This window comes from Dromiciops gliroides, chromosome 2 (assembly GCF_019393635.1).
Source record: "Dromiciops gliroides isolate mDroGli1 chromosome 2, mDroGli1.pri, whole genome shotgun sequence".
Classification (NCBI taxonomy): domain Eukaryota; kingdom Metazoa; phylum Chordata; class Mammalia; order Microbiotheria; family Microbiotheriidae; genus Dromiciops; species Dromiciops gliroides.
The window spans coordinates 338,383,291-338,455,379 of NC_057862.1; positions in this window are offsets into that span (position 1 = coordinate 338,383,291).

The window sequence follows — 72,089 nt, forward strand, 5'->3', positions numbered from 1 at the left end:
TGGCAATCTATCCACTGAGCCACATATACTGATAGATTCTGTATTTCTTGCATGTATATTCTGTTCATATTGTCTCTTCTCAGTAGAAGCATATTAGGGTGGGCACTGACCACATTTTAAAGCTGTGGTGACATCAAGAATGGATGAAAAGAGCCTTTGGATTAGCAAAATCATTTGAGATCAATTTCAGTAGTACTGAGGTAAGAAGTCAGATTGCAAACGGTTGAAAGAAAAGTTGATAGTGACGAAATTGAGGCACTGAATATAGAGAACGTTGCAATCACAGAAAAGGGAAAAATTCAATTGTAATTGAATGACAGTAGAAGGGTCAAAGACAAGTGTTGGTTTTTGTTGGTCTTATTTTGTTTTATTTGTAGAATTAGAGAAATTCAAACTGGTTTACCAGCAGAGAGGAAGGAGCCACTGGAAAGAAAAATATTGAAAATTCATGAAAAATAGAGCATGACTGTTTGACCAAGGTCTTGAAAGAGGTAGGAAGAAAAAGGATGAAGGATAAAGAGAGATTAGATTTAACAATGAGGGAAAAAAATCCCTTATCTGTAATCTGAGGAAAGAGACAGTGATTAATGAAGCTGAGAAATGGAGGTGGTTGGGGATAATAGCTTTGATGAAGTTCTTATTGTCTGGTTACAAACTCCTCTGAAATAAAAGTCTAAGCATCTGTTCTCAGTAATCCAGGTATAGACCACAAGTAGGAGTAGTAGAAAAGAAGAAAACTCTTGGAACCATCACTGTTGGGAATGAGCTTAGAAGGAAATCAAGGCAGAGTAGAAAGCTCATAAAGCAGCAATGAAGCACCACCTATGTTTCCATTTACTTCTAGTGTGTAACATCAGTTAAATTTATTGATGTGATGTTCTCCAGTCAGATTTAGCAGTATTGGAGTAGGAACAGCTAAATCAGATGTTTGCTGTTCCTCAAAGATAAGCAATTTGCATTTTGGGAGGGGCAGATGTCAAGAATCAAGGGATTGGAAGGCAAAGAGCCAGCAAAAGCAGCTGTTATGGTCAAAATAAAGTAGGAGGAAAGGGAAGTTAGTTATATTCAGGAATATGGATATATCAAGGGTCCAAGGATCATGATAAAGGAGGAAGAAAATAAGTTTAGATTAATTGAGAAAAATAACAGTGCAAGAGGCTAATAAGTTGGAAACTGAAATTTAAATGTACAACTACTAGAAGTGACGTAATTCCAAGAAATAAGGAGGCTTAAGTTGAGTCCATGCTGGCCTTGTGGCTAACATGAGCTAAAGAAAAAAGTTTTGTTGGAGTTTGAGGAAGTGTTTGTAGAGGCACTGACAACAAGACTGTTGAAGTCCCTGAATATCAAGATGAAATATAAAGTACAGATAAAAACTATGAGAAAGTTGGAAGAGTGACCTAGGGGTGAATAAATGGTAGCAACAAGAAAGGGCAAAAGGTGTGCTTGGACCTCAAAGAGGAATGTTTTTTGACGTATTTGGTAGAGATTATAGAGGCATCAGGTATTAGATTTGAAGTTAGAAATTGATTTGGATCTTAGCTTTGAACTTTCTACCTGGGTGACTGAATAAGCCCCTTAAACTCTATGAGTTTCGGTTTCCCCTTCTAAACAAAGAAGATAGTAGATTGGATGATTCCTAAGGTAGTTTTCACTTCTAAACTTATTCATTAACTTTCTATGAAAAGTCTCAACATGGCAATATGGACAAAAATATGCTTGATCCTCCTGGTCCTGAGTCAGGTGAACTTAGTGAAGAAATGCCTTCTATTGAAGAGGGTTGTAAATGATAGTGTGAATGCCTATACATACATATATGCATATTAACTTATCCAACCTTGCCAGTAGTGAATTTGATGATAATCACATCTCTCTTCCTCAGTTTGCCTATGTGAACATATAGCAAACATAGCTCATAGAGGTAATGTTCTATCATGTATCTTTGCAGGCAGGGATTAAGTTTTTGCCTTTGTTTTTGTCCCTCAGTGCTTCACTAAGTGCTGGGCATATAGTAATCATTTAGTAAATTCTTGTTGACTACTAGTGAAAACATTTGGTAAACTGTAAAGTATTATAAAAATGATAATAATTGTGATGGTGATTATAAGCTATGAAGGTAGAGGAGTGAAATTAATTACTGAACAAGGTTGTGTTTGTTTGTTCCCCATATACAGTCTGTGGAAATGCTACTGACCTGTTGAGTCAGGAAGGCATATCATTTGAAGATTGTTTTTTCTCCCTGAGTGTGAGGATGGATTTACATAAATCATCATTCTATCACTTGGTCCCATTGAGATAAATAATACAAGCTTGTGATATGATTGGCTGGAGGAAATGGTGGCATCAATATTCATGGAAGAGAACAAAGTTAATTGTTGAAATGGGAATGCACCTGAAAACATATCCTTTTGAGCACTGCGCTTAACCAGCACAGCTAACCTGCCAGAGATAAATACAACCTATTACAGCTCCAAGCTATGTCTATGTTTAAAAAGTCTTCTGAGGTACCTCATATTATCAGTTATCAATAAACTTTAGATTACTAAGTGATTAAATGGTACAATTAAAAGACTGTTATTTTAGTGATTAGAGAATTATAATTACTGTAAGATCAATGGACACTTTCACTAATTTTTAACAAGGACAAATTAGAATTTCCTCTAGGATAATTATGTGTTAAGAAATACCTCTTTCTTTTTCTTTTTCACTTTCTCTTTTTCATTTTTTTCTCTTCCTTTTTCCTTTCTTCTTTCCTTCTTTCATTTCACAAATGAGCCTCTATTAAGTACTCTTGTAGTTGTTCTTACTTCCTGGAAGAGGACCAATGACATCAGAAAGGTGATATCTTTACTTGCAAGTGAATTGGATTTGAGTGAGACAAAGTAGTGCAGTCATCAGCCTCACTCTCTCCTCCAGACTCATAAGAGTCCAGTGGCAAGACATAGGTCAGGAACCCTGGTGATGGCCAGGATGCAGTGCAAGACCTTGGCCTTTTTAAGCTTAGGTCTTTCCTAGGTTTCATTTTGTCTGAGGCAAAACCCATTCAGTGATTAAAGGCTAAGTAAGGACTCAGGCAAAAGATGACCTACTTCAAAACTTCTTAAACTGTGGGTTACCACTCCATATGCCATTGTTTAACTGAATGTAAGGACCAAAAAAAAAATTAGCAACAGTAAAAGGTATGTATTTTATGTACTTATATACCTAGGGGTCATGTAAAAATTTCTCAGGTGCAAAGGGGTTGCTAGTAGAAAAAGTTTAAGAAGCCCTGGCCTAGTTTTCCTTCACAAAAGAATCAGTCCAGGAGGGGAAGACCCTCTGAGTTTCTGGCCAGAACAGAAACAATTGCTATTTGAGTTCACTCTGAACCATCAAAACCTAAACTATGAGCAACTGAGGCATGGGCTGGGACCTATTATTTGCCTATCAGCGAAAGTCAGGGTAGGTAATTTGGGTTTAAAGGCATAGTCAAGTACCTCCATTTGAATCCCAATGGGCTTTATGGAAACCTGGGAGAATTATTTTTGGTGTTTGGGACCATGGATAAGGGTTCAGTGCTAAGTAATATGTATACAAATGCAAAAGCAAGGCAGTCTACTATGAAGATACAATATGTTCACAAATAAGGAAATATAGGCTTTGTACAAGGGAATTGCCTAGTGATAAGAATAGAGGATGATAACAATTGGAGAAGTTAAGAAATGCATGCTTGTTAAGGGAGGTGGCATTTTCACCTCAGTCTTAAAGACTGGTGGGGTCTGAGGAGGAATTGGTAAGGAAGGAGAACATTAAAGACAGAAAATAAAAAAGGCATAGAGGAGGTACTATACAAGTCTATATGAGGAATAGCAAGTTGGCTAGTTTGGCTGGAGTGTGTATCGTGTGAGGGAGAATAACATGTATTCAGTCTGGAAAGACATGTCACAACCACATAGAGAAGGGCCATAAATGCAAATAGTGGAGTTTGCATTTTATCATAAAGGAAAATGAAAACCATGAAGTTTCTTAGGCAAAAAGTAAGATATTTAGACGTGAGTTTAAGGAATATAAATTGGGCAGTTTTCTTCCTTTCATTTATTTTTCTCCTTTTCCTTAACTTCCTTCCCTCATTTGTTCCTTCCTTCCTTTTTTTTTCCTTCTTTCTTTCCTTCCCTCCTTTTTCTTTCTAGGCAATAACAAAGTTTTCTAAAGCCTATTTTCATGGGGTGCAGAGCACCCCAGAAGTTCTCTGGGGCACATCAAGGAAACTTCTCCTTGAGAAACTAAACCAGAGGACAGATAACCAAATCAAACTGAGCTAGTTTTGGATTCCCACCCTTCATTCTGGTCTCCCTTACCCTGGGGAGATAAATTTGGGGGTGGCTGTGGCCTTTGGGTGCTGAAGAGGGATCCATAGCCACCCCTCACCCAATTCCTTTAGCCATTACCAGTGGGGGATGGTCCTCCACTCCTCACCCAATTCCCCCAGCTTCCACCAATGGGGGATTGTCCTCCCTCACTAAAGGAACTTTCCACAGTCAAATAGTGACCCCTCCCCCCATCAGTCTTCTATAAAAGTACCTGCCGGTCAGTCTCCTGCTCAGACATTGGTACCTCTGAGCCACGTGCTTTGTGCTTATCTCCCCATGAGAAGTCCAAGGATTTCTTTCATGGTTTCCCTTCCCCACCCCCTTCCCTTCCCTTGCCCCTAAATAAACTACCACCTTATTCTAACGACTTTTGTGTGCAAGAGGGTGTAATTCTTTAAAGAGGAATTCCTAAGAACCCTAACCCAAACCAGTACCCCATTTCCCCCACTGCATTATCAAAGGATTACAGACTTCTTTAAGTAGGTGTGAAATGTATTATCTACCTTACTTGTTTTGTTCTTATCTATCCATAAATCATTCCCAACATATCAGTATACCTTGATGGTAGTCTTATTGGGAACTTTTTGTCTTTTTTAAAGTGAGGCAATTGGGGTTAAATGACTTGCCCAGGGTCACACAGCTAGTAAGTGTTAAGTGTCTGAGGCTGGATTTGAACTCAGGTACTCCTGACTCCAGGGCTGGTGCTCTATCCACTGTGGCCCTAGCTGCCCCTTCTTTGGAAACTTTTAATAATTCATGAACAAAATTATAATAATTGATTTGTACATCTGTTTCCACTAACTCCTTAGAAGACTAGTCTTAATTTTTTAGCCACAAATGCCCATGTTGATATCTTTTAAATTACTTTAGTTGTACAATTCAGATGCTAACATGATTTTGCTTACCTATACTTATCATGCATTTCTCTATTTCCCTTTGGGTTACAAACATTTCTGATTCCTTGTAGGCTTTGACATTTCATGATTCTAAGTCATATTATATCACTAAGATATTTTTGGTGTTTGGGACCATGGAAAGTTCTGTGCAGGTCCCAAATACAATCAAAACCAATGTCTTCCTCATAGTCAACCCTATGTCCAGATCATTGAACACCTGAAGTATTTGCACAAAATGTACAGTGGTTAACTGATTCAGGAGGCTGTGTGTTAACTGTTTATTGTTGTTTTTATAAAATAATCTATACAATGTACATTCTTCATTCATTTGATATCAGGAAAAATATAAAATTGAGATATATGCTTGTCAAAGGTATTTGTCCCTGTCATGGAAGAGATGTAGGACATCATTCAAGCTGAAGTGGAATATTCTCTTTCTTTTTTTTTTTTTTTTTTGCAGGGCAATGAGGGTTAAGTAACTTGCCCAGGGTAACACAGCTAGTAAGTGTCAACTGTCTGAGGCCGGATTTGAACTCAGGTCCTCCTGAATCCAGGGCCAGTGCTCTATCCACTGTGCCACATAGCTGTCCCCTGAATTTTCTCTTGATGTTGAGATTCTTCAGATATTCATGTTTGTGGATGATATTCTGCTAGTTGTATCAAGCTCCAGAATACCGTAGAAACTCCATAAGCACTCAGTAGAGTTTGGCCTAATTATGCACACTAGAAACAGTAAAGAATGAAAAAATCTATTGTTCAGATTATGACGTGCAGTTAGATGGACAGTCTTTAGAACTTGCCTGTCAACATATGTAAATGAATGTATACACAGAAAAATGAAAACATATTGCAAATGGATGGTTATTTAGGTCCATAATTAGAGAGTTGGATGATTACTTTGTGGGATTTGCAGAGCTCCTTTAATGACTCAAAATATAGCCAGAAAACAATAGCTCAACATTTAAATATCAGCTTCCTACTAGTGGTCTTTGTGTCTTTGGGTCATTTAACACTATAGTAACTAAAGAATTTTTAAAAAAGTTTCTCTCAGTAAAATGAAGAAAGGCATAGAGAATGTGACTACATTTTAACACAAAACAGTTAAGGAATTATGAAGAAGAACCAAAGCAAAGTATGTCATAAAAAATATCATTTGTAATAGTAGCTAAATTTTATATGGCATTTAAAAATAAATTTGTATGATGTTTTAAAATTGCCTAAATTTTTCTCAATGTCCAACCCACTCCTCCTAGCAAGCTATTGCATATGGGGTTTTTTGTTTTAGTTTTTGTTTTGGGTGAGGCAATTAGGGTTAAGTGACTTGCCCAGGGTCACACAGCTAGTAAGTGTTAAGTGTCTGAGGCTGGATTTGAACTCAGGTCCTCCTGACTCCAGGACCAGTGCTATATCCACTGCACCACCTAGCTGCCCCAAAAGCTATTGCATATGATAAAGAATTTTTTTAAATCAAAACAAGGAAGAGAAAATATCATCAAAATGAACTAATGCATTGAAATAATTTGAAAACATATGCAATGTTCCACAATCATGTATCTAACAACACCTTTAAAGCAGAGGAAGGGGGTTTTCTTCTCATGTCTCTTCCTTGGAGCTATCTTTGTTCTTTTAATGTTACAGCATCCATTTTAATTGCTTTGTGGAGGTTATTCTTTCTATTTGCATTATTGTAGTCATGCATATTGTATTCTGCACTCTTCTTACTTTACTCTGCCTATGTTCATACAAGTCAATATAATTATAATGATTAAATGATATCAAGACATTAAAATATAGATACTTCCCTGTGGTCATATTTCTTAACACATAGTAATATCTAATTACATGCATCTAAGAGAATTTACTTAGGCATTTCAAATTTTGATGGATATCTACTTTGTTTTCAATTCTTTACTACCACATAATGGTTTACTCTAAGTGTTTTACTTTAGATGGGAACTTTCTTCTTATCAGTGACCTCCTTGGGGTATATGCCTAGTAGCAGATTCTCTGAGTCAAAGTGTATGAACACTTAAGTTACTTTATTTGTATGATGACAAATTGTTTTCCAAAATGCTTTATCTGAGTCATAGCTTTATTAACAATGTACTATTTTACCTATCTTCCCACAATTCCTCCAACATTTACTATTTCCATATTTTGGCATGATTATTTACATAGCATTTTAGTATTTACACAGCACTTTACATATACCTCATATCATCCTCACAATAACCCTATGAGTACAGGGATATTACTATCCCCACTTTACAGATAAGTAAACTAAGACTAAGAGGTTAAGTAACTTGCCTACCATCAAAAAGCAAGTGGAAGGAGATTTTAACTCAGGTCTTCCTGACTCCACATCCAAGTACTCTATTCACTGTACCAAGGTATCTGTCTTATGATGTAAATGCTTACACTGTTGTTATCCATAGCTTTTTTTGATAGATTAGATATAACTTTTCACCCCAACAATTCATCATGTATGTTTCGATTGAAATGAAAACTGTTAACTAACCTATTTAGAATGAAACTTCATGAAGCATTTTTCCTATTGTAAATATATACATTCACTTATTTTCAGAGAATTGGGTCATGGAAGCTTATTGGATGTGAAGACATCATTCAGTTATAATAAAATTCAATTAAATTTTAAGGATTGTTAGGAAAGATTCACCTAAAACTGCCCACTATTTATTGAAATATACTGGGAACCTCAAATTGTATCATCATGAAATTTTTACACCTGGTAGAACTCCATTTGTTAACAGTAGCAGAGGATGATGCTTGGCATTCTACACTCCACCACAGTATTAAACTCATTATCATGAGAACTGATGAAATCTAGTACAGGATAAAAATGGGACATAGTAACTCTAGTTGTAGAGAATTATTTGTCCTTAAAGTCATCAAATTTAGCTTTTTTCAATTTAATGATTCATCTCTTTTAAATACATCTTTTGTATTCCTAGATATAATAATCTTGGTATTTAGAACTTCGTATTAGGTCCCAAAAAGTGGATGTCACATCTGTAAGGGTCATGTCAGGGCACAGGCATCAACAGAGTAAAATGAATAAGGATAAACCAGAAAGAGATGTTCTGTCCAAGCAGGAGGGGGTCTGGCAGATGTCATAGGTTTACCAGCAGAGAGGCCAAGCACCTGAAGAGAAGACTTGTCTGAGAAAGATCAAGTCGAGAATAAAAAACAGTTTCTGATAGTTCCAGAATCATTGAATCATTTAGTCCAAAATGTAGCTAATGAGAATCTCCTTTATAAGATACCAGCCTGTTTTTTTCAAGAAATCCAATGTGGAGCTATGCCTCCCAACTTTCTGTGTTTTAATTTTAGAAAGTATTCACTGTTACAAAGTTTGTCCATGCACCTAGCCTAAATATTCCTCTGTTACTTTCATTCATTGTTCATAATTATGCTTTCTGGAACCAAAATACAGCAAATCTATTCTTTCTTCCACATGACAATCCTTCAGTTTAAAAAAAAAAAAGGAGATGATCATTTTTCTCTTGTGTCTTCTTTTCTCCAAACTAAATATCTGACTTCCCTTAACTGATCCTTATATGCCATGGATTTTAGGTTCTTCTGGCCTCCCCTTGTGAGCTTTTATTTATCTTGCCAGTCTGTAAACTCCTAGCTGGCTGGAGCTTCCAATCTGTAAGGGGATTTTTAAAAAATTCCCCAGGTTCGTTAAGCACTGTGTGGGCCAATTTGTAAGGGCCTGTCTCCTCCCCAACTGCTTCTCCCAAACTAACAATAAATGGATTAAAAAGCCTCCTTTCAATTAAAGGAAAAAAACAGGGTTTATTGATAAGAATAAACTTAGAAATAAGGACAAAGAAAAGCAAAATATATGACCTATGAACTTGATATATGGACTTTCTATCTCCCTGTGCCTCTTGCCTGTGGGTGTGGCTGGCTGCTGTCACCACTGCCTGTGCTTCCTCTCTATGGGTCTCTCCCCTCTCATCTACCATCCTGTCTCCCATCTCCTTTCTCCATAACATCCCCTCAGTCACTCAGTGCCCTTCTCTCACTTGCTCTCCTTCCTCCTCCCTCATCTTTCTATTGACCCCCCTTAAAAAACCTCTCCCAGGGAACCCAGGGATGACCACCCACAACCCCCAAACTAATTCACTGGCACCCTTAGGCCATCTGAGGCACAGAGCCCCTGTGCAGGGTGCGCCCAGAATGGGCGGAAGTACCTGGGGCATGCCGAGGTTTTCTGTGCATACTAAGCCATGCCCAAGGCTTGTGTGCCTGGGGGGAAGGGAGCTGGGCAAGGTGCGCCTGAGGTTTTCTAATTTTAGCCAAAGATGGGGGGCCCCCACCCTGGAATCTTTCAGCTCATCAATGTTCTTTTCTAAATAATGACCCTCAATATTCAACACAATACTCTAGAAATGGTTTGATCTGTAGTAGGACTATCACCACCTTAATCTTGTATACTATGATTTCTAACATAACATAAAATGGCATCAAAGGTTTAGACTTCCATGTCACATAGTAGTCTCATATTGAACTTGAAATCCACAAAACCCCATAGCCCATAGATCTTTTCCAGATTAAATTATATCAAGTCATTACTTTCCTATGTCATATTACTTGAGAAATTGATTTTTAAGGCCCCAAGAAATACTATACATGTATAATTAATTATTAAATTTAATCTTATATTAGGTTCAATATCCTAATCTGAAAATTCTCTTTTTTTAATCACTAACTTCTTCCCATCATGAGGTATGTGGGGTGTTCAGCAGGATTAGCATTTCTGTTTTGAGGTTTTGCTGAGAGCTTTTCAGGGCTACTCATCCGACATTTGGTGTTCACTCAACTCTCACCTGTGGCTCCAAAAAGCTATAGCATGCTCACTAACCACAACCTTGTAAAACCATCTTCTCAGATAAACTAAAACATGTTGAGGGTAACTAATCGTCCTAAACCTCATTAGTGACTTAAGGGGATGTCTACCTCAAGCATGTGAAGACTTCCCCTGGTTGTGGAATGGGTGGATAAGAACAATGTGTTCCAATGGCCATGAAGCAGGTGTTATAGAGAGACTAGAGCTCAATCAGACATCAATGATGCCAAGGTCATCCACTGGATCCTGGTCATCACCAGTTGTCCTGACTTCTGTCTTGCCACTGGACTTTGATGACTGTAAAAGAAAGTAAGATGAACAACTTTGTGCAACTCTGCCTCATTTACATGCAATTCATGCCCAAGTCAAGATATCATCTTGTGATGTCATTGGTTCTCTTCAAAAACAAAGGACAAACAACAATTTTCTCCCAGTGTGTTATGACTAATCAAATTTGTCACTAGGCTGCATCAAGTTCATTACCATGTTAAAATCAATAAATGTTGATATCACTAAAGCATTAAAATAAATTTATTGCAAAAAGGCATGAAGGGCAGCTAGGTGGCACAGTGGATAAAGCACCAGCCCTGGATTCAGGAGGACCTGAGTTCAAATCCAGCCTCAGACCCTTGGCCTTTACTAGCTGTGTGACCCTGGGCAAGTCACTTAACCCTCATTGCCCTGCATGAAGAAAAAGAAAAGAAAAAAGGCATGCTAGTGAAAAATATCATAATTATGAAAACAAAAGTGACAAAAATTGATTTCTTTATTTATCTGGAAAGCTATGAGGCCATATAAATATTCCATATGCAATTGATGGAATGTACTGAAGGAATTTCCAGGAGAGTTTTATTGAGACATTTCTTTAAATGTCTTCAAGGTGGAAGAGGTGGCTGGAAACTCACTTCTCTCCCAAATATCATTTCTGTTTTTATGAAATTATATTGTTGCTAATGCCTCTGCAATTTTTCATGGTCAAATTTTCATTCTTATTCACTTTGTGTGGGGGGGGGGGCAATGAGGGTTAAGTGACTTGCCCAGGGTCACACAGCTAGTGTCAAGTGTCTGAGGCTGGATTTGAACTCAAGTCCTCCTGAATCTGAGGCCAGTGCTTTATCCTCTCTGCCACCTAGCTGCCCTTGTTCATTTTTAATAACCTTTCTAAACATTAACTTGTTTTTTCAATGGTATCCATTTATATTAAAATAAGCTAGATAAATACCTCAGAAATCAGTAATTATAGTTCCATTACTTTAGATATCCCACATTTGTACATCAATTTAAAGGTGAAATTTAATTTTACTTGAAGAACATGGGGGCAATTCTCCATAATACTTCCCCAATTTCATATGTATATATGAATATGAATGCATACGCACATATATGTATGAAATTGTAGAAATTGAAGTTTGAAAAATATGCATATGTATATATATATATGTATATATATATATATCTTGTTTGTATGTAATTGCTTGCAGATATATCTTATTTCTATGTTGTTGCTTTATATGTGTATATACATATGTGTGTATACCATTGAAAAATCAAGTTAATGTCTTCCTTGGATGTAGTTGCTTGGATATGTTATGGAGGAAATATGTGGCAGTTTGGGGTAGAGGTCCTTAGGAATTCCTCTTTAAAGAATTATACCCTCTTGCACACAAATCCCATTAGAGTAAAATAGTAGTTTATCTAGATGCTAGGGAAAGGAAACCAAGAGAGAAATCCTTGAACTTCTCTTGGGGAGAAGGCATGGCACAGAGGCGTGGCTCTCTGAGGTACCCTTCTCCTTGAGCAGGAGAGAGGCAGATACTTTTATAGAGGGCCATGGTTGTCTGATGGGGTGATCATCTGACTGTGGAAAGTTTACTTATTGGGTGGTGGGTTGGAAGCAGTCTGGTGAGGGGCCCTTGTTCTGTCCTCTAAAGCCACTTTGGAAGCAGCCATGCCCAATAGCCTTATCTCCTGAAGGGGAGAGGGAGACTGAAATGAAGGGTAGTTGTCCTGGAGCTAATTCAGTCCAGATCAAGTGACACTTATCTCTTTAGGTGTGTCTGTCCTTTGGTTTAGTTTCTCAAGGAAAAGGTTCCTTGATTTCCCCCAGAAAACTGCTGAGGTACTCTGGGTCCATAACAGATATTTCCATATTCTTTCCCTTTTTTACAATGGGAGCTCCTTGAGAGTAGGAACATTTTTTTCTCCATAGCTCCAGTATTTGGCACAGTTTCTGGCACATAAAAGGTCTTTAATACATGTTTTTTGTCATGATTTGATTGCTAGTAGAATTTTCCAAATGAAAGCCTAGATTTTCAAGTTACACAGTTGAAAAGACATTTTTCTATCCACAGAGAGGTTTAACAATTTAAGATCTATGATAAAGCTTAGAAAAACTGAAATAGTAATAATATTCATCAAGCTTCATGGTAAGTGATCCAGGTTTTACTTTGCATTTCATCTTTCATAGGTGAAACAAGTGGGAATGAAAAGGCTAGGAGACCTCTCAGTGGCAGCATGGTCAGAGTACATGGGGAAGTGTTTATGTGATATCAATGTGATAAAAAATCTCTGCTTGGGCTAGTGAGGCCTACTCAATAAGTTTGTGTTATGTTCAACTTTAGAAAGCTCTCTTGTATCTGATATCAATCCATGTTATATATACCTCACATGATGGAAAAGCCATAACTAATACATTAAGACAAATGAATCTATTTCTAGTGGTGAAATTTAAGGCATTACTGAACTCAGGTAGGTATTTTTTTAAGTGAGGGGTGTTGGGGTAAGGGGGGCTTTCCAGATCTCCGGAGATTATGCCCTACAGGCAGCTATTTAATCTGCTTTATAAATCCCTGAATAATTACCATGATGTTTTTGTTCCAGCATTATAGTCCCTTACTACAAGCATCATCATGAACAGAGGTTGGGGCAGTAACATTTATGTTTCAATGACTTGTGCTAGTAGAGAAGTGAAGAATTTGTAATTTCTCAAGTGAAGGAAAAGAGCACCAATACAAATCCCAACCATTATGATTTAGTAGTCTAGACCCAGGGAGTTATATGAGGTAGAGAGAATGACTCATTTCCCCAAGGTCAAAAAGTTAGTAAGCAGCAGAAATAACATGTAAACCTAGGTCTTACTTCCTCCAAGCCTCTTCTACTGGGCCTATATTACCCTAGGCTCTACCATTCTCATCTATCTCCACAGGCTAATCTTCCAAAAGGGTATTTACTACAAGCTCTAATATGTGACCAAAAGCCAGGAATAGGGCATGTTATATTTAAAATCTGTTCCTGAATCTCCAACCTGAAGATCAGAGCCTAGACTGTCATCATAAATGTTTCTAATTTGTACAAAGAATGAGAAGTTGTACATATCTCCCCACATATAAGAAAAGAAACTGGGGTTATCAGTTAACCTTTTTAGCCTCCTCCATCATAGCCAATTAGCCAATATAGATTTTTTTTCTTTTTGTCTTTGAAGAATATGGGGGTGTTTTTTTGGTGTGTGTGTGTTTCCTGTAGAAGTAGAACATGAGAAGTGAGGTCACAGAACAATAATGAATCATCTTTTCTATGTGACAATGAAGCTAGTTATTTTCTTTCAATAGAATGTGCCTTTTGAGTTGTTATTCCAGCAGCAAAGACAGATTTGCAATAATTCACCCCTAACTTTTTCCTAGATGCAAGATGGTAGACCTCAATTAATGTCTAGATGTAAGAAAGAAAAAGGTTAAATAGTTTTTAATTGTACATAAATCATGAAAAAAATTTTGGACTCCATTGTTAAGCCCAATATCCCTAACTAGTCCACTTTCAAGGTCTTAATCCTTCATGAAAAAATCAGTGGCTGTTTCAAATGAGTGTAAATATTCTCAAAAACATTTTAGACTTTTTCAAGAAAAATCAGTAAATTGTTCATACCCTTTGACCCATTACTATGAATTTGTATGTATACATATGCAAATCATATTAATGGAGTGAAAATTAAAATTTTCTTATATATAACACAATATAATAATTTGGTGTAAAATAATCTTGAAAACAAAGTGGAATATTACAAATTGAGTAATTCTTGAACAAATTATGATATATTAATATTGTTCAGTTGTGTCTGAATCTTCATAACCTCATGGCCTATAGCATGCTAATCCTGTCCATGGGGTTTCTTGGCAAAGGTACTGAAATGATTTGCCATTTCTTTTTCCAGTGGATTAATCAAAACAGAGATTAAGTGACTTGCCCTGGGTCACACAGTATCACAAATAAAATTCCGAGGGACAAAATTCTCAGTATGATTTATTGGTTTATTAATAAGGCTTGCAAGTAATCAATAATCCAATGTCAGTTGTTTCTCTTATTGACCAATGATGCTTTGAGGATATCACAGGCTAGTATATGTTCAGGTTTTACTTCCTGACAGCAAATTCCTAGGACTTCCCCTGACAAGCAAAAGACAACTGTAATTGGTAGATGTTTAATGAAGAGGTGGGCTAAAAGCTCTCAGCTCTTCCCTGTTGGAGGACTGAAAATGTGACCTTGTCATATGCCTCTAGCAATCTGAGGAAGGAAAGCCACCCCAGACAGGAATTCTCTGGCTAACTTTCTCCTGTGTAGGCCAGGTAGCTCCAAACTTTTAATTAGAAAAGCAAATACACAAGGATAACCCTCGGTAGCATGGACAAGTTAAGTCTGGCTTCTCTTTATGGGATAAACAGAGAGGCTCAGACCAGGCCTTGGGAGGGGCTGGAGTGGGACCACATTCCTCAGCAAATTCCTAGAAGCATTTTTCTATGTGAGCTATACTAAAAAGTAGGGATTTTAAATAGAGAAGGGAATATCACAAATTAATATTAATAAACAAATGAAGCAGTATTAAAATTAATTTTCCTTACTAGTGAGTGTCTGAGGCCAGATGTAAACTCAGGTCTTCATGACTTCTATACACTGAACCAACCACCCAGTTACTTTTTTTTGTGGGGTGAGGCAATTGGGGTTAAGTGACTTGCTCAGGGTCACACGGCTAGTAATTGTCAAGTATCTGAGGTCATATTTGAACTCAGGTCCTCCTGAATCCAGGGTCAGTGGTCTATCCACTGCGCCACCTAGCTGCCCCAGAATTCAGTTACTTTTCAGTGTTGTTTTCACTTCTTTTATTATAGGCATTGAGTGTATTGCTCTCCTGGCCCAGATTACTTCACTTTGTATCATTTTATAAAAGTGTAAGGTCTGTGTGGTGGAGAGACACCCCTACTTCAATTAATATAATCAAAGGAGGTGCTTTTTTATTGGATGTAGTCACAGAATTGGTGTACAGGAATGGTTAAGTTTTGAGCCCTAATTCCTTTATCAAATGACAATTCTAATCACAGAATGTAAAATGGGTGTTAAGGAATTTACCTTCTGCATCACAATGTGTGAATAAGTCTTTAATCAATTAGAGAAGATTATAGTCTTTGGGTGGCCACAGATGACAATGCTAGTAACATCTTATGATTGGATTAAAGGATACCTTACAGCCCTAGATCCATGAATGTTAACCTCAGTCAAGTTGTGATCCATTTTAGTGGCAACCCAGTCAAATTGGGAAGGGCTGAGTTATGAGTAACTACAATGTTCAATCTTGCTCCAGGAGAATAGATGATGAAATACCCTTCCTTTCTATTTGTATAGAGGCAGTAGAAGACAGCTATGAAATGTTGCTATATTCATTGGTTTAACTTAATCAATAAGTATTTAGTAAGTGCCCACTTTATGCCAGACACTCTGTTAAGCAGTAGGATACAAAAAGAGGTAAAAGTTTCTGACTTCACAGAACTTACAATCTAATAGGGGGAGACACCATACAAATACGAATCAAGTTATATATAGGATAAATGGGAGATGTTTAAGAGAGGAAATATACTGGAATTAAGAGGAGTTGGGAAACTCTTCCTGTAGTATGTTTTTTGTTTGTTTGTTTGTTTACATGGGAGTATTCAGTGGAAGTGTATTTAAAAATGACCATACCATAATTCTCTCACTCCTCATTTCTGTCTCCTGGATCTTCTAGCTTTTTTCATGTCCCAGCTGAGAACCATAATTAAATGAGAAACTTTTCCCGATTCCCCCTTAATGCCAGTCCCTTTCCTCTTTTGATTAGGCCCAGTTAATCATTTATATATCTTGTTTTACTTACCTGTTTTCATGTTGTCTTCCCTATTAAACTATGAACTCCTTGAGGGCTGTGAGAATGTTTTTACCAGTCTACCAGGCCACCCCCCTCCAGCATCAGGAAGTTACCTCACAAAGCCTTGTTCCAGATAGAAGATCTGAACTTTGACCTCTGCACTTTCTGTCCATGGACCGCCTTCTTCAAGTTACATCAATCAATGGATTTGAATGTTACCAGCCAATTAGCTTGGAGTAGTGTGTGGGGACCGCCTCTCTTCCACTCATGAGAAAATGGGAACTCTCTCTTGGTGGCCTGGGTCTGCTAGGTAGAGGCAGTTTTTTCTCCTCTCTCTCCCATAGATCCTAGCTAGGCTTTCCTATTCTTTCAGAGATACCTGTTCTCTCTTTGCTAACCTATAATATATTTTAATAAGTGCTTAATGCCTAAACTGGTGCTAAAGCTTCTAATTTATAAGTAAACCCTAGATAGCTTTCCCCACACTGGGGACATGAATAAAGTAACCACACATTTGGTTTTACCCTGTCCAGGGCAGAGATTGTTTTCACCTTTTTGTATCCCAAGTACTTAGCACAATGCCTGCCATATAGTAAGTGCTGAATAAATGCTTATGGACTGACTTAAAAATAAATTCAAGTGTGCTAACCTGTAAATTACAAGAAATAAGGTCTTTAAGGGGCAGAAGAACTATGACTCCTGGTATCACAAACCAAGGTGATAGGAATACCCAAAGATGGGAACCCAGGACAAGGGTTTTTTGGGGTAACAGAACAAAAGGGAACCAAAAGACTGCTCGGGGAATCATGTACTAAATACTTAATGTAAATGAATCTTTAACAAAAGAAACTATAGAACTTCTCCAGTAATAGACAGTACTTAACTCTAAATAGAAACTACTTGATGTAGGCAGATCCTTTTACATAATAACATGGAAGTAAGGGGGGGGATCGTTTTGCTTGGGGGAAGGTCCATAAATCAATCAAGAGTCTGGAATTGACAAAGACAGGCCAGCCCCAGGAAATTCACCTGCCTAGGGAGGGGATCAGTAAGTTCTCAGTAAATTTGTAGTTATCAAGTGAAAGCAACAAAAATGTGTCTAATCTATGAAAATACAGTTTTGAGAAGCATAATAAACTAATATTACAAAAGGTACTCAGTGAAGTGTGTTTTGTTTTCAGTGTTCTTTCAACTACCATTCTCCATCTTCCATTGCTCCATAAGTGTCCCTGATCCAACTCCATAATATACTTTTACAGCTGCTTGGTATCATTATGCTGCCCTTGGTCTACCTAGAGGCTCTCACAGTGGCACCTAGCCCAGGTTGTCTCTTCAGGAATGAGAGAACAGCTACAACAATAACTAGCAATTATATTGTGCTTTGAAGTTTATAAGGTTCTTTATAAATATTATATAATTTAATCCTTACAACAATCCTGGGAAGTAGTTCCTAATTATTATCTCCATTTTACATATGAGAAAATTGAGGCATACACAGATTCAGGGACTTGCCTAATGTCCCAAAGCTAGTGAGTGTCTGAGGATGGATTTGAGCTCAGCTCTTCCAGACTCCAGATTTAGCATTCTATCTACTATGCTACCAAGATGCATAGAAAAGTTGCAGTATTATTATTACTGCCCAAACAGGAAAATTCAGGAATCAGAATGAAACTCATTTTTATTTCTTAGACATGTTGCATTGCTGGTGCCTTGTTGCCTTTGCCTTGCTATTCCTCCCAACTTGGAATAATTTTTCAATCAATCTAAGTACTGTCCATCATTCAGGTCCTAGCTGTAGCCCCACTTCTTCCATGAAGTTTTCCCAGATAATTTTAACCCACAGTTAAACATCCAAATGATATGGGGGGAAATGGGGTATGGAGTTAGTTAGGGGGTTGGTGTTCTTAGGAATTCCTCTTTAAAGAATTACACCTCTTGCACACAAAAGCAGATAGAATAAGGTGGTAGTTTATTTAGGGGGAAGGGGGGGGAAGGAAAACCATGAAAGAAATCTTTGGACTTCTCATGGGGAGATAAGCACAAAGCTCATGGCTCAGAGGTACCAATCTCCTCAAGCAGGAGACCTGCAGGTACTTTTATATGGGGCTGATGGGGGTGGACCATCTGCCTGTGGAAAGTTCCTTTAGTGAGGGAGAACCATCCCCCACTGGTAGTGACTGGAGGAATTGGGTGAGGATCTCTATGGATCTCTCTTCTGGACACAAAGGCCACAGCCACACCCAAACTTATCTCCCCAGGGGTTAGGGAGACCAGAATGAAGGGTGGAGATCCGAAGCTAGCTCTGTCAGATTTGGATCCGCTATCTTTCCAGGTTTATCTCTCTAGGTCCCTGGTTTAGTTTCTCAAGGAGAAGATTCTTTGATGTGCCCCAGAGAACTTCTGGGGTGCTCTGCACCCCATGACACTTAACATCTTAACATCCTCTTGAAATAATCCATTTATTTTCAACAGAACTCATTTGACAATGAATCATGTGATATATGGCCTAGCACATCTATTCTTGTCATCTATTCTATTTCAACAATCACACCTACTATGAATAAAGCACTGGGGAAAAAGGACAAACTATCAATGAGTCCCAATTGGAGTAGGAATTTACTTTGTACTCAGGGATTACAGCATGTGATTAGATAAATATATTTACAACTTTTGAAGAAATAGAACAGGAACAAAGATACTGTTATTTAACTATTATAATGTTATTTAAAGTTAATGGATTTATGTCTTTAACTTGATTATAACTTTCTTAAGAGTTGGGGCCCAATTTTCTGCTTCTCTTTATTTCCAATAGGATCTAGACTTGTGCCAGTGTAATAAATATATGTTGATGGATTAATAAGAAGATAATATGATTCCTACAAAATGACATAGTCATTCCATGGGATAGTAAGGTATTCAGTCTCTCAAACCCTGAACTTTATCAATCAGCAAATACTTATTGAGTTCATACTTAATGTCCAGCACTGGACTGTGTACTATGGAGACTACAAAAGTTTGTAACTTGGTCCCTGCCCTCAAGAAACATATAATCAAGTTACCTTCCACTCTATCTCATTATTTTAGCTAGTGATAGCAGAATATGATGGATACATATGTAGTAAATTAGAACAGCTATGCCTTTAGTTTTAAAAATGAAGAAGCGTTAAAAAAATGCAGAGAGCAAGATTTCCTATTTCTCTGTGGAGATTTTATAATGAGCTATCCAAACTTGTAATCTGCTACCTCAGGAATTTTCTTTTATCTCTTGGATCCTATGGCAAGAAGGGAAGAACCAAAATAGCTCAATCACCTCCAGTCACTGTCTATTAGTGCTCACCACTGGATTAACACTGAGGAAACCAATTTGAACAATGAGAAACCAGCTTTCAAGCAAGGTTATTCTCCTTGGAGGGGGCAAACATGAATCCCGTTGACAAGGAAAACAACCTCTGACACTTCCCATGCCCTGCAAAAGGATGAATTCTTGCTTGCTCTATACAATAACTTCAACCCTCCCAGAGGCCAGAGGGCACAAATTGAAATTCGTGGTTAGCAGAAACAAAGGTTCAATGTTTCTTCAACTGGGCTTTGTGCAAAGTATTCAAATAGAGAATGCCAAGGATTTAGGCATTGCCTATTGTCTCAGAGGGTACTGTGGCTCAGTTCTCCTATTACCAGAAAGCAGCTAGTGTTACAAATTACTGGGACAGTGATAATATTTAAAGTGCTCTGCTTTTTCAGAAATCCTTATGTTTCTCCTCCTTTCACAGGAACCAGAAAACATGCTGCTATTTATTTTTTTTCTTACCTTAAGCTTGTCTGAGGTTGGATTTGCAATCATATTCTTTTTTTTTTTTTTTGCTTTTTTGTTGCTTTGTTGCATTTCTTTAAAATTCTATTAATGTGGTGGTGGTGAGGACTAGCCTTCATAATCATAACCTTGTTTAAGCAAGTAGTTCTTTTCATAAGTAGAAAACTGAAAGAATATGTTAACCTAATATCTCAAAGCAAAATAATAATTGACTGACCAACTGAGTCTTACCAATTTGGCTTTGATGAATTTTTTCAAAGGCTATGCCTGTTATTTCCTAGACAGAGGTAACTGGAACTCAACTGAAGAGATCACATGGATAGTGTGTGAATCTTAATGAGTAGTAGTAAAGAGAGAGTATAAATACTGCAGTACACATTCTCTGTGAACTTTATGCTACTTTTGGAGAATTGTTGGCATTTGCTTCATTTCACTTGGCACCATAAACTATTTTTAATAATGTTTACACTTTTCCACTGCTCCCTATCTCAACAAGCTGTTAGAAAAGCCACATTAAAACAAGCATCAGTGCATCTCTAGCAACAACTAGGAGAGTGTGGCAGGCTGTTCTTCAGAATGGCTTTTAAAGAAACCTTTCTAAATACATCACTTTAATGCTAAGAAAAATGCCATATATGTAAAATAGGTAAGGGCAAGTTATATAAAATTCTTTGAAAAAAAAATGAATGGAAATAACTTAGTATGAAATAAATTTGTAAGCAAGGTAAGGTCCCGAAATAGTTACAATAGTTGTTGGAGAAGCTTAATACCTCCGTAGCTATTTGCTTTCTGAATTAGCATCCATTAGCCGGTGTGAAAAACAACAACAGTATCAACTTAGCAACAATTTATTTGAACCTCCAGGGGTTTATGGGACATGCCAGGGGTAGTTATTTAGAGATTCACTGGTCTTAAGAGACCTAATTTAATCTTTGTGTCAAACACTGCTACTTATTACAGCTCCCTACCCCCACCCTTGCTCAGGGAAGCTTTTTTCTGCATCTTCGTAAATGTGTTGATGTGCAGTTGGGAAATCATCCCTGAGTTATAGATCTCACAGAAACAATGAAGTGTGTATGTGCTTTCATGTAAGCAAGCTTAATTCATCCCTTACAGCTGCTAAGAAGACCTGGGGAAAACAAAATAAAATAAACCACAAGTAAACACAACTTGTAGGATCCGAATTTTATAGCATGAAAGGACCTTAGAGATCATTTAGGCCAGTTGCCTCATTTTACAGAGGTGAATACTGAGCCCAAGAAAGGTGAAGCAACTTGCTTAAGGGCACACATTTATTTGATTGGCAGGAGGACTAAAACCTAGTTTGACTTCACTTCTAATCTTGTGTATTCTCACTAAACCAGGTTTCCTCTTAAAATCCACATTTAAACATAAAATCCTAAAACATATTTCCCAAGGTCACTAGCCATAATGGGGTTTAAAATACACTCTATTTGTAAGTGATATTGGAAAAGCCTTGAATGTTTACTTGAGTCCGTTTATTAAATAGTATTTTTTGGGATTATGCTCATATTAATATGTACAGAGATATAGATGGAAATATCCATAATTTCTAAAATCTGTGTAAAAATGTGACCACTGAATAAAAACTCTAGTTTGTAAGTTATGAAATCCAAAAAATAATGATATACTTTCACCAGATTTTTACTATGGTAGTGGTAGGTAAATAGTTAAACTGGGCAACTGAAGAATTTCTATAATTGCTATTTTTAATTTTCTGAAATTAATAGAAATTATTTATGGGAACATCTATAAGTATATATCTATGTCTGTATAAATATGTATATGCACAGAAATATGTAAAAAAGCCAGAGATGGCTATATGGATGAAGACTATGCATGATGCTGGCTATATAGTCTTTGCTTTAGAATAGTGCTGTCAGTACAAACTGTATCGTGAAATACCTTTTATATATCTCCCTTTTGGAGGCACAGTGTTTGCAGTGTCAGTAATTTCCAGATACAAGTTCCGTGCCCAGATATTTCTCCCTAAGTCCAATGAAATAAGGGTATAAACTTAGGCTTTGAATTCATTTTAGGGGAGAAATGACAAAGAAGGAAGGAAGGAAAAGCAAAGTAGAGGGGAGGGGGAAAGAGGAGAGAGAAGGAGGGAGATAGAGAGAGACAGACAGAGACAGAGACAGAGAGACTGACAGAGACAGAAAGATTAAAAAAAAAAACACTTAACCCTTAGGATTTGTTTGGTTTATTTTAGTAATTTTAAAGACTATATACTCAGTTCATGAAGTATGAATTATGCTTTATTTTTAACGGTCCCATTTGACAATTAAAATGGAAATACATGGAAAAAGTCATTGTTTGTGGGGATTTTTTCCTATATAGCTATCAATTTGCACTACATTGAACAATAGTCAGGGCACAGCAAACAAAGACTTTGCCCCGTGGAGCTTATAATCTAGCAGCATGATATGATGCAGAACAATGAAATTCAGAACAAGCATGTGGTGATTAAAAACCTTTCTAAGTAGCATTCTTTAGTGAATAGGTGTGTGCATGTGTGAGTTTTCATGGTTTTTCTTATTATTAGATGGGGTGGATATATGTTAATTGAAAAACAGCTTTTTCAGGAATTGTGAAAGAAGTCACAAATCAACTGAGAGTGACTAGATAAAGATAGGAGGCATATTGAAGACAAAAAGATCAATAGCTAAAGATGTTGTGGTGGACTAAATAAGTACTGGTGCATAGATAGGAGAGTTTTTAAAAATGAGAAGTATACCAATTATATGAAAGCAATGCAGAATCTGTGAATTTAATAAGAACATGGTCTTTAAGCAACCATAAAAAAAAGGAAAACTGCAGCAGCATCACTGATGGAGTGAAGGGAAAAGAGTGGGTGGTAGGTGCTGCCTAGCTTGAAATTTTACTTGTTAACTCATAATGTCAGGAGAACATGTACAGAAACTGTGGCAGTCATTTAAGAAAGGAATTAATTCTAGGTGGGTTATGGAAGAAGAAATATTTCAGTTTAGCTGAAGCTCAATGTAAAGGAAAGATGAGTCCAAAAACAGCCAAGAACATAGAAAAATGTTGGAATATAAATCTAGTATAGATGTGTTTATTATTTATATGTTTACAAGTTCTAGAATTATGGCATTTTAATGAAACAACCATAAACAAGTAACCATTCTCCTCAATTAACTCATTCTAGTTCACCCAACAGTCAATCTTAAAATTTACATAGGGGCAGCTAGGTGGCACAGTGGATGGAACACTGGCCCTGGATTCAGGAGTACCTGAGTTCAAATCCGGCCTCAGACACTTGACACTTATTAGCTGTGTGACCCTGGGCAAATCACTTAACCCCCATTTCTCAGCATAAAAAAAAAAAATTGCATGGAAGCAAAACTGGTCTGTTTATTGCTCTCTTTTTGGTGGAATCTGAGAAGAACTAGTTCTCTAACCTTCAAGTAACCTGTGTAGGATTGCCTTGCATGAGTTTGTATTAACCTGTTCCCTTGAGCCCACTGGGTCAGAGTATATGAATGAATACATTAAATGGTATAAAACTTTCCTATATAATAGATTCATGTAATCAAAGGATCATAGATTTATATTGGAAAGGGCCTTAGAGATCATGTATTCCAATTCACATTACAGTAAACTGAGGCCTAGGGAAATAAGAAAAAAAATTGCTCAGTCTCTTAGGTGTTAAGCAATAGTGATGAGATTTAAACCCAGGTCTTCAGACTCCAAATCTGAAGCTCCTTCTATTGTATTATGGTCTTTCAATATCTAAAAGTCTAAATGGAATAATAAAAAGATAGGGAAAAAAAATGATATAAATCCTCTCTGCCCCCAAAAGAATAGTACAAGTGGGGAAATAAAATACATAATAGATTAAAGATTGAGCTCTTGAAAATATTAGCAAATGGCTTTTGCTATATTTGCTTCATTGCAGAGGGGCCCAGAAAGGATTATGCTGGCCTGAGTCCAACAATAATATATCCAAGTGGCTCATAACTAAATATGGATCTTAAATATCTCCACTGTTGTCTATCCTTAAGGTGATAACTAGGGTGACATAATTGGGCTATTATTCTCTCAACCTCCCTTTTGTGGCACTCAAGGTTACCTCCAATTATCATGTCAAAAATTATTAAAATTCAAAATCTGATTATTTTAATTCACTTTTTAAAATGTCATTGAGCATTTAGATAGATACAACCAGTCAATCAGTCATGAAATACACAGTTACTGACAGTGTCTATATTGCAGACAGGCAATAAGCATTTATTCAGTGCCTACTATGTGACAAACACTAAGTCAAGTGCTGGACCTACAAATAAAAGCAAAAGACAGTGCCTGCCCCTCAACAGCTCAGAGACTAATGGGAGAAACGACACACTAACAACGATTGGCAAACAAGTTATATACAGGATAAATTGACGATAATCAATAGAGTGAAGGCAGTAACATTACAGAAGATCAGGTAAGACTCCTCATAAAAGATGGGATTATAGCTGGAACTTGAAGGAAGCACTGGGGACGCAAATAAAAAAATAAATAAAAACTATTTATGCCATCAAGATGTTTCCTTTCACATAGGAGAGGCAACATGTACATGTAGAATTATATACAAGACATACTCAAAGTTTATTATCTATACACAGAGTAGCACGTGCACATGAGAGAGAGAGAAAGAGAGATATGGACCCTGGGGATGGTCAATTGACCCCTTCTCAGAATAACCTTTTTTTTAATAGATACAATAAAATGCCTAGGATTACAAAGGAAACCAGTTATACGGAAATAGGTTTGTGTGAGTACACTTATATATGTATGTATGTATGTATGTGTGTATATGTAATATATTTAAAGACATGTATATATTTAAAGGTAATGGAGCCTAGGTCAAGATTCCCAGCTTGAAAAAGTAATCCATCATAAGGTCCAACTTCCTAATGAAATAGGAAGTAATGTGTAATGAGCAAGGTGAGAAGGAAGTCAAAGCATCATTTCTTTTTTTTTTTTTTTGTGAGGCAATTGGGGTTAAGTGACTTGCTCAGGGTCACACAGCTAGTAAGTGTTAAGTGTCTGAGGCCTCATTTGAACTCAGGTCCTCCTGAATCCAGGGCCAGTGCTCTATCCACTGTGCCACCTAGCTGCCCCAAGCATTTCTTTTAAGGAGTTTAATATTTCAGGATGTTTTTATCATGTTTTGTAGTATGTAAGGACAACTTGATCTTCATTGTTTCCAAGGACTGAAAAGAATGTGCCCACAAGCTAAATATAGCAAAAATTAGTTTTTATTGTTTAAGTGAATATAGCCATATGGGGTTGTCGTAAAATCCTCTTGCAATTTGTGGTAATTGTATATTTTACTTTTAATTTTTAATAACTCAGAGTTTGATGAAGGGAAGAACTAGGTTCAAATCCAGTCTCTGACTTTCTGTTAGCTGTGTGAGCCTGGGCCAGTAATTCAACCTTCATGTGTCACAGAAAATTCCCTAGGATTTATCTGCTAAATTATAGATTCATTGAAAACTCCATTAATTGGGGGGGACTTCCTCCCCAAGAATTTTGTGCATTGTCAAAACCATAGGTAGATCTTTTTGCATTGTCATAATAGGCTGTAGGTATCATAGAAACAATCTCTCTATATATTTTAAAAGCAAATTGATTTTTTTTCTCCCAGCTGATATCCTCCTCAATTTTGTCAATCACAGAAAACAGTTTACCTCCTCATCTACATTAGCCATTTTTCCTTTGTCATAGAATTTGAACTAAGGATGCCCTACATTCAGCTATCTAAAATAGATGTTCTAAACTGCAGTAAACTGGCTTTGAAATGTCATCTTGAATTATTTCCATCATATCTACAATATCAATTGTTACATTTTTAAAGTGCCAGAGTATTTGAAGTGCATGGAAAACTGGATCATCTACATATATGTGACTTTGGGTGTATATACATGCATACATATATACTCCCACATTATGGGACCAAAACAAGGGATGGAAGGAGGCAGTTTCTAAAAAACATCATACAAACAACTCTGTAAAGTGGTCAAAGAAATTGTAAAGAATATCAAATACCTCAACATTCCTCAGTCATACTGTGAAATAATTCATTTCTTTCTTATCTCAAGTAAATTCTCTGTAGGAAATGTTGTTGTTGTTTGTCCTTCATTCTCAAAGAAGACCATGACATCCGGAGATGATGTCATGACTTGTAGTGAAGTTCAGTGGGGAGGGAGGGAGGGAGGGAGGGAGAGAGAGAGAGAGAGAGAGAAGAGAAGAAATGGCAGTAATGGCCCTGGATGTTTGAGGCAATCAGGGTTAAACCAATTGCCCAGGGTCACACAGCTAGTAAGTGTCAAGTGTCTGAACTGGATTTGAACTCAGGTCCTACTGACTCAAGGTCCAGTGCTCTATCCACTGTGCTACCTAGCTGCCCAAGCTGCAGGAAAGTTATAAAGAAGTGAATAGCATCTCCTGCCCTAGTAGAACCAGAAGTCTCAATTTGGGATTTCTGGAGCCCAAAGCAAAGGATCAGGTTCACAACTTTTAAAAAATAATGAAAATAGTGTCTTTCCTGGAATGGATAAGAAAATTAATTATGTCAAAACATTGGAGAACCTTTGTAATCCATGACTTCAACTAACACCCACACTACTCAGTTCCTAAGGAATATGTGATCTGTTCACATGCAGCATGATTAGGGCTAGCCAATTCTCCAGCACCCCTAATGGGACATATACTACATATGTCACCATATGTCACCTCTAAACACAAATATTAGAATGACACCTGAACTCATAGCTTTTACTACCGTAAACAAGGGCACTTCAAACTGAGAGAAAACATTTTTCATACTTTACCAGAGACTTTACCTACAGGTCCCACAGCATCAACGCAGCACACAGGCTTCCAAAGGAAAATCAGTGCTCCTGACTGCATCCACATCTCCAGTCTATATTCATCCACATAGTAACATTTTTTTTTTTTTGTAAAAGGCATTTTCATATGGCTGTGACTGATGTTCTCATAGGCACTTATCCTGCTATTCTATCTTTATCTTCCCAAATGAATTCTAAGATCTTGGAGATTTTCTGTTGTTCTCAATTAGCCTGATAGTTCCTAACTTTTTAAAACATTGATATAAAGGAGGGAGTAATGTGGGTTTTGGATCATAATAAAATAAAATTATAAAACTAAAACTAAGAGAGACTCCAGAGGCTATTGAGTCTTATTTCCTCATTTTATAGATGTGGAAACTGAGGTCTAAAGAGTTTAAATGACTTACAGGTCACTCTGTAAATATGTCAGATGCAGCATTTAAATCCAACTTCTCTGACTCCATTGTCAATGTTCTTTATTCAGTGTCCTGCAATCCCTCACTTCTTTTATGCAAAAACCAGAAAATATTGTTTAGAAAACAGTAAGAAGGATTTTCCATATGGAACTATGAAATCCAATTGTCAGAATTGCTTCCTCAGGACCTCACCATTTTGATAAGCAAAACAATGATCCAACTGCTAGCTTTTAATCTTCGTGCCATCCAACTTAATATTGCTACCAATTCACAGCAATGGAGAGCTTATCAACCCTTTACTAGCTAGTAGCTTTTGGTCATATTGAACTTTCAGCTTTCTTTAGAGGCCAGACATGACTCTGTTTATTTCTGTGTATATTAGTATACCACTTATATGACATCATCAGGTCATTAGTTGTTCCACATAAGTGAGTATTCTTTATGATAATAATGCCATTTGTGTAGCTTAAGTTTGCAAAATATTTTACATCCATTATTTTTTCTGAACTTCATGGCAATTCTATGATACCACTCTTCCAGGTATCATCATGCCTGCTTTATTGATGAGACTCAGAGAATCAAAGGGACTTCCCCTCGGTCACACAGCTAGCAAATTTCCAAGGCAACATTTAAACCCAGGTCTTCTCATTACTGAAGTTTATTATTTAAATTGAAGAACCTTAAAAATTAATGCTTGTTTTTATTCTCAACTGTATCACATATCTCTCCTGTCCTCTTAAAATAATCAACATAATTTAAACTTATTTTGATTATTCACCATCATTGTTATAAATGTTCAATATTGTTCATTGTTTCAATGCAATTATCACAGTCCATTGAGATATATGGGGTATTCTGACCTTCTATGAATGGCTTCAGGGTGCTAGGCTTTGCAGGTAGGTATCTCTTATTGTAGATTTTATAACACCTCTGCATTCATTTTAAGTCAACTGCTACTTTTTGCTACTATCAGAATGCCTGCCTTCTGGAGTATGTCTTCATCCTTGCCTCTTTGTGCCCTCATTTTTTGTCTTTGCTTCTAATGTATTTTGAAATCCAACAGTGAAGCTTATTAGAATTGTGCATGAAAGTAAATTGGTTCATGGGGGCAGCTAAGTGGCACAGTGGATAAAGCACTGGCCCTGGATTCAGGAGGACTTGAGTTCAAATCCAGCCTCACACACTTGATACTTACTAGCTGTGTGACCCTGGGCAAGTCACTTAACCCTCATTGCCCTACCCCTGAAAAAAACAAAAAACAACAACAACAACAAACAAAAAAAGAAAGTAAATTGGTTCCAGGGGTAGCTAGGTGGTGCAGTGGATAAAGCACTGGTCCTGGATTCAGGAGTACCTGAGTTCAAATCTGGCCTCAGGCACTTGACACTTAATAGATGTATGACCCTGGGCAAGTCACTTAACCCCCATTGCCCCTCAAAAAACCCAAACAAACAAAAAAAACTCCTACTACTTCCTAAAAAAAAATGTAATGGGGAAGTAAATTGGTTCCAAATAAGAACACAGAGGAGCTCCCCTAAAGTTCATGAGCTTCAGTGGATGCACCTTTGTGGTACAGTGAATACACTGCTGGGCCTGGAATCAGGAAGACTCATCTTTTGAAGTTCAAAGACAGCTTCTGACACTTACTAGTTGTGTGACCCTGGACAAATCACCTAATCCTGTTTGCCTCAGTTCCTCATATGTAAAATGAGTTGGAGGAGGAAATGTCAAATCACTCTAGTATCTTTGCCAAGAAAACTCCAAATGAGGTTACAAAGACTCAGACTGGTTGGGGAGGGGAACTACTCTGGGGGGGTGGGGGGGATGGAGAGAGGAATAGGGAGGATCAGTATGACATCAGGCCTAAGATACGTCCCTTAACATTTCTGGGCCTCAGTTAACCTCTATATAAAATAAGTACTTAGGGCAATGCCTGGCACATAGCAAGAACAATATAAATGCTTCATGGTGGTGACATGATGAAAAGGATGAGGGGTTTAAACAAGTCTTTGGGCAAATAGGTGGAGCAATGGATAGTGTCAGGCCTGAAGTCAGGAAAATATCTCCCTGAGTTCAAATTTAGCTTCAGACACTTAGAAGCTGAGTGACCTTAGGCAAGTCATTGAATGCTATTGGTTTCAGATCATCTGTAAAATGAGCTGGAGAAGGAAATGGAAAGCTACTCAAATATCTCTGCCAAGAAAACCCCAAATGGCATCACAAAGAGTTGGACATGAATGGAATGACTGTATAATAACAAGAAGACTAATCTCACACCTCTAAATCTAGTCAATTGAAATAGCATGCTGCATTTTCTTAACGTATTGTATAAGCATTATTACTATTAATATTAAGAGTAATACCTCAAATCATATAATATTTTAAAGTTTACAATTTGTTTTCCTCAAAATAATCCTATAAGGTAGGAGGTTTAAAAAATATGAGCCCTATTTTATAGCTAAGGAAATTGAGAGGTCCCAAAAGGTAGTTAAGTATCATGGTAATATTTGAACTATGTCACATTTGCAAATCTAGGGTTTCCACTATACAGCATTGTCTCTATTTCTGTTGACTTTGTGAGCTTGGGCTAAATGCAGATAACAGTCCACTAGAAACACTGAATTTCATGATTGAATTTCAGGCCTACGTGTTCCATTAATATTTTCAGGGTTTCTTCAAACATAGTTAAATATGTGTTACAGGTACTTTTAATGGGGGAGGAGAAGAAGAAGGGGAAAGGAAAGAGAAGCCAAATAAATCCCAAAAGCCCTTATTTCCCAGTATCTACTTCATTATCTTTGAATCATTGAGAACTTGTTATAAAATTACCAAATAAATTTAACCTTGAAAGTTCTTATTTCAGTTCCTACAAAGAGCTACTAGTGGGAGAATACTTTATATATACATCAAGTAATATGACTGAAAATAAATGCAAAGTTGAATATTATGAGAAATGAGTCAATTTCAAAAGGTATGACATGACTATTTAGACTATTCTTCAAACTGAGGACAAGGTAAAAGAAATTGCATGTTATTATATTTTTTCCATACAAAATTTTTCTCTCCACAAAAATAAAAATACAGATAACGTTTAATCATGCTTATTATTCACTTTGAATTATTGACTGCTTAAACCAAAATGTTGAAAACATTTTGTTTTCCTGGAATTGATTTTTGTTTGATTTTCCCCAAAAAATATGTGTATGGTTTCCTGCTGATATTAATCCACAGGATTGAAATTCATTAGCCAATTAATAGGGCACTGTATATGCAATTTAAAAAAAAAAACAAGAAGAAAACTGCTAACAATCTTCAAAAAGCAGAGCAACAGAATCACAAATATTCAAAGTTGGAAGAGACCTCACCAAGAAATGGTCATCCAACCTTTGAAACAAGAACTTTGGAGAAGGAACTGATGCAAGCCATTCTGCTTTTGGATAGTTCTAATGGCTACTGGCTTTATATCAAGCCACAAATCTGTCTTTTCACAACTTCTACATATTGCTCCTAGTTCTGCCCTCCAATATTTCTTCTATGTGACCAACCTCTTCACTCTCTAAAAAACAGTGGACATTGAAGACAGCTAGCATGTCCCTGACCCCCCAGTCTTCTCTTTCTCATGCTAAACATCCCAATTCCTTTACACACTTCCATACAATCTGAAAAAGTATTCAAAAGAGAAGCAGAACCTCAGTGTTGTAAATGCCAGAATTATGCAATGAACTTTGTATCTGTGTTGGAAGAGGTGGTATGTGGTATTATTATTCTGTTTGGCCTTAAAGTCCTCAAAGGAGATGAAATGCAAAGTTTTGTTGTGTTTCACAAAGAAGTGTTAATATTCATGAATTAATTGGTAAAAGTCTTAATAATAGAAAACTAATTGAAATAATTTGTGTAGACTCCATGAAAGAAATGGCTTTATTTTAGTAGCTTCCTTATTTGGATTCTTTAAATTGCTATTTGATTAAATGGATAATTATTGATTAAAAATCTTATCCTTGTAGATGATTGATTGAGGATATATAGATAGATAGATAGATAGATGATAGAAATTCTCTAAATGCAGTAAGAAATGCATTTGGGTAACATATATGAAAATGTGAATTATAATTTAAGAACCTTTATTATCATATTAAATCTGAAAGGAGAAATGGAGCAGACCCTCATGCAAATGTGCATTGGCCTACAAACCAGCCTCTAGGAGAAGCAAAATTAGGAAAACACGGGTGGTAGCAATGTGTGAAAACAGGGATCTTAACACAGTCATCATACTCAAAGCAAGGCCCGAGCAAAATAAATGTATCTTCTGATTCCTCTTCACCCATCATTTGACACTATCTTTCACTCTGTTGGCAACCCATTTCTCTTCTTCCCTTTCCTCTCTCCCCTCTGAATAGTTTTCTATCATTAAGATAGAAAATGTTCTTCCATGCTACACCCACTTATCTAAAGTTCCTGAGTACCTGCCATTAGCCCCTTCCCTGACAGATACACATCCTCTAGACCTTTCTATTGAATTCATAGAATAGTAGGACTGGGGCTTAGAAGTCATCTAGTTTACATTACCCTACAGATAAGCAAACTAAAATCTGGTGTAGAGAAATGACATGTTCAAGGTTAAGTTAGTGGAAAAGCTAGGAGTTGTGATTTCTAAACTAGTGGTCTTCCTGCCTTCATCAATACCAGTCCTGTATTAACACTTGTGTGTTTTATATCCTGTTCACCCACAGTCCTGTTCTCTAAGGATACTTATTCTGATAAATTCTTTCACAATAATGTTTGTGGTTGCATGTGACTTCCCATCCTATATAATGTATGTGCATTTTAAGAGGGGCCATCCAGAATCAATGCCTTAACCTAAAGCAGTAACTTTTAATGATGGTAATTTTGGGCATAGTAAGGAGGATGTGTTAAGCAGGTCTTTCAGAAGGTTTTGAATCATTCTGCCTCAGCAATAAGCATGCCCTAATCATCTTTTCTCCAAGAAACTGCTTCTCTAGCTCCACAGATACATAATTCCTATAATGATGGCTAGGATATATGGGATTAAAGAAAATAAAATCTCAAGTTTCTGAATTCTCAATTTCCCAAGTTTTGAAGCCTCTAAAATATAGACTAGTAGATTACACATTTGTCTACAAAACCAGGAAAAAAAGCAGAACATTTATACTATATATATGTATATTTTTCTTACTCCAATTTCCTCAAATTATTATTTTCATGGTTGCTTTTAAATCAGTTTTATTATACCATAGGATCATAGACAGAACTAGAAGTATAGATCATGGACTTAGAAGTCATTAAGTCCAATCCTGTCATTTTACAGTTGACGTACAGAGGCCTAGAGAGGTTAATTGACCTTCCCAAAGTTACATACCTAAAAAGTTTCTAAGGTAGAATTAATACCCAGGTCTTTTTGATTCTATGTCCAGAATTCTACATTATATTACATTGTAATTCCTATTACATTATTGATTGCTTTTGATTTTGCATTTTAGTTATCTTCATACATGCCATGCCTCTCTTCCCTGACAAAAGTGACCCCTTCCTGGTAATAATAACAACAACCAAACAAAATGGTAAAGCAAAACCAACTAATGCAATCCCTGTATCTGATAGTGTATGCAACATTTCATATACTTAGTCCCCGATCTCTTTCAAAAAAGAATATAGTGCTTCTTCATATCTTGTCCAGGACCAATATTAGTTACTGAAATTATTCAGTGTTCACTTTCATTTTAGTTTTACAATAGATTGTAATATCAAATTTTTAATTTCTACTGTTCACAGAAAGACTGTGGGGGAGCTGGATATAGGACATAGGAATTCCAGTTTCCAATTCTAGCCATTAGGGAATACTTCTGTATAATTGACTACTTAGAGATAGGAGCAAAAATGGAAATGGGTGCTTCTGCCTCTGTAATGAATCAAATTGTTTTCCATAGCATTAGCAGTAAATGACACAGCTGAACTGGTGCTCTCTTTCTTTTGTAAGGCTTCATTTAAACTTCTGAATAGTTTTAAGAGGTTGTTAGGGATTAATCTCCAATTAGGTATTCTGACATCCTAAAAAATTGTCAAAGGTACCCCTGGCCACACTTTTACTATTAAAGAGATATTGAATTAATAATGTTTTGCCATCTTGTCGGACCTTTAAACTCCTGTGACTGATGTCCCATCATTTAGGCCACTTAAACAGAATGTCACACTGTAAGACTTCCATTTTGAATAGGTCACCATTGGCGAGCACTCATTAGTGTTCAGTGTCCATTTCAGAGGCTGAAGCAGTCACTTAGCCCTGTGTTTTAAGAAAATAAGTAGAAAATTGTTTTCTCCCAAATGGTAGAGGTTATGTTGGCAGTGCCATATGTCATTATTATTTTGACTAAAAAAGTCATATAGGCTCTATAGTGCTGTATAATGCTCCAACAGAAGGCCATAAAATCATGTTGGGATAGTGAGTGAGGCTTATGGCAGGGTTCCCAGGCCCATCTGGAGTGCTGCTGCTTACTGAATAGGACAGAGTCCAAAGCTTTAGTGTCAAATCCAGGAGGGGCTGGGCAAGGCACAAGTGATTTATGTGTGATTTTCATCAACTGAAAGCAAGATGCAAGTGAATTAACCAACTATTTATAGAGTGGATTAAAGGGTAAAATGGTGGGGAGGTAAAAGGGAGAGAGACTATTTCCAATATGAATAATTCACTAAGAATTATATCCTTTATTTGGTTACACAGAATATTCAAGAAATTATTTCTTTTTATTCTTTGGGTTTTATAAACTTACTGGTACAAAAGGATATCTCTTTTATCCCTCAATTTTATTTTTAACCTATATATTTCTTTTTCTTAACTTGCCACTGTACTTACTTAAGGGATGAAAAGTGGAGCACTCTCCATGTTATGATAAGACTCCCAAGAGGATACATTGGATGGCCAATCTAGTTATAATGATGAAATTCCTGATGAAAATACATTACTTTTTCTTATAATGAATTTCTGTTTAGGTACAAATATAATTGTATTGTTACACTTAATAAGAATTATTTTTGTGGCCACATTCCCTTAAGATAACAAAGGCTTTGTAGTCCACTCATTCATTCATTCATTCATTCATTCATTCACAGTGTCTCAACAAATATTTGTCTTAAACTCAACACTGTCCTAAAGTTGTGTAATGTTGTAGAGAATACAAAGAAACATGGGACATGTTTTCCATGCTTAAGAAGTGAGTAGCAGGAGCAGCTAGGTGGTGCAGTGGATAGAGCACTGGCCCTGGAGTCAGGAGGACCTGAGTTCAAATCCAGCCTCAGACACTTGATATTTACTAGCTGTGTGACCTTGGGCAGGTCACTTAACCCTCACTGCCCAACCAAAAAAAAAAAAGAAGTGAATAGTATAGTTGACAAAGATATATGTGAGAAATTTATTATCAATGCAATGATTGATATAGACAATTCTTACAGCATATCAGAAAAGGGAGATATGACTGTGGATAAGCCACTGTGACTATGCAAGGTTTCTTATGGTTGCTGAAAATTGATGTAGGCCTTGAAGGATGGATAGAATCTAAATAAGCAAAGAAATGAATGGCATTCCAGAGAAGGGGATGTAATGTGACATATTCAAGAGATAAACAAGATAAAAATAACATGATTAAACATATACATGAAACATATTAATAACCCAGCTATAGATTGGGGCACAGGGTGGAGAAGGAGTATTGACTTGCCAACAACAGTTCGTTCATATGTAAAAGATCTGTTTGTTGACTACAAGCAGAATATTTATCAACAGTATAATTCATTTTTTTTTTTTAATAAAGTTCGTTCTAACTGAAGCTGCTTAAATTGCAATACAGAGGTTCTGGCAAGTCAAAGCATCACCCAACTCTGAGGTTGTGCAGAACACATTTGACCTCATTTGGTCAGTAGTTTCTATGCCTTCCATAAAACTTTGCCCAGGAACAAAAATAATTGACTGATTTGTCCTGCACCAAGTTAGTTTTGCCTGTCTGCTTGCCAGCAGAGGAGTCAATGAGCTGTGAAATGACCCAGAGATGTGATCAGTAAGGAAATAGAGATCCATTTGATCTAAGAGTGGGACCTAGGTAATCAGAGCCTGAATAATGTGGAGATGACTATAAGGATTTCTTCCAACATTTGACTGGTGTGATGAAATGTCAAAATGCAAGTCAGTATTTCAGCATCACTTGGTTAGTTCCACAATGAACACAAAGCCTGGTGTTGATTTCTTAATTCCCTTGGAACTGAAATCAAGCAGGAGAAAACACATGAAAAGAAAACTCCAAATGAAGAGCATTTGTTATCCTGAAAGGTGAATTTCTTTGGGCTAAAGACTCTCTGCCCTCCCCTGCCCCACCATCTTTTTCACTTCTAACAGTTCTTCTGTCCCTCTTGGCTATCAGTCACTATTCTAAAGGGATGATATCTATTGAGATGTAATCTGGCAAAAACTATGCCTCTGGATAGACCATGAATCTCCCCTAGTATGTGATATAAATGAATTCAATGTGTCTTTGGAGGAAGCTTGATAGACATAGGAATTTGTTAATTTATTTCAGGGACATATATTTTCAGGACACATTTATATCAACACCTCTGCCTTTAGGTTTTCTATAACTGTTTTTATTAACCTAGTCAAGAAAGTTGTCTTTTACTTGAAGGTGTTGTATGAATCCATTTCAAATATCAGAATATTCCTTTCAAAATCCAGGAGTGTGTGTGTGTGCTCATGTGTATCCTTTTTTTTTTCTTTTTGGTCACACAATTTTACTCATGTAGGGAACTTCTACTGAGGGAAGTCCTTCTATAAATGGGGATCAGCAACTATTCTGTAATTCATGATCTTAGAGAAATGTTGGCATAACTGAGAGGTAAGAGCCTGACCCAGAAGCTTATATGAAATAGAAAGAGGACTTGAACCCTGTTTGTTATTATTTTTTCTGAATCCAATGTGGGACCTTTTTCCACTATACTAGGCTGCCTCTCAAATATTAAGTCGTGTGCACATGCATGTTTGTATCTATATAGGTACATGACTATATGCACATATATGCATATGCATACATCTTTGGAGCTATCTATATCTATATCTACATGTGTGTGTGTAAACATATATTTGAGAATCAAAATATAGAATGTTTTGGCTTTTTTTTTTTGCCTTTATAATTTTTTGGCACCCATAAAAAGTCCCCTTCATATACAAACATCTCTAGAATATACCAGATTGAAGATATCCTGTCATTCTATATCCCCTGAAAGAAAAATATGATTCACCCCTCCCCCCATAGGTTTTTTTTTCTCTAGTCAGAGGACACAATCTGAACAATGAAATTTAATAGCACAGTAAGAAGATTTATAATATGACATCACTCCCTCATAAATCTAGGGGACATTCACCCAGAAAGACATACCACCATCTGGAAGAATAAGCATTGATGAAGGGTTTGCCACACCTCTAACATGATAGGATCCCTGTGGTCTTTTTGTTATAGATACCATCCATCCATTAATCAATAAATAAACATTTGTTAAGTGACTCTTATGTGTCAAACCCTGTGCTAAATGCAGGGGATACAAGAAGGGGCAAAGGACAATCCCTGGCCTCCAGGAGCTCTCAACTTAATGAGGGGAACAAAAAGCAAACAAACATATGCAAAATAAGCTATTTAGAGGATAAATAGATTAATAGAGAGAAGGTACTAGTATTAAGGGAGGTTGGGAAAGGCTACCTGTAAAAAATGAGATTTTAGTGGGAACTTAAAAGAAACCAGGAAAGTTATTAGGCAGAGCAGAGGAGAGAGAATATTCCAGGCTCCGGGGACATTCAGAGATGTCCAGAACCCAGAAACAACATGTCTTGTTTATGGAACAGCAAGGAAATCAGTGTCACTGGATTGATGAGTACATGGCAAGGAGATTGATGAGTACGTGGCAAGGAGTGAAGTCTAAGATGACTGGAAAGGCAGAAGGGGGCTAGGTTATGAAGGGCTTTGAATGCCAAATAGAACATTTTATATTTGATCCTGAAGGCAAGGGAGAGTCACTGGAATTTATGGAGTTGGGGGTTGGGGGAGTAGTGTGACATGGTCCATTGTGCACTTTAGGGAAATCATCTTGGTGACTGAATGGAGGATGTATTAGAATGGGGAGAGACTTGAGGCAGGCAAAACTCACCAGGAGGTTATTTCAATAGTCTGGGTGTAAGGTGATGAGGGCCTGAACTAGGACGTTGGCAGTGTCAGAGGAGAGAAGGGAATATTTGGAAGATGTTGCAAGGTAAAATCCACACGTTGTGGCAACAGATTGAATATGGGAGGTGAGAGATGTTGAAGAATTCTGACTGACTTCTTGGTTGTGAACCTGAGCGCCTGAGAGGATAATATTGCCTTCTAGGGGGCAGTTAGGTGGCGCAGTGGATAGAGCACTGGCCCTGGATTCAGGAGTTCCTGAGTTCAAATCTGGCCTCAGACACTTGACACTTACAAGCTGTGTGACCTTGGACAAGTCACTTAACCCCCATTGCCCCACAAAACAAACAAACAAAAAAAACAAAAACAAAAGAAAACAAAATATTGCCTTCTAAAATAATAGGAAAGATAGGAGAGGGTAGGATTTAGGGGGAAAGACAATGAGTTCTGTTGTATACATATTTACTCTACTGGATGCCTATTGGACATAAAATTTGAGTTGTTTGAAAGGCAGTTGGAACTGTGAGATTAGAGGTCAACAGAAAGTCTTCAATTGAGAATAATCAGCAAAGAGATAGTAATTGAATCCACAGAAGCTGTCCATATTATGAAGTGAAGTAGCTTAGAGGGAGAAGAGAGGAAGGCATAATAAAGAACCTGAAGGACAACAACAATTAGAGGATGTGATCTAGATGAGGATCCATTGAAGAATACTGAGAAGGAGCAGTCAGGTAGGAGATGAACCAGGAGACAGTGAAAACCTAAAAAGAATAGAAAAACAAGGAAGAGAGTGATCAATAGTGTCAAAGGATGCAGAGAGGTCAAGGACAATAAAGACAGAAAAGGTCATTGGATTTGCCAATCAAGAGACCATTGGTAACTTTGGAAAGAACAGGTTCAGTGGAATGCTAAAGCAGGATTAAAGGGGCTTAAGAGAGGGAGAAGGGAGAAGGGAGAAGGGAGAAGGGAGAAGGGAGAAGGGAGAAGGGAGAAGGGAGAAGGGAGAAGGGAGAAGGGAGAAGGGAGAAGGGAGAAGGGAGAAGGGGGAAGGTTGAGGCCTGCTCCTCATTGGAATGGGCATCTCTGCAAACTGTATTTCGTAACCAGACTCACTAGGCTTGATTTTTGCTAGGGGTATTGCTCCACTTTGTTCATTTAGGTTTCTCATCACTGGGCAAATTCTCAACTGGCAAACTTATGTTTAGGGCTAGCTTAGCCATTTTAGCTCCAGTCAGGTAAAGTGGAGTGGCAAAGACAGATTGACAAGTCTTTCATCATAGTCACCACAAGCAGCTAACAAAAGCTAGGCAGAGTGTCCCTAGGGTAAGAGTGGGTCTTTCCTTTTTAACCTGTCTGGACCAGAAATCAAAGCCCTGTGTTACAGACACTTTATCTAGCTCAGAACTCCTATGGGTTGATACTCCCAAGATCTTTTCAATCTTACTAGCAGGTGAACTTGAACAGGAAAATATATACATATATATACACATACATACACACACACACACACACACACACACATACATACATATAGGCCAAAGAGGAAAAGTCTTTGTTCTCCACCCATTTAGTCTTATTCCTATCTTTTTCAGTGACAGAGACCTAGTACTTGGGAGGCTATAGTTTGGCCTCAGAAAAACCCCAATCCCTCTACATCTTCCTTTCTCTTGCCAAGATATCAGAAGAAGGAAAAGTACTAGAATGCCAAGAAAGATATTAAATAGATAGCAGATGACCTAATGGAAATATCCACCTGAAAAGTTCAGGCAAGAGTCAAAACTTTTGGGACAGCTAGGTAGTGCAGTGGATAAAGCAACAGCCCTGGATTCAGGAGGACCTGAGTTCAAATCCAGTCTCAGACACTTGACACTTACTAGCTGTGTGACCCTGGGCAAATCAATTAACCCTTATTTCCCTCCACCAAAAAAAAAAAAGAGTAAAAACTTTTGGGACTTCCATGGTTTTCACCATAATTAAAGTTGTTTTTATCTCCAGTTGGCCAGATTTTCTCCAAATAAGGAATGTAAAAAAAAAAAGGTAATTGAGGTCTACTTCCCCTTAGAAGAGTCAAAGCAGTATCTGACCTCCCTTAGCTCATCAGCCAAAGTATTAGCATCAAAAGAACAGTGTTCATTTATTCCAGATAAAAGTATCTTAAGGAATTGTCTTCAGGAAGAATGGCAAGTAGAGCATGAGAACATGCCTGTTTTAGGTCAGAGGTAAGAGTAGGATCTGCATGGCTGTTACTCTGGGTATTAATACTTTATTTTAAAAAAAGAAAGCAAAGAAGTTTCAAGTTTGAAACATCAGAATTATTTTAATGGGAGATTCTCAATCCTGTGCACGTGCACACATTCGTTCTCATTCTCCCTCTCCTTTTCTGCCTCTGCCCTACTATATAAAAGGATTGATGTAGGTAATAAACCTGACCTAGTTCCTAGTTTTAAAACTGCATCTGTCGGTTACTTGTTAAGGAGTTTGATCTCTGATGAGCTAATCAAGGCTTATGCTATCGCCCCAATAGGGCACACATGGTGTCATAAAAACACTTCACCCTATTACTTTGTAAATTGGAATAAAAAGTCACCAGGAGCCTGTCAGCACAAATGTTTCCTTCCTGAGCTCTGTTACTTGAAGGGACTTATCTCTCCCTATGACATGAGCCCAACCCAAAGAGCAGGGCACCTGAAGCACCATTATCCTCTCATTTTCTTGGACTAAAACATAGAGACATTCCCCAACCCCAACTGATCAGAATAAGAGGAGAGAGTGTGTGAACTTCTCTTTTTCTTTCTTTTTTTTTAAACATCCAAGAAAAAGCAGGCATATCTTGCTAGATTGTCAGCAGCTTACAGCAAGAAAGGAATTACTTTAATTGGCCCATTTGGATGCATGACACATATCACTTCTTAAACAGAAAGAAGTGTCCCCATGCAAGTGCCGCTTTCATTTATGACTAGGAAAGGCAGAGTTCAGCCGTAGGAATGTACTCGTGGACTAACTTGGATTCTGTAGCTGTGCTGACGCTTCAACTGTGATTAAAACAAACGTTGTATCATGGAATTTGAAGACAGGCAATATACCATAACGTGTAGAAAATTAGCTCGTGCCCCTTTGTAACACTCATAACCAAAAGCAGGAATAAAAGTTCCTAACCAGGATAACTAGTGGGAAAAGTAATCATTTGTTTAGGTAGTGAAATAGCATGTCCTTCTGATCAAATTCTTATGGGGTTGGGGAGAGGGGGAGAAAGAAATGAGGTTTTTAACTGAAGTATTTTTTAAATTGCTAAAATGAATTTTTGTTATTAGTTGAAATAAGAGATCCCGCCACTTGCTCCCACCCCCAACTTTCTTCCTCCTGTGGTTTGCTAGCTCTAATAGCAACATGCCTTCGTTTCAGCTTCATGAGTATCCAGAGAGACCTTTAGACAGCAAGTCACTGTTTACAATTTGGAAGAGTCTGCTAATTGTTAAAGGTGAGGTGTTAAAGCTGTTAGCAGTGAGAGAATTAATGCTAACCTTCAGCACTTTGCTCCTAGATCCCAAGCTTTGCAATAGAGGCTTAAACTGTATACTTGGTTGTGGACTTGAATGTTTATACCTTAGGCAAAAGAACAAGCATCAGGGTTGGATAGAGGTTTTATTCCCCTTCCTTTTCTTACATCTATCCACTTAGTTCACAATTTAGGGGGAAAAAATCAAATAGGAATTTAAAAAGGAGTGTTAATAGTAAATCAAATGCTTGCTATTTAAATCTATCAGTCGTGTGGCTCCATTTCAGGTTTTCGTGGCAAAGATATTAGAATGGTTTGCCATTTCCCTCTCCAGCTCATTTTACAGACAAGAAACTGAGGCAAACAGGGTTAAGTGACTTGCCAATAGTCACACAGCTAGTAAGTGTCTGAAGCCAGATTGAATTTAGGAAGATGAGTTTTCCTGACTGCAGACCAGGGCCTATCCAGTGCACCACCTAGCTGACTTTTAGAGAATTGTTTTTTCTTTTCAATTTCTTTGTTATATCTTTTTAAAAATAATTTTGTAACAGAAAACATAAAGAGAAATCAAGTTTATTTAGCCAAATACTCATTGAGCACCTACTATATACATAAGGGAATTGGAAGAAGGAGGCCAGTAAATTGTACCATGAGGAATACAGAAACATAGACTTTGCCCTCAGAGAACTTATAATGAGGGAATGGTGATATAAAAGTATGACATACACAGAAACCGTAATAGAAGGCAGATTGTCTGTTACCTTCCAGAGGTACAGAGCAGTTTGGTGCTGAGGACAAATTGACAATTTCCTTCCTAAAGAAGGCAGAATTTTAGTATGAGTAGAAATCTAACTAGTGGAGAACTAAGGTGCAGACTAAGTGAGGGTGAGTTCCAAGAAGAGAGACAAACAGTGAGGAGAGAAAGGATAAAAGACATGTTGGGACCAATTTTAGATTTTTGGTTTAGAAGGAATACTTTATTGAATGGTAATACCTAATAAGCAATAGTTTCTTGAATGGAAATAGCTAATAGATGTGATAAAATACAAGTGATGTTGTATTGCTTGCTGCCCAATCCTCCCAATTTCATGCTGAAATATTATGGGTTTTTAATCTTTGATTAATAGCTTTTGGTCTTTAAATTATAGCCATTTCTGAATTTATTTCCCCCCTCCCTTAATAAGGAAAGCATTCTTTATTCCAATAAAATGAGCAGAGGACAGGGAAACAGCTGAGCAAAATCAATTCACATATAGTTGACATCTAACAACATATGCATCATTCTATCTATACCTGCTGTAGCCTCCAATTTCTCCAATGTAAAGAAGTCTCGTCTCCTCTGCTGAGATGAGATTGATCCATTATATCTCAACTGCTTAGCTACTCATTTTAATCATGGTTCAGGAATCAATACAACTAACACTCCAGTCCTATCATAATAGTAATCATTTAAAAAAATAAAAGGAGTATTAAATTTAACCATAGCACCACCCCCATATCTTCTCTTGGCAGCTGTAGAGAGCTGTAGCTACTGGGGTTTAACACAGGTCCTTGGACCAGTGCTTAGCCAAGGTCCTCCCTCTATTGAGTAAGTAACAAATGGAAGACATTGGGCAGACATCAAGATGGAAGGCATCTGCCCTGAGTCTCTGGGGAGAGAGCTTTTTATAAAGAACTTTCAGGTACTTTTTTGCAACAAATACTAAATACCAACCAGTCCTTGGTTAGGTTAGGCCTTGAAGCTTAGCAGTTCCAGAGAAGAGAAGTACATTTTGAGAAAATTAGATTTACTGACAAAAGATTTTGTAATAAGGTATGCTCAAGGATTTGAGCAAGAAGATAAGAGGAAGCCAGCAAGGGGAAGAAGTCAAGCCTCCAGTTTCTGGAGGCTCTCAGCCTCAGGGTAAAGTAGGAGGCTATCAGGAAACCATTCATTCTTTAAGCTGAATATAGTTTTCCTGGTTTTCTTCCACACCACATGAATGCTGAGGTGCTGCTGAAGGAAAGGGGGTGACTAAAGCTCAGGTGAAGTCGTAGTATTTTCATCCATGCAATATTTTCCCTTCTGTTGCTAACTCTTAGGTGACTAACTAACTAACTGAATTGCTTGAAAGTCATAATTAAATTGTTGAGATGTTAACCTTTCCACTGTCCCAAGAGGGATGCCCTTAACATAGCTTAGGAACGCTGAAGTTTTGTGTATCAGTATCCCTTATGAGCTCTGCATCCCCAGAAGTACCTGTAAAAAAAATGGAGTCCTCTGAACGAAGTTTTTAATGACACAGAAAGAGCCTTTCACCATCTACTTAGCTTTGTTCACAGAGGACAAATTAATGTCTACTCCAGAATTTTTGCCATGGGATGATGTTGTAAAGGAGTTCTTTCCAATACTAGAGTACTGCAAAATTCCATGGGCAGGACAAGGTTAAAGGACTTCCTTTCTTCCTTCCAAAGTATGAAAAAGAGTTAAGTTCTACCCTAAACAATAAATATTCAGTGGATTGTATTTGCAATATAGGATTTTCCATTAATTAATCTTTTGCTTTGCAACTGTCTTAAGATACAACATATATTTCAACTTACTGAATAAAGACCAAAGCTAAAGGTAGAAAAACCAGGACAATCAAGGTATGTCACATGAGCTAGGAATTGGCTGAGTGACTACCTGTTACTAAATTTTTCCATTGAGACTCTTTTAACTTAGGCATCTCAAAATGTCCAATTCTCAATGAGCTAGGGAGAGCTATTTCTTAATCTGTGGCATTTATTTGTACAATATAGAACACAAAGCTATCTTTAATTATCGCTATATAGAATATCATATTATCTTTAATTATCACTACAGAATGGGAGCAAAATCAAATGCTGCTAGCAATCAAGAGACTTTATACAATAGCATGATTGCATCTGTTCATACTAACAGAGAAGCACAGAAAAATCAAAACAGTATCTGATTTATCCACTAAAACTGTCTGTGCAAAATATTGTATCTAACACTCCTAATATCTTGCAGTAACTTTGATCTGATTAAAGTCCAAAGAAACATAACCACAGATGCAAATGTTCTGGTGCCTCTGAAATTAAATATCTCTGTATTTCTGTGGACTGAATAGCTGGAATCCTACTAAAGCTGAAGTGATTATAGGCACAGTATAAACTTATGATAGGAGGCTATCGAAATCTCTGAGGCCGCAGGTGCAGGATTATAGCAAAACCCCACTGAAACATTCAGTATTCTGTCTAAATACCCCAGTACAAAATTAATTAGGCAGTTGATCACATAATAAAACTATGATGGATGATCTAATGGAAACTAGCAGCCCAGAGTCAATAACAAACTTGATTCCCTTATTAGATGCAGTTGGTTTTCAATTCTGCCATTTACAAGACTATGCTTAATAGAAGATAAAAAAGGAGGGAAATTTCTATTTTGAAAATGAGAACTCAGTTACAGTATTTATCTCTGCTGGAAACTATAATATGTAAGCAATGTAGAATTTGTAGATAGACATATCTGCAAGTAATTCTCTAAGATACTTGGCTGAAAAGCACATCAAAGCACAGGGAAATAATGAGACAGGCTCCAGCTGTTGGATTCCTATGGCTTTTGATTTGTGCTCCACTAGAAACTCCAGGTTTTGATCCTATGTTGATTATTTCCATGGTACTGAAGTTGATTTGTGCATTATTTAAGAACAGGCAGTAGACAGCAAACAAGGAAGAGTTTGCAAACTGCCTCTTAAAGGACATTTTGTTTCTGTCTTGTCATTTATAGCTTCCCATTTGGGGGCTCGGTTGATCCACAATACTACCTGTTCCCTCTGGTGTTTGTTGTAAAGAGACAGTTCAGAATATATGTAATGAACAGTTTTTAAAGGGAAACCTGATTCAGATTGTTGGTAATATGACTCTAAGATACTAGATCTGATGATTTAGAATTGTCACATGGGACAAATTCTGTAACAATTTCATAGAATGAGGGAGAACCATGGAAATGATTACAGGTGTGTGAACTCAACTGCCCTTTTTGGAATTTAAATTTTCACTTAGGAAAACCTAACACTGCATGGAAGATGTATCATTTTAACAGCAGTTAGGTTATGTTTGTGTCCCTCTGTCTCCTGATCTAGTTCTCTTTTTGGATTTGTTGTTTCAAAGTCAATGAAAACACCCAGAAAAAAAAAAAAAACTTTCTTCAAAGTTTATATATCCTACTTTTAAAAAAATGTGTCCTTTAAAATAGCCTGGGAAAACATATGACACTTTAAACATTCAGTGACATAATCAACTGCATCTTTCCACTCCTGGGACAAATTGAAACTACAAGCAGGATTCCATGATTATTGATAGTTTGGAGAGATGATATTTCCATCACACATAGGATAATATGTTGACATGCATTCCTACTTTCAATCTCAGATTGTTATTGTTTTATTTTGTTTTTAACAACAGCCATGTATATTTAGTTTAAAAATGGCAAAGGGGTATAGATTATACATATTCTTTCTGGGTGTCCAAGGTTTACTACTGCTAGCTATGGAAAGAGAAAATAATTTAGGAAATGGCTATTATTTAGTTGCTTAGTGGATTCACTTCTAAGTCAAGACATCGCTTTTCTGCTGCCATTGGTCCTCTTCAAGAGAATTCAGGACAAACAATGACAAGAGCAAACGATCTGTGGTGAATGTAAGTGTTTTGTTTACTTTTATTTTCATAAGGCAACTAGGTGATGAAGTAAATAGAAAATAGGACTGAAAAGATCTGTTTGAATCCTGTCTCAAACTTACTAGCTATATGACTCTGAACAAGTCACTTAACCTCTTTGTGTATAAATTTCCTCATCTGTGAAATGGGAATAAGAATAGCTCATAGTACATAGTATTGTTTGAGGATCAAATGAGTAGCAAAACTTAAAGTGTTATGTAAATGTTAATCATCACTATTATTATTATTATTATTGCTGCTGCTGTTGCTACTACTACTACTGCTGCTGCTGCTAAATTTTTAGAAACACGTACATAGCTATGCACGCTAAAGTACCCAAGGTTACGCATGTGTGTGACTTTTTGGTTCAATGAGATTTTATTCAAGGATAACTTTATTGGCAAAAACTGACAGCTCATCAGGCTGTTCTCTTAAGGATTGCCTTTTGAATTAATGCTTTTCTCTCTATTCCTTTATCATACAGCAATTCCCTGGCCCACAGTGGGCTTCTATGTGTGTACAAGATTTGTTATTATGTTGCTGGGCTGCCAGGTGAGGAAGTGGATAGAGTGGTGGGCCTGGAATCATGAAGGCTCATCTTCCTGAGTTCAAATCTGACCTCAAACACTTACCAGTTGTGTGACCCTGGACAAGTCACTTAACCCATTTTGCCTTGGTTTTCTCATCTGTAAAATGAGCTGGTGAAGGAAATGGCAAACCATTTCTGTATCTTTGCCAAGAAAATCCAAAATGGGTTTTCACAAAGACTTAGATATGAGTTATAAATGATTGAATATACATTATGTTGATAAAAATTGTATGAGAAATTGAGAGTATTTATTCAGGTTCCAAGTTATTCTTCATGCATCATTATTTATGGATAATTTACTGTGTCATTGGGATTGTGTTATTGTGTATCATAAACTGGAGAACATCCAGTGGTGGCCAAATCAGATTATAAAAGCCTCAAATTCATATCATGTGAGGATTATTAGTTGAAAGATCTTGAAATGTTTAATGTGATTTAAAGAGTTTAAGGGTAGGGAGGTGGAATATTCTAGATAGCTGACTTCAAGGCTGGCAGAGAAAGTATTTAACACATTCTATTTGAACAAAGAAACACATTTAGCCTTCAAATAAGGAAAATGTTCTTAACAACTTGAGCTATCCCAAAGTGGAATGAACTGCCTCAGAAGGGAATGGGTTTTCTTCACATTGGAAGTCTTTAAGAAAGGTCGTTTAACCACTGACTGGATGTATCATAGTGGGGATTATTTTTCTAGTGTGAGTTGGACTAGGTGTCTGCTAAGATGCCTTTAAATTCTAATATTATGTGATAGATGCTATGGAAAATACAAAGAAGCATAGAACCTTTACACAAAAAGAGGCAGTATGGTGTAGTAAATTATTGGACACTAGACTTGGCATCAAAGAAGATGAGTTCAAATTCCACCTCCCTACATTCACTAGCTACATGAATTAGTCAAGTCATTTAACATCTCTGTGCTTCAATTTCTTCAGCTGTCAAAGGATAAGATTGACCTTTCTGACCCCTAAGTTCCTTCTAACCTTTTACATCTATGATCCTATAATCCTATGTGGTCTCTACTATCAAAGAATTTATAATCCAGTTGTTAAGATAAGAATAACACATATATAATAATTAAAGGACAATATAATAACACATTTAATTGGGTGATAAATTGGTATAGCTAATTAATGTTATGGGAATACCAATAAAGGAAAAATCAGTTTATATTGCAGTAAACATCAAAGAAAAGGTAGACCTTCATCTGGATTTGAAAGAGTACTGAGGATTTCAAAGGGAAAGGATAAATAACCAAATATACTTCAAGACAGAAGAATAACAGGAGCAAAGAAATTTTCAGAGGATAGAGAGAAGAGCATCGTTTATGGACCATGTTCCTTTGAATGATGTCAATAATTCTTTTGTCATTGTTGTGTCAATCACATTCCCAGGTATAGTTAGGTAATGTAATGCATAAAGCACTGGGCCTGTAGTCAAGAAGACCTGAGCTCATATTTGGCCGCAAACACTACTAACTAGCTGTGTGACTGTGGGTTAATCATCTAACCTCTGTTTGCCTCAGTTTTTATCAACTGTAAAATAGGGATTATTATAGCACCTACCTCCCAAGGTTATTGTAAGGCTGAAATGAAATGATACTTGTAAAATTCTTAGCATAGTGTGTGGTACATGGTTGCTTAATAAATATATATATATATTTCTTTTATTCCTACCTTATTTAAACTCAGAAAGCCACAATATGGGGGTTAGAAAATTATATGACAATGGTTGGAGGTTAAAGATAAGCATTGTCTCAATATGATAAGTATGAGAGGGAATTGAATGGGGTTTTTTTTGTTTTTTTTTTTAGTGAGGCAATTGGGGTTAAGTGACTTGCCCAGGATCACACAGCTAGTAAGTGTGTGTTAAGTGTCTGAGGCCGGATTTGAAATCAAGCACTCCTGACTCCAAGGCTGGTGCTCTATCCACTGCGCCACCTAGCCACCCCAGGAATTGAATGTTTTTGGCAATTGATATTTGTACCTGGGAAATGTGTATTTATTAGTTTTGGGGGTTTTTTTAGCCTGGTTAACAGTAACATGAATTACAAAATCTCAGAATCAGAAGGGACCTCAGACATTATTTCAGCACATCACTGAACAAAGATCTTCTCTACCAAATCCCTTAGTAATCTAGCCTCTCCCTGAAGGCCTCCAGTGATGGAAAATCCATCACATTCTGAATGAGCCATTTCACTTTTGGAAAGTAGTAATTCTTAGTAGACTGAAAAGTAAATAGATTATACAAGTGGGATAATTACTCTGGTCTCTTGATCTAGAAGCCACTTGTTGTCTTTGTCTTCTTTTTATCTTTCTGTCCTCCACTTCTTCTTTCTCTTCCTCCTCCTCTTCCTCCTCATTTTTTTTTTTCATCTTTGACTGATTATCCCTATTATACCCAGGCTCGAAGTAGGCCTTATACCACTGCTGATTGACATGAAAGTTTAGACCTGGTAAAACTTAGGCTAGTTTGTTCTTCCTTAAACAGGTGTACTCCATTCCTCTCCAAAATCTCCCCCCCACACACACACACACACTTCTTGTGAACTTACTATATTGGTGCTTGACTTAGTTCAACTTACTGCAGTGCTGATCCCACACTCTCCAATCAGTCTCAACCTACCTAGTAGCAAGGATTAGAGTTCTGCCCCTCAAGGCTTGGCTTCACTCTTCCTTTCCAAATGCACCTATGAGGACCCATGTTGTCCTTGCCTGACTTATTTTCCTCTATAAGACACCTCTCAAGGTTTATTTTAACCTTCATACATTTGTATGCATTTGGGATAAAAGGCTTCACACAGACAGCCTGGATTGCAAGTGGTAAGTCAAATTCTGAAAACCTTAGAAGAATATTAACTATGCTTCCTTTCACTCATGAAAATTTTCAGCTACACACAGCAGATATAGGGTAAGAAACTGGTAAAGAGAGGGAGGCCACTAGCAGTTGGGGGGGGGGTCAGGAAAGATTTCATTATCTAAGGTGTTATATCAATTGAGTCTTAAAGGAGGTAAGAGATTCCAGGAGGCAGAAATAAGGCAAGAATGTAGTTCTGGCCAAATGGGTAACCAATAAAAAATCAAAGAAATGGGAAGTAGTGTGTCAAGTGTGAAGAACAACAAAAAGACTAGTTCTAGTAGACAATAGGATGTGCGAAGAGAGTGATGTATAATGTCGCTAGCAGGGGAGATTGGAGCCAGGACTTCAGAAGATGAACAGAGGTGGTTATCTTTAAACTATAAATATAGTAAACAAGAAGAATTTATAGAATATGGGAGTGATATGTTCACACCAGGTAGGTGTTGAGGATGGCTTGGAGAGTGAAGAGGTTCTGAAGTAGAAACAGGTCTAATGTGTTTGGAGCTATAACAGAGGCAGATAAATCTGTCATACATGGATACTATGATTCTTTGGATACATGAAAAGGATTAGAACTATAACTTGAAACAGAGCTACCTAGGCTGCCTCTAGGCACTGACATCTGGGGCAGGGAACACATCTGCCCTTCTATCCTGCAGCAATAGGACTTAAGAGGACCATAAGATAAAGAAAAAAGCTTGAGGGAAGATACCCCCACCCCCCACATCCCAAACAAACAAACAAAACCCACTGGATATCATCATTCAATGTTTGTTTGGGGAAGGGAAGAATTTCCCCTCTGCCTAACTCTTAGATAATACTGAACAAAGGTTACATTACCTCTCCTGGAATTGCCTTTCCTGACATCTTGTAATCGTACTACACCTGGCCGTACTGCCTACATACTGCCTTTCCCAGAGACCTATGCCATATACTCATGTCATACTAGAGGCAGCTATAGCATATGCTATCCCTGGAGTGTTCAGGGTGATAACCCACCTCCACCTTCAAGTGCCACCCAAATTCCTAGTTATACCTTTGGTATCAACCACAACACATAGAGATTTAAATTGCACAATGAAGACACTCAGTAAGCGTTTATTGATTAGATTAATTGAATGAATGCCCCATCCTCCTCCTTTAAATTACTTGGGGGCAATAACTAGAATTTCTGTTTCCTTTGTATTGCTTCACAGTGCCTGGTAAACAATTCTACAAACAGTGAAGGCTTGATAAATGCTTTTGACTGACTGACTGACAAGGTAAATTTTTCATACCATACCTGGAAAAATAGGTGGCAATATGAGAGCAAGCACACACTTTAAAATACCAACAAATGAATTTTGCTGAAGCCCTTAAAATACTGTGGTTAGAGATCTGCAAAACAACCCAAGCCAATTTTTATTTAATCACAGTCTTTTCCCATCCTTGTCACAAATGGTGGATAATGAGTATCACATTTATTTCTAGAGTAATCAACTATGGTATCCCAAACAGAAGATTATAACTTCAGCTGGAAATTGAGCAGCAGGACAGTTGAGGGCTTAAAAACAAAAATCTCATTTTATTTGCAAGTGATACTTAGCAATAAAGAGAGAGGGTAGGGGCAGGGAAATTAAGAAATTATCATACATGAACAGAACTGTATCCCAACAGAATATTAAAGTAGTCATTATAGAAAGTGCCAGAGAGAATTTAAATATCAGAGAGAAAAATACTTCAAAAGACCTGGGATATCCTTAGTGTGGTTATGTCCTTTACTGATGCAGATTGCATCCCTTCCACATCTTCCTGGTTGCTTTCATAAGCTTCTGTAGGTAAAAAGATTTTGCCACCTGGTGTCCAAACTTCTGGCCTGATATGCATCTCCAAACTTAGCTAGGTTTGTCTATAGATGACAGTTCATCACTGGGCATTAACTCAAAGATTTTCCAACTTGACAGTTTATTCCAGGGCTTGTGTTCCATTGGTATAATCTTCAGTATCCTAGGGTTACATCCATATCACGATGAGAAATCAGGCAGGTTGAATTTGAGGCAAAGAAAATATACATGCTCTAAATGGGACCAGGATTGGTAATCAAACCATTGAATTAAGTATATATGTTGAGTTGCAGAGGGACAAATGTTAAATATTTGAAAAAAATTCATTTCTTGTTGGATTTAAATATTTCTATAGAATCATTCCCCTTTCCCTAAGTGATTGAGATTCTTTGGAGGGAGGAGCTTGGCTGGTGGTATGAATAACCAAGACATGCAGTTTCTTAAATAACAGAAATAGTTTTCTTCATGTTGAGGCTTCATCCTCTTCCATAGCTACACAATTGTGCAGCTCTGGTCTTGTGCTAACTTCCATGTTCCTTGATGCCTGACATCAATTGCAGAATCTGAATGAGGATCACAGAGCAGAGCTGAAAGCCAAATTTACCCTGAGTAGCAGCATAAATGGAACCCCACATATTCTATTTAAAGATAAAAATAATAAAAGGAAAATACCTCATGAAGTAGCAATCCATCTGCAATTGCTGAACATTTTCCTCCAACTTTTCTGTGTTCTTCAGGCAATTTTCTTTATTTTCCCTGGCCAGAAATGATAGAGTCCTGCAATTTCTCACCTCTTTGGTACAAATTGTGTGTCATTTTCTAGTGGCTCAGGTATTTAGTGTTTCATATGTATATCTATACCTAGGAACAAAACATAAATATTTTCTTGACATCAATCCTTTATACTGTCTTTTGTAGAAGATAGATGGATGTCCTGAAGGACAAATCTAGGTGCAAAGAAAACTCAATCACAAGAGAAGCAACTGCTCAGTCCTGATTGTTTTCACAGATACAATTATTATGAAATTAGCAGAAATCTAGATTGTTGTTTGTTATGTGGTTGTTGAATCTGAATAGGACTTTGATTTAATATAACTTTGAATCTGAGTGCAAAAAAGCCCTCAGATATGGTTTTTGTGCATATGTTCCTTAAAGGAAAGCCCAATCTATATTTTGAGTATTAAAAAACCAAATGAATATATAAATATGTACATTAATTATAGTAGAAATGCAGATCATAGTAATACAGAAAAATTAACTATGATGCTAATAAATTACTTGTGAACTGGTGAGCTTTGGAAGGTGACTAAATTAGCCAGCATCATAATTTGATTTTCCCAAACAAATATTATCATCCACATTCTCTCTCTCTCTCTCTCTCTCTCTCTCTCTCTCTCTCTCTCTCTCTCTCTCTCTCTCTCTCTCACACACACACACACACACACACACACAAACTCTATTGGTTTATTACAAATTACAGAAAAAATATGGTTATGAGAAAAATATGCCAGTTCCTACAGGATAAACCTGAAGCATTTGGTCATGTAAAAATACTGCATGATTAATGCCTATGTGTATGTTTTAGAATATCTTGCATTCTGATATGGCTGAGTTACAACTCTAACATAATTAAAAATATATGCATATATACCCCCCAAATATATATGTGTGTATTTGTGTTTTACTTTAGAAAATCTTGATGCTTCTGTGTTCTAACTGCATTTAAAAAATGAACAGAATTATATGTACTCCAACCTACACTGAACATACTAGAAATTCTAGATCATCCAGGGCTTTGGAATATCAATAAACATGAGGGAGTTCTTAAAGCAGAGATATAGTGTAGCAGCAGAGCTGTAACTACTAATTTTTGCACCAGGGAGAAGTTGGGAGTAGAGAGCAAGGAAGTCGAGATTATAGAGATGAAATAAGGCTGAGGAAGAGGGAGCCTCTTCCAGGGTACTACTCTAGGCTACTAAAGGGGGAAGAAGCACACTCTAAGACAATTCTAGGGTGTTCTCTAAAATTACTACTTGGGGCAAATCCTCAGGGGCTCACACTAGTTGTAGATTCTCCTGGAAAGTGAGTAGACAAATAGTGCCCTAAGTATCTGGGGGTGGGAATGCTGGAGCCAGGTCAAACCAGCTTTGGAGTATGTGTGTGTGTGGCGGGGAATGAGGGTTAAGTAAATTGCCCAGGGTCACACAGTTTGTGAGTGTCAAGTGTCTGAAACTGGATTTGAACTCAGGTCCTCCTGAATCCAGAGCCAGTGCTTTATCCACCAAACCAGCTCTTAATAACTGATTTTTGTATTATCATTGTAACCATTTACACCTTAAAAATCAGCAAAGTGCTCCAAATCCTGTCGTGATTTACAGATCATATAGACTTAAGTGGTGAAGAAAACGTCTATGCAGATGAAATTTAGAAGAGTGTGGTGCATCCATTAAGAGCAGGGTTGGGAAGGGGGTAAAGAAGCAGTGGGAGTTTTGTTAAAAGCATTTCCCAAGGAGCCTCTTGGATCTAGTAGAAGACAACAGGTATCTTGATATCTAGTCAGGTAACTGGCTGACTTCAAGGGAGGTCTGGTCACAAATGGTAGCAACTATACTATGAGTTCAGTTGAGGACTCCAGCCTCTAGGATGACTGGTGAGAGTAAAGCAAGACTCCAGTCACAGAGGAAGTGAAATATTGGCTGGGAGATCAACATAGTAGCCTTATCCTAGGAAATCTAACACTGACCTAATTACTAGGATTTGTGGTGTCAGAGATCCAGAGCTAGAATGTCATCTAGTACAATTCCTTCATTTTAGAGAAATGGAAATTGAAGCCCAGAAAACTAAAGTAAATTGTCCAAGTCCAACCTCAGGTCTATTGACCTGAAATTTGATGCTTTTTAGCACATAAATATAACCAGTACCCCCCCTTTTAGGAAACAAAATAAAAGCATAATTACTAGATCTAGCTTACAAAATAAAAGCAGGACTTAAAAAAAATGGCATGGGGCAGCTAGGTGGCGCAGTGGATAAAGCACCGGCCCTGGAGTCAGTAGTACCTGAGTTCAAATCCGACCTCAGACACTTAACACTTACTAGCTGTGTGACTCTGGCCAAGTCACTTAACCCCAATTGCCTCACTAAAAAAAAACAAAAAAACAAAAAACAAAAACAAACAAACAAACAAAAATGGCTTGACTGGACACTAAGCCAGTAGAGCCACAATGGGTACTTATTTAAAATTTCAAATTGGTGTCTGAGTCTGGGGCTAGTTTAAACCTGACTTTGAGAGTACAATAACTACAGCTGTGGGATCTTAAGGCATAAGGTAGAAGAAATGGAGGGAGGAAGGTGTCAACCATGTCATGAGTAAGTATTTTTCAAATATTTTACACCTTATCTTGTTTCAGTTCACTGAAGTGAAAAAAGGGGTTTGTTTTTTTACATTATTGATAGTAGCAAAGATTATCAGGCACCAGTAAACACCAGAGTATGGAAGGCTTTTGCAAGTTGGCTAGTTTTCCTCTGAACTAGAGACCCCACTAATCAGAAGTAACAATCCCTAATGCTTTGTAGTTTAGAGGGGGAAAAAAGCAAATAAATGATTTGTACTTATGAAAAATGACTTTAAGCCACTGAAGAAATGTGTAAAAGAAAGCTTCAAAAATACTCTCTCCAGTCATGAATTATGAGTTGTAATGGTCAACTGTCTCTTATTAATCTTCCCTCTATTCCCTCTATTCCCCCTCAATGTTCGATTTAGTGAAATAAGTGAGACTGAGAACAGACTGTGGTATACATTTTCGTCTTCAACTTTCCACTTCAATGTGATATGATCCCAGAATTAACTGGTATTCTTGCTTCAAGAAGAGATAGGATTGGGGCAGCTAGATAGCACAGTGGATAGAGCACCGGCCCTGGATTCAGGAGTACCTGAGTTCAAATCTGGCCTCAGACACTGGACACTTACTAGCTGTGTGACCCTGGGCAAGTCACTTAATCCCCATGGGCCCCCGCAAGCAAACAAACAAACAAAAAAAGAAGAGATAGGATTCACCTGCAGGCTTCTAAATACATGTGGTGATAAGAATCATCTGTCAGCCCCAGTAGTTGTCCACAGTATATAATCTTTCATACAGGTTAGAGAAAACGAGGACTAAGAAAGGGGCGTTAAATTTGTCATGATATCATCAATGACGTTTTTTTTTTTTTTGGTGAGGCAATTGGGGTTAAATGACTTGCCAGGGTCACACAGCTAGTAGGTGTCAAGTGTCTGAGACTGGATTTGAACTCAGGTCCTCCTGAATTCAGGGCTGGTGCTCTATCTACTGCACCACCTAGCTGCCTCTATCAATGACTTTTTTTTATTTGTTTGTTTGTTTTGTTTTTTGCAGGGCAATGGGGGTTAAGTGACTTGCCCAGAGTCACACAGCTAGTAAGTGTCAAGTGTCTGAGGCCGGATTTGAACTCAGGTACTCCTGAATTCAGGGCCGCTGCTTTATCCACTGTGCCACCTAGTCGCCCCTATCAATGACTTTTAAAAGAGCAGTTTCAATCAATTAGGGAATGGCTAAACAAACTGTGGTATATGATGGTGATGGACTATTATTATGCTATAAGAAATGATAAGCAGGATGATTTCAGAAAGTCCTGGAAAGACTTGTGTGAACTGATGTGTAGTGAAGTGAGCAGAACCAAGAGAATGTTGTGCAGAAAGACAGAAATACAGTTTGATAAAGAATTGTGAATGACTTCATTCTCATCAATATAATGATCCAAGATAATGCTAAAGGACTAATGATGAAACATACTATCCACCTCCAAAGAAAGAAATGATATTGATTGAACACAGACTGAAATATACTATTTTTCACATTCTTTCATTTTTTTCTTTTATTCAAGTTTTCCTGTACAAAATGTCTAATATGGTAATGCTTTACATAATTGCACTTGTATAACCTATATCTGATTCCTTACTGCCTCCGGGAGGTGGGCAAGGGAGGAAGGGAAGGAGGGATACTATTTGGAACTCAAAAATACAAGTAAAATCTTTATTATGAAAAAGGGAAAGCAGTTTCAATAGAATATTGAGGGAGGAAGTCAGAATGCAAATATCTGAGGAGTGGACAGTTTTATAAGTAAAGGCATTATGTGTAGACAAACTGCTTTTTTAACAGAAGAGTTTGGGCAGTGAAGGAGAGAAAGGAGGAAAGAAGAGATAGATATGTATGGGCTACAAGTTTCAGGGGATGAGAGATCTGTAGAATTATTTTGAAGAATAATGAATTCATGGACAAAAATGTTTGTAGTGGCACTATTTATTTTTTTTTTCATTTGTTGTTTTTAATGATTTTTACCAACTACTTTATTTACAGTTGAGTAAACAAACTCCAAAAGATAATGGGATCAAAACTGGAAAGGGTAAAAAGGGGAATAACTGAAATTAATTTTCCTCTCTATTTTTTAAAATAAAAGTATTTTTATTATTTTTCAGTTTCATATAAGGATAGTTTTCAACATTTGTTTTCATAGGATTTTTAGTTTGAAGTTTTTCTCCCACCCTCCCTTCCCTCCCTCCACCCCAAGATGGAAAGCAATCTGATATAGGTTATATATGTGCAATCCCATTAAGCATATTTTAGATTAGTCATATTGTGAAAGAAGAATCAGAGCACAAGGGAAAAATCTCAGAAAAGAAGGGAAAAAATAGCCCCAAAGTAGAAATAGTATGGTTCAATCTGCATTCATAATGCATAGTTATTTTTTCTGGATGTTGAGAACACTCTCTATCATGAGTTCTTTGAAATTGGTTTGCATCATTGTACTGCTGAGAAGAGCCAAGTCTATCACCATTGTTCATCACACATTGTTGCTGTAACTGTGTACAATGTTCTCCTGGTTCTGCTCTGCTCGCTCAGCATAAGTTTATGTAAGTCCTTCCAGCTATCTCTGAACTCCTGCTCATCATTTCTTACAGCACAATAGTATTCCATTACATTCATATACCACAACTTGTTCAGCCATTCCCCAATTGATGGGCATTCCCTTGATTTCCAATTCTTAGCCACCACAATGAGAACTGCTATAAATATTTTTGTACATGTGGGTCCTTTTCCCTATTCTATGATCTCTTTGGGATACAGACCCATCAGTGGTACCACTGGGACAAAGCATATGAACAGCCCTATAGCCCTTTGGGAATAGTTCCAAATTGCTCTCCAGAATGGTTGGATCAATTCACAGCTCCAGCAACAATGCATTAGTGTTCCAATTTTTTCACAGTTTCTCCAACATTTATTATTTTCCTTTTTTGGTCATATCTGAGAGGTGTCAGGTGGTACCTCAGGGTTGTTTTAATTTGCATTTCTCTAATCAATAGTTATTTAGTGCATTTTTTCATATGTCAACTTTGATTTTTTCATCAGAAAACTGCCTGTTCATAGCCTTTGACTGTTTCTCAATTGGGGAATGACTTGCATTCTTATAAATTTGATTTATTTCCCTATATATTTTAGAAATGAGGCCTTTATCAGAAATACTGGCTGTGAAAATTGTTTCCCAGCTTTATGCCTCCCTTCCAAATTTGGCTGCATTGCTTCTGTTTGTACAAAACCTTTTTAATTTAATGTAATCAAAGTCTTCCACCTTGCATTTCATAATATTCTCTATCTCTTATTTGGCCATAAATTGTTTTCCTCTCCATAGATCTGAGAGGTAAACTACTCCTTCCTCTACTAATTTATCTATGGTATCACTTTTTATGTCTAAATCTTGAACCCATTTTGACCTTATTTTGGTATACGGTGTAAGATGGTGGCTTATGCCTAGTTTCTGCCATCCTATCTTCCAGTTTTCCCAGCAGTTTTTGTCAAATGATGAGGTCCTATCTCAGAAGCTGGAGTCTTTGGCTTTATCAAACAATAGATTACTATACTCATTTACTACTGTGTCTCCTGTTTCTAACCTATTCCATTGATCCGCCACTCTAAATCTTAGCCAGTAACAAATAGTTTTGATGAATGCCACTTTATAGTAAAGCTTCAAATTTGGTAAGGCTAGCCCACCTTCCTGTGCATTTTTTTTTCATTAGTTCCCATGATATTCTTGACTTTTTGTTCTTCCAGATGAATATTGTTATTATTTTTTCTAGCTCTAAAAAGTAATTTTTAAGGAGTCTGATTGGTATGTCACTGAATAGGTAAATTAATTTAGGTAGAATTGTCATTTTTATTATATTAGCTTGGCCTATCCATGAGCAATTGCTATTTTTCCAATTATATAGACCTGATTTTATTTGTGTGAAAAGTGTTTCGTTATTGTGTTCATAGAGTTCCTGGGTTTGTCTTGGCAGGTAGACGCCCAATTATTTTATATTATCTACTGTTACTTCGAATGGAATTTCTCTCTCTATCTCTTGCTGCTGAGCTTTGTTGGCCATATATATATAAATGCTGATGATTTATGTGGGTTTATTTTATATCCTGCAACTTTGCTAAAGTGGTTAATTATTTCAAATAGCTTTTAGTTGATTCTTTAGGATTCTTTAAGTATACCATCATATCATCTGCAAAGAGTGAAAATTTTGTTTCCTCTTTGCCTATTCTAATTCCTTTTTGCCCTTTTTCTTCTGTTATTGCTGAAGCTAATATTTCTAGTACAAATTAAGTAATAGAGGTGATAATGGACATCCCTATTTCACCTCTGATCTTATTGGAAATGCCTCTAACTTATCACCGTTACATATATTGTTTGCTAATGGTTTTAGGTAGATACTGCTTATTATTTTAAGGAAAGCTCTAGCTATTCCTATGCTCTCTAATTTATTTATTTATTTATTTATTTATTTATTTATTTATTTATTTATTTATTTATTTATTTATTTATTTATTTATTCATTCATTCATTCATTCATTCATTCATTCATTCATTCATTCATTTATTCATTTATTTATTTATTCATTCATTCATTTATTTATTTATTTATTCATTCATTCATTTATTTATTTATTTATTTATTTGTTTGTTTGTTTATTTATTTATTTATTTATTTATTTATTTGTTTATTTATTTATTTGTTTATTTATTTATTTATTTATTTTTGCGGGGCAATGGGGGTCAAGTGACTTGCCCAGGGTCACACAGCTAGTAAGTATCAAGTGTCTGAGGTCGGATTTGAACTCAGGTCATCCTGAATCCAGGGCCGGTGCTTTATCCATTGTGCCACCTAGCCAACCCCCCCTCCAATATTTTTAATAGGAATGAGTGTTGTATCTTGTCAAATGCTTTCTCTGCATCTATTGAAATAATTATATGATTTTGATTAATTTTTTTATTGATGTGGTTGATTATGTTGATAGTTTTCCTAGTGTTAAACCAGCCTTGCATTCCTGGTATAAATCCCACCTGATCATAGTGTATTATCCTGGTGATCACTTGCTCTAATCTCCTTGCTAATAATTTATTTAATATTTTTGCATCAATATTCATTAGGGAAATTGGTCTGTAATTTTCTTTCTCTGTTTTCGCTCTGCCTGGTTTAGGTATCAACACCACATTTGTGTCATAAAAGGAATTTGGTAGAACTCGACCTATTTTTCCAAAAAATTTGTATACTATTGGAATTAATTGTTCTTTAAATGTTTGGTAGAATTCATTGTAAACCTATTCGGCCCTGGAGATTTTTTCTTAGGGAGTTCATTGATGGCTTGTTCAATTTCTTTTTCTAAAATTGGCCCATTTAAGGATTTTATTTCCTTTTCAGTTAACCTGGGTAATTTGCATTTTTGTAAATATTTATCCATTTCATTTAGATTGTCAAATTTGTTGGCATACAGTTGTGCAAAATAGCTCCTAATTGTTGCTTTAATTTCCACTTCATTGTTGGTGAATTAACCCTTTTCATTTTTGATACTGGTAATTTTGTTTTCTTCTTTCTTTTTTTTAAATCAAATTAACCAAAGGTTTATCTACTTTATTGGTTTTTTTCTCTAGTTTTTTTTACATTTTGGGTTCTGAGCTATCTCCCTCCCTTTCAACCCCATATAAGAGAAAGCCAACATTTGACACAAATATATATGTGGCACTATTTATAATAGCAAGAAAAGCCTGGAATCACTCTATGCATCCAGTGATTGAGGAACAGTAAACCATATTTTGATATATTAATATAATTTTATCTAGTAAGGATAATGTATAAGATGGAATTCAGAGAATCATGAGAAAACTTTTTGGAAGTTACACAAATTCAAAAAAAAATGCAAAAGAACAATGTCCATAAAAAAATAAGTGATGTAAATAAAGACTACCTAAAAGCAACCATACATAGGTCAGATAAAATGGACAGTGGTGATGCCAAATGATCAGATTTAAATTACACACCTTTATGTTAATTAATGATAAACTAAGAAAATCTGAAGTGACTTGTACTGTCAATCACAGTCAGTATATTACATAATTTTTCCTATTTTTTTTGAGAATATGTTTTGTAGAGGCATTGTTTAGGTGCTTGGCATAAGGAACAACATTTACAAGTTTGGTAGAAACATACTTAGGTATGTTTGTAGCTAGAAAGGAAGGAGGCAGTGAAAGTGGAAGTTTGAAGTTACATGGTAGAAAGTGTGTGATAAAGAAATGTCCTGGAAGATATAGGAAGAGGTGAAATAAAGAACACAGTTGGAAAATTAGTCTTTTCAAGGATAAGAACCCTCTCCTTTTCTATTACTAGCAGAAAAAGGGTGATAGATGATGAAATAAAAATTTTAAAATTTGAAGGGAAGCTGAAGAAGTCCACAGAAGACAGTTTAAATCTCCTGACTTCACATCTGGCCTCAAATTTATTAGCTATGTATCCCTGGGGAAGTCACTTAAACCCTGGTTGCCTCAGTTTCCTCAGTTATAATATGGGATAATAATAACCCCCACCTCAAGGAGTTGTTGTGAGGATCAAATGAAATACTAATTCTAAAATGCTTAGTATAATGCTATAAGGATAATTAATATGATGAAACTCAGAGAACCATGAGACTTTATTTGAAGTAACACAAATTGAAAACTATGCAAAACAATAATGTACACAAACCCAATTAATATTTTGACACATTACTGCCACATAGTAGGCATCATATATATGTTAGTTATTACTATTACTATTATTATTATTATTAAAAGAGATATTTGTAAATCACTTAACACACTGCCCAACACACATTATATGTGCTATATCAATGCTTATTTCTCTCCCCACCCCCTCTTAAATAAGATGTCTCTGTCAGTATGTGAAGAGGTCATAAAGTTAGGATTTAAGAAAAGAAGAAATTAATTGGAAGAATATCTTTGAAGAATGCTATGCAGCCACTAGTGGTTGAATAAAATGATTTCCAAGTTGTATTGATGACTTAGTTGATGTTATAGATCTGGAGTTTATCTTGAATATAGTTCTTAGTTTCAACACAAGCAATAGCTCTGGAACCCCAAAGTGGGAGCAAAGATTTGGAGTCAGGAGATTGAGAATTATCAGGTTAAGAATGGAAAAAATCCCAAAGGATTTTATGATGGCATCTATGAATCATTAAAATAGTTGATCCTGGAGCCCAGACTAATTTGGGAGGCAAATAAAACCAGAATGGAAGTGAAAGAATGAGAGAATTCAAATTCAACCAACAATAAATATTATGTCTACTAGACACTGGGAATACAAAAATTAGGTAGGCACTGTGCATAACTAGCTTTCATTCCACTAAGGACATACAGCATGTACAGGGATAAGCAAATGTATTAACATTTTAGGAGAGAGAGGAATTAGGAATGGCTTTCTATAAGAAGGATCACCTGAACTGAACCTCAAAGAAAGTTAGAATTTAAAGAGGCAGAGGTGAATGTGTTCAAGGCATGGGGGACTACCTCTGCAAAGGTATGAATATGGAAGAGTAAGTGTCATGTTCAGGGAACAGAGAGTAGTCTAGTTTTGGTGGAATGTAGAATGAGTGAAGGGAAGTAACAAGAGATATGAATACATATTTGAAAAATACACTGGAGTCATATTACAGAAGTCTATAAAGGTTGGGCTGAGGCATTTACATATTTTTCCTGAAGAAATTAGTAGGCCACAGAAGAAGTTTGAGCAGGACAGTAACTTGGTCAAATCAGTGTTTTAAGAATATTAATTATGCAGCTGTGTGAAGGATGAATTTGGGAAGTGAAGAGTAGAAGCGAAAAGAGCAATTAGGAGACTTATAGAAGTCCAGGTGAAAGTCAATAAGAACCTTAATTATGGTAGTAGTTATGTGAGTTGAGAAAAGGACACTAATTCTAAGGAGGTTGGAAGTAGAATTGGTAAGGCTTGGCATCTTATTGCATGTGTTTGTGTATGGGGAGATATAGTCAAGGGAGAAGTAGAGGATATTTCTTACATCTTATAAACTTGGGTGACAAGAAGAATCTAGTGAAGCTGTCATCCAAATTTGAGATGTTTGGGAAAGGAATAAGTTGTGTTATTTTGGAAATGTTGAATTTCTGATACCAATAGGGCATCCTGGTGGAGATGTCCTTTGGGCATTTTGTGAAACAGGACTGGAGTTCAAGAGTTAGATTAGAGCTACACACATGTTTATTATATAACATAGAGATGAATCCATGGTTGACAATGAGATCAGCAAGAGATTGTAGGAAGGTAAGAGGACAATTGGATGAAATATTAGGAAATAGGGGTCATAATCAAGATACGTAACATGTTTTGTAGGGTAATCAATGGGAAAATGGAAAGGTAGGAAAAAGTATGGTAAAGTGGAAAATACTTCATATGATTCTGGAGTGAGAGCACCTGGGTTTGCATCTTTTCTATACCACTCACTCAGAGTTGGAAATTACCTCAGAGTAATAATATAACCTATACCTGAACCAAAATCTCTCTACCAGAAGTTGTCACCTAGGCTTCATTTGATATTTATTTCTGATTTTTTTTTGTTTTTTTTTTGGTGTGGCAAGGGGGGTTAAGTGACTTGCCCAGGATCACACAGCTAGTAAGTGTCAAGTGTCTGAGGCCGAATTTGAACTCAGGTACTCCTGAATCCAGGGCCAGTGCTTTATCCACTGTGCCCCCTAGCTGCCCCCCCCCCCCGCCCCAGCCTTCATTTGAACACTACTAATGAGGAGTAAACCCCAATCTTTCAAAATAGCCCATTTTACTTTTATATAGCTCTAATTGTTAGGAAGCTTTTCCTTATAGAGAACCTGAGTTTATCTCTCTTCAACTTTTACCTCTGGTTTGATCCTTTGGAGCCAAGCAAAATGAATTTGATTCCATATGAAAGCTCTTCAAATACTTCTGACTCTGGGCAAATAATTTCATCTTTCTTCACATAGTTTGTTTATCTATAAACAGAAATCTCAGTTAAATAATCTTCCAGCTTTAATATCTTGTGATTCTTTTGTGGTCGTAGGACAGAACTTTCAGAATTTAAGGTCATAGAGGGAAATCACAATGGGGTGATAGTTAGCTGTAAGGTGATATTGATGTCTAACCAAAGTGGAGTAAAAATAGAGGTCACTGGAGTTGAAGAAGTTAAGGAAATCTGACGTCATTAACATGGATATTAATGTTGTTGAGGATGATGTAATTGGATGAGATAGAAAAGAAGCTTATGTGCCAGGTGCTAAAATCATTGAGGAAGGTGGGAACTTTTCCAGGATATTGATATATGACAACAATGAGGATGTGATGAAGATGGCGTAATCAGAGTGTGCCAATTTTGAAGGACTAAAAGTTGTTGAGGGATGGTGAAAGAAGAATGAATTTTAAGAAGCATTGCTTGAGGTAGGGCTAAAAGATAGGTTCATAGAATGCAAAGCAAGAAAATGTCCTTCAAGATCATGTAGTCTACTCTCCATTTTGCAGATGAGGAAATAGGCTCAGAGAGGTTAAATCATGAATTCAAGGTCACACTGGCAGAAGTGAGAAGAATGAAGATTGGAACTTAGCTGTCCTGACCTCTGTCTTCCAGTTCTGTGAATTAGGGGAAATGAGATAAAGAATAGTCTCCATTGTGGAGGGATTTTAGTGATATGGATATCTCAAGGGAAAGCTATGTTTCTTTTAATGAGAAAGAGCATTAAATGATGATAGGAAAAGTTCAAGGACATGAGGATTTTTTTCCAAAATAAAATGGACCCATTCTCCAAAACAAACAGTGGAAATAGAGTTCCTGGCATGGCTGAAGCCAGGATGAGGAGTTGAGATCTAAGTTGGATAATGTTAAAAATATGGCAGGAGGGAGTAGGAGCATGCTGCTTGTACCTTGGGTTTGTATTCTTTGAAATCTTGGGTTTGTATTCTTGTGTGACAAGAATGTGTATTGACCAGCATGTTAAGAGGCAGATAAAGGAAAAAAAGGAACTTAATAACAAGGAGAAAAGTATAAGGAGGGAGGAAGCATAGAAGATAGGATAGAATAATCAGTGTAGCTAATGGAGAAAAGTTGGAATAAATATCTTCACATTTCCAGATAGTCTTCAGTTCTTTCTTTCTTTTCCCTTTCCTTTTCTCTTCCTTCCTTTTTCTTTTCTTTCTCCTTCCCTTCTTCCCATTCTTCCCCCTTTCTTCCTTCTTCCCTCCTTCATTTCTTTTACTTTCTTCTTTTCTCTTTCTCACCTTTCTCACCTTATTCTCTGTTTCCTTCTTCCTCTCCTTGTCTCATCCTTTCCATGTAATTGCAGCATTGTAGAAAAATCACTATGAGGGAATTCCCTTTCACAAGGCATTGCTGCTTCTTTGATTCATAGTGTTAGAAACTTGTCTGTGATATTAGAGGTTAAATAACTCATCCAGCGTCATATAGTCACAAAGTCAGTCATTCTGACTCCAAGGCCAGCTCTCCCACACTAAACAATATCTTTAAAATTTTTATAGGATAGAATGTTGTAGGATTGTCTCCACATGTGGTCTTGGACTTGTCATGTAGAATTGTGACAGTGTAAGGGTGGATAGGTTAAAATTATATCCTCACAAACCTTGTCACTTAGGTGCATTTCTTCTCTTCTGGAAACAGTTTTACAGTTACCTGTGGGGGAGCATGTAGAGTCTTGAGTTCCACAAGACTTGTTCTCCAAGCGGTCTTAGTTCTAGTCTTGTAGACTTTGTTTTGTCGTTACTGAGTCATTTCAGTTGTGTCTGACTTTTCGTGACCCCTTTTGTTTTTTTGTTGGTGGTGGTGGGTTTTTTTGGTTGTTTGTTTGGTTGGGTTTTGTGTGTGTGTGTGTGTGTGTGTGTGTGTGTGGCAAAGATACTAACGTGGTTTGCCATTTTCGTCTCCAGCTCATTTTACAGATGAGGAAACTGAGACAAACAGTGACTTGCCCAGGGTCACACAGTTGGTAAATTTGTTAGGCCAGATTTGAATGCAGAAAGATGAGTCTTCCTGACTCCAGGCCCAGCATTCTATACACTGTGCCAACTAATAGACTTTAGCACTTGATAATAAAATTTTAGTCTTATCTCAGTGAGTCCCTTTCTTTAAGGTTCAGCATAGGGACACTATTTTAAATGAAGCATTTCTTCATCTTTCCAATGGCTGGTCCCTTCACTTCCAAACTAATTTGCATATATTAGAATTAATTAATTTTATGTCTATACTATACAATGTGTGTAAACTTCTTGTCTTTTGCCATTTAAAATCTAATACCTTAAAAACAAGGATTGTTTAATTATTTTTTCTCTCGTCCCCAGCACCTAGGATAGTGCCTGGCACATAGAGAAACCTTAATAAATACCTGATTGATTAATAGAGACTTGTCTCCACCCAAATATGGGTTCAGTTTTCTCATTTGCTATGATTATTCTTTTTTTTTTTTGGCAATGATTATTCTTAAGGAGATCCTAAGCTTTTATGACTGTGTTGATTTGCTAGTTTAGCTGTGTTTGGTTGGAAAGTGAAATAAGCAACAGCCTATCCAACACTTTGATAACAATGCCACTGCTTCATTGTATCACAGAGGCTGTTAGAGAAAGCATAAGCCCAGAATCAGGAGTCAGAAACTGAAGCCTCAAGGCTGACAGTAATGTAGGCTTCTATTCTCTGAGGATCCACAGGATATTAAGAAGAAAATACTCCCAAGGCATAATGTTGCTGAGTTTAGTTTTAATTGACTACATCCACAAAATAATATTGGGAAAAGTAGCCCACTGAATTTTTTCACATGCTAAATTCAGTACAGCCAATCCTCTATCTAGTAGATTCACCAACTTTGGTGATGCAGCCTTCTTGTTGAACACCCTTCCTACTTCAGTTTCATTCATCCTGTCTTCCTCTTTTGCATTAGCATATAGGCATAGTCTCTTGAACTCTTATTCAGACATGTTCTCTCCCCCTGACTCCATTAAAATACTAAATTCTTTAAAGTCTACTCAGTCCAAATCAACAAGTATTGTTAGACATATATGCCAGGCACTCAGCTAGACAAAGAGGACACAAAAATAAAATAATAAAATAACCTCTGCCTGCAATATGCTACATTCTACCAGGGAAGGAAGGACATGCACACAATTAAGTTAATATCGAATACATGCAGAAGAATTTTAGTTCAACTAATGCAAAAAAAGTAAGCAGAGTCAGGAAAATATTATTCCCAGTAACTACAACAATGCAAATGTAATGAGCAACCACAAAAAAAAAAAATAGAACGTCAAAGAAGGGGATGATAAGTTTAAAACATTTCTTATAACAGAAAAAAAGGCTTTGTTATAAGGTATGACTCTCTGTGAAGAATAGAGGGAAAGATACCAGGAGAATTCTAGAGAGGGACCAATAAGAGTATTTAAAAAAAGGAAATTTGAGGTGGGAGAAAACCCTAACTTCTGTGGGAATCAGGAAAGGTCTCATGTTGTAGAAGCTTTACCTTTGCCTTGAAGGAAGCTAGGGATTCTGTGAGATGGATAATGAAGAGGGAAAGCAACCCAGGAATGGGGTGGTGGTTTAAGAGGAGCAGTATATGTAAGGACAGATGCAGAGAATGTATTGGCTTTTGCATGTCTTGTACAAGTAAGCTATTTTGGCTATAATGTAGAGTGAGTAGGGAGTGATGGGAAATCAGTCTGAAGACAAAGATTGAACTTGAATTATGAAAAGCTTAAAAGTCAAATAGAGGGGTCCCGCTTTTATCCTATGCAGGGATTATTAATATTTCTGTGGGGTATATATGTGTGTGTGTGTGTGTGTGTGTGTGTGTGTGTGTGATGGACACTTGGCATTCTGATAAAGCCTATGGACTCTTTCTTAAAATGCCAAATTTAAATTCATAAAATGAGACACATAGCATTTTAAAATGGACCTAATTTATAAAAAAGAGAGAAAAGAAAATTTGTTATTGTTGGTTTTAATGTTGATGGGCACTAGGTTAAGAAAATCTAGAATTAGGGGGAGAAAATAGGGAACTCACAAAGATTTTTTCTTTTTTTTTTAATTTTAATAGTATTTTATTCGTTACATATAAAAATAGTTTTCAACATTTGTTTTTATAAGATTTTTAGTTCCAAATTTTTCTCCCTCTTTTCCTTCCCTTCCCTCCCTCCTCACCAAGAAAGAAAGCAATCTGATATAAATAATATATGTACAATCACATTAAACATATTTGCACATTACTTATATTGTGAAAGAAAAATCAGAACAAAAGGAAAAAATCTCAAAAAAGAAAACAAAAGTAGAAATAGTATGGTTCAATCTGCAATCAGATTCCACATTTCTTTTTTTCTGGATGTAGAGAGCATTTTCCATCGTGAGTCCTTAGGAATTGTCTTGGATCATTGTATTGCTGAGAGGAGCTAAAGCTATCACAGTTGATCATCATACAATGTTGCTGTTACTATGTGCAATGATCTCCTGGTTCTGCTCACCTCATAAAGATTCTTAAGCAGAGTAGTGACAGTGGTAGTTGTATGAAGAATACACTTCAGAAAAGAAATAAAAGAAATAAAAGAAATTCACTAGCTTTTCCTTATCTTTTCCTTTTACCTTCATAAATAAGTAGTCACTATATACTTTTAACCTGAATAAATGACAAGAAAAATATCTATTTGTGCAGTAGTATGATTTTTTGCCTACTAGATAAAAAGCTTTCTTTCTTTTGACTGTAAATTTAATGTCTTCTAAAGCAAAGTTTATGAAGTCTCTTTAGTTATATAGATATATTTTTTGTCATAGAGACATTATACTAGTTATACTGATTATGAATACACATTTATAGTTCATATATCTTTTCTAGGAATAAAAATCTTATGGAAACAAGATTACTACTAAGTTTCCTTATTTATTATAGTTGCATAGCCATGCTAATCAAATTTGAAGCAATATTGATCACTTGTAAAATAATCTTTACTTTTATAGAAGTATACCTTAACTACAGTGAAAGCAAAAGAAAATCGTTTTTCAGGTAGACTTTGCCAATGTTTCCATTTTGCAGTTACATGCATTTTAAAGTCTGGCCTCATTTTAACTTGTGTAATATAAAATTAACTGAAATGTTATGTCAGCTAGATCATTTAGAAAGAATCTTGCTCATTGGCAAAAGAAAATAATTCAAGATTAAAGAAAAGACTTTAAATAAAAACTTAAGATAAGCAATCGGTAAAGTTTTATTTTTTTCAGACTATTTAGCCAGTTAGTAATGTTGGCTCCAAAATGCCATTTAAAAAAATGACCTTTTAAAGTGCCATACAAAATTAAATTTTAATGAGTCATAATAAATGGTGATACTTCTCACAGGAGGAAATACAATGCTAGCCTCAAGCCCTTACTGCATGCCATCCACTTCAGCTCTATGTTATTATGTGTCTTGCCTTTCATTATTTTTAAGAGAAGATGATGGGAATGTAGCATACTTTGAAGAACTGAAAACAGTTTTAATACTGTACTTACTAAGGCTGTCTTCATAGCTTCATAATGAGGCAGATGGACCTCCACTGCTTTTGTGAAGAGGCCTTTTTAGATTGCTGTTCTATCCATCCATAATGGCAGTTTGAAGTATTGAAGTATCCCTTTGACTGTGTGAACCAATTGAAACATACATCTTTATCACTAGGATCAAAATATATATATATTTTTTCCTCATATGGGAACTGTGCCACAGTTTTCCAACGTGAGTTGTACATGCCTGGCACAAATCCTCTATTAAGTAGAAAATGTACTGGCTGCCATGCAAAAGGCGTCAAAGAAGAGAAAAAAGGAAAAGCTACATTTAACCATTAACCTTATAAATGATGCAATATGACTTGTTCCTACAACACGTATGAATCTGAGCATTTGGGGAGAAAGAGGACACTATGCTTACCCTGGGTTGTTTTTTATCCTCTGGACTACCTAGGTCCATTGTTCATTTCCAAGAGGGGAGGGAGAAAGCAATTTATCACAAATGTACAATAATCATAGCAAACATAATTATTAATTTATTGTTTCTAGTATAGGGAAAAAAGACAGAAGTATAGTGCTTTCTTCTCTTTATGATGGTTCTGTCTGTACCCTTTTTTTTGCCCTAAGGATCCTATTAACAGAGAGCTGAGCAACTAGGTTTCATCAGAAATAAATTATGCCTCACTTTTTTAAATATAAGTACTGAAGGGCTGTAAAGATTAGAAATCCGTTTGAACCCCTATCACTTGATGTTATTTTCCTTGATGTACAGAGCTTCTTGAGGAAAGTGAAACAACACATCCTTTGAAAGTGAAGAGCAAAGTCACTTTAAAAGAACCCTGGCAAAGATTCTGGCTGATGTGCAAAATAAATCAAAATCCCATGGCAGGGGCAGGGGGAAAGGAGGAGCATGGGGTTCTCTTTGGCATGTACAGTGAAAAGGCCTTCACAAGCTATTTCCAAGGTGGGCTGTCTATGTGCAAAAGGGTGGAGAGGTGACTAAGCTAGTCACCCTCCATTTAAAAATGATTAGAAAACTGCAATTCCCAAGAAATAGGAGGTTAATTCTCACTTTCTTCACAAAGGGGCTGAGGATGAAACAACACCTTTAATTAATAAGCACTGTTGGCACTACTTTCGTAACAAGCTGCTATAAATGAAACTCTAATTGCCTTAGAACCAAGTATTTCATATAAATTCATTTTTGCCTTAAGTACAGTTCTTGGTAGAGCTTTCATTATTTTCCCCCCTGTCAGGATATGATAGGAGAGGGTGACCCAGCCAATTCTTCGTTTTCATGATGTCTGTTGTCTACCTCACTCACTGGCTGTGAAACAGTCCTTCTTTGCCATCTATTAACTTGTAAGTTCTGATAGCAATGGGTCAATACAAGACATTTCAAATCTGGCTTAAATTAAAAGTACAATTAGGAAAGAGATGACCCCAAAATTTGATGAACATCTACCAGCTCAACCTATTTCTTTGAAGTCAATCAATTTCTACTTGCTTTCATGTCACTTTTTTTCTTAGCTATTAATAAGCCTATGTATGTTCTAAAGAGAAATTAACCAGTATTTTATATGCAGTATGGAAATATGTTTATTTCACAACATAAGCACAGATAAATCTATCTTTATGTGCATATAGTCTGTATGTGTGTTATAAACATGACTATGTATGTATACACTATGCACATGAGTATGCCTATGTGCATGTGTATATTCATATGTATAATTATGTTTGGGTCTATATATGTATATACCAGGCCTATTTCACCAGTATAAAGAGTAAAGAACTAAAACCCTGGTCTTTTTGACTCTGAGTTTGTCTTTCCATCATAATGTGCTGCCTCATATTTCAGTCAGACACATCCTTGAAATGAATTTTATGCTTTTAAACAATAGACATGGGATCCCACTCCTTTTTGCTGAGGTATAGATATATTTGCCAAAAACATAAAAATTCATTTCTCAGTTTGAATTCTGTCTAGTGAGTTAGTGACATGTTTTTTTTTGACTAATGCAGATATGTTTAGAGTCTTCATAATTAAATCAATAAGAGCAAATTTTAAAAAAAGGTAAATACACACTTGAAATGAGAATAATATTAGTTTAGATACTAAAGGGGGTGCATACCTTAACTTTTCCCAACTTATTTAGTAGAATTTTTCTTCCTTCCTTCCTTCCTTTCTTTCTTTCTTTCTTTCTTTCTTTCTTTCTTTCTTTCTTTCTTTCTTTCTTTCTTTCTTTCTTTCTTTCTTTCTTTCTTAGTGAGGCAATTGGGGTTAAGTGACTTGCCCAGGGTCACACAGCTAGTAAGTGTTAAGTGTCTGAGGCTGGATTTGAACTCAGGTACTCCTGACTCCAGGTCTGGTGCTCTATCCACTGCACCACCTAGCTGCCCCATTCAGTAGAATTTTAAAAAAAACACTCCAAATAAAATTCAGATCAAAAATGTAGTCTGGAATTAAAGCCTAAGGACAGATGGATCCTTAATTTATAAAAGGTGGAGGGGGGAAAGGAGCATTCAAGGTTTTCTGAACAGATGTGTCCCTGTCTACTTTGGTCTACAACTGGTAAAATGTATGGTTAATGATACCAAATATTAAGACAGGATTCGGCAACCTGTCAGAGATCAAAAAAGAAAGCTGACACTCAGCAGTTAAGTTTTGAATCATATGTTGTTTAGAATTATATAACTGGTAATCATACCAGCAATAAGTGCTCTCTTTTTTTTTTCTTTCTTTAGAAATGAAGAGTGAATGAATGCAGGAGTTACTGGAAAAGAGGTTAGGGTAAGTCATATCATATTTATTTTATACTTTTGAAGTGTGTAGTATGCTTTGTGTGAAATGTGTACAAGAACTCTTACAGGCTCATGTCTATGGTAAATTAAACAAATTGAGTCTTTCAGAAAGGAATGAAATGCTCCCTCAATGTGTGTGTGTGTATGTGTGTATGTGTGTGTGTGTGTGGGCATAGAACTGTGCCTCTTATCCCTGACATTTGGAAACTCATGCTTTCAGCGTGTAAACCATTGAACTGTGTGGTATTATTTATGTGAATCAGGGCAAAAGTGGCTGGAGAGAGAGGGAGAATAAATTCATTTTATAAAATGATGC